Raw genomic sequence first — 72089 nt, 5'->3', positions numbered from 1 at the left:
TTTTATCAAAACCTAGGTTTTTCATCTAAACCCAAAATTTTCACAATATTTCATGTTAAAATCTACCCATAATCTATGTATTTAGCTTACATTGGATAGATATTACTTACCTCCAATAGCTAGGTGAAACCCTCTCTCTAAGAGCTCCAAAATCACCCAAGGAATGCAATAAATGAACCCAAAATGGCCTAAGTCTCGTATTAAAAGGACCTCACTGCCTCCAGCATTTTCGCTTTTGCGAACCTGGGGCCGCACCTGCGGCGCCGCACCTGCGAAAAAGTCATCACAGATGCGGTCCTAGCCCAGGCTGGCTGACTCTGCTTTTACGGACGGACTCCCGCTTCTGCGGAGGGTGGAGTGCATCTGCGGCCTTCTTGCACCTGCAGACTTCTTATCGTAGAAGCGAGGCCGCTTCTACGCATGCTCCTTCGCTTCTGCGGATGACTGGCAAAATTGCCAAAACTGCTTCTATGGCCATGAGCTCGCACCTGCGGCCAAAAGCTCGCAGGTGCAGGCACACCAGAACTGGTGCATCAGCAACCCCTTTTGAGTTATAACTCGATCCGTGCAATGTCCGAGTAGAACCCGAGGCCCCTGAGGCCTCATCCAAACATACCAACAAGTTTGTAAACAAGAGACGGACTTGCTCGATGCGGAAAATAACACCAAAACTAAGAATCGCACCCCAAAACAAATCGTATAAACTTATGAACTTCAAGTTCTTCCAACATGCTCCGAAAGCACCGAATCATAATTAAACTACTCGGAATGATACCAAAATTTGCGTGCAAGTTTTAAATCACCACACGGAACTATTCCAAGGCTTGGAATCCCAAATGGACCTCGACAACATCAAAACTTACTCCAAACCAAATTTCAAGAACTTTAAAACCTTCAATAAACCAACTTTTAACTTTAGGCGCCGAAATGCTCCCAGGTCACCCAAAACTCGATTTGAATGCATGCCCAAGTCCAAAATCATCATATGAACCTACTGGGACCGTCAAATCCCAGCTTCGAGGTCTTTTACTATAAATGTTGACCCAAGTCAAACTTAGCCCTTTAAAGCCAATATTGAGGAACTAAGTGTTCTAATTTCAACCCGAACCCTTGCAAACTCGAACTAACCATCCCCGCGAGTCATAAAACAGTAAAAGCACATACGGGGAGTCTTATTTAGGGGAACAAGGATCTAGAAAGCAAAACGACCAATCGGGTGGTTATATTATCCACCTCTTAAACAAGTGTTCAACCTCGAACAGGTCTAGAGTCATACCTGGAGTGCCGAATAAGTGTGGATATCTGTTTTACATGTCCTCCTCGGTCTCCCAAGTTGCCTCCTCGACTGGTTGACCCCTCCACTGAACCTTTACAGCAAAAATCTTCTTGGACCTCAACTGGCGAACCTGCCTGTCAACAATGGCAATTGGCTTCTCCTCATAACCGAGGCTCTCATCTAACTGAACTGTGTTATAGTCTAACACATGTGACTTGTCGGCATGATACCTCCGAAACATAGACACATGGAAGACCAGATGAACTCCTGATAGACTGGGAGGCAAAACAAGCTCATAAGCAACCTCCCTAACTCGTATCAACACCTCAAAGGACCTATAAACCTTAGGCTCAACTTTCCCTTCTTCCCGAACCTCATGATTCCCTTCATCGACGAGACTTTCAAGGGAACATTCTTGCCCACCATAAATGATAAGTCACACGTCTTCTGATCCGTGTAACTCTTCTATCTAGACTGTGATGTGTGAAGTCTCTCCTGAATCAACTTTACCTTTTCCAAGGCATCCTTGACTAAATCAACACCATATAACTTAGCCTCACCAGGCTCAAACCATCTGATGGGCGAACGACATCACCGACCATATAATGCCTCAAATGGAGCCATCTCGATACTTGATTTATAACTGTTGTTGTATGCAAACTCAGCCAAAGGCAAGAATCAATCCCACTGCCCTCCGAAGTCAATCACGCATGCTCTGAGCATATCCTCCAAGATTTGAACTGTCTGCTCTGACTGTCCGTCAGTCTACGGATGAAAGGCTATGTTGAGTTCTACCTTGGTCCCCAACTCACTATGTACTGCCCTCCAGAATGTGAAGTAAACTGAGGGCCTCTATCTGATATAATAGAGACAGGCACACCATGCAACCGAACAATCTCATGAATGTAAATCTGGGCCTACCTCTCTGAAGAATACGTCATCACAATCAGAAATAAGTGTGCCGACTTGGTCAACCTATCGATAATGACCCAAACTATATCAAACTTCTGCAAGGTCCGTGGCAACTAAACTACGAAATCCATAGTAATGCGCTCCTATTTCCACTCAGGTATAACCATCTATTGGAGTAGGCCACCTGGCCTCTGATGCTCGTACTTAACCTGCTGGAAATTAAGGCACCTAGATACATACTCAACTATGTCCTTCTTTATCCGCCACCACCAATAATGTTGCCTTAGGTCACGATACATCTTCGTAGCACCTGGATGAATAGAATACCGAGAACGGTGTGCCTCCTCTAGAATCTTTTTCCTTAATACATCAACATTAGGCACACATAGATGACCCTGGAGTCACAGAACACCATCCTCACCGATAGTAACCTCCTTGGCACCACCCTGTAGCACCATCTCTTTGAGAACTAATAAGTGTGGATCATCAAACTGACGAGCTTTGATCTGCTCGAATAGTGTAGATTGGGCGACAACGCATGCAAAAACTTGGTTGGGATCTGAAATATCCAACCTCACAAGTTTGTTAGCCAAGGACTGAATGTCCAGAGCTAATGGCCTCTCCTCTGCTAAAATGAATACCAAACTACCCATACTCTCTACCTTTCTACTTAAGGCATCCGCAACCACATTCGCCTTGCCCAGATGATAAAGGATGGTAACATCATAATCTTTTAGTAACTAAAGCCACCTGCGCTACCTCAAATTGAGATCCCTCTGCTTGAACAAATTCTGGAAGATGTGATGATCAGTGTAAACCTCACAGGACACCCCATAAAGACAATGCCTCTAGATCTTAAGGAAGTTATGTGAGGAGAATCTGCTGGTCTGCCAAGGAGATAGGACTGCCACCATCTACGGGCCTTGCCCTCCGGTTGAAAGGTGGTAAAGTCCACCCTGTGGGACTACAATATCCTCATGTTGTGCAGTCTATCCCTGCAACAATCAATAAAATCCTAGGGGTCCTCATGCCGCTCACCCCAAAATACAGGGGGATGTAACCTAGTCCATATGTCATATAGCTTATGCAGATCCCCGGCCGCAGCTGGTCTGGGCTCAGGTATAGTTGTTGCAACTGGCTGAGCTCTGCCCACGGGTAGTGCGCCTGGGGTCTGATATACAACAACTGCATGCCCTGGAGCCTGAGTGGTAGGGGTCTGTGCTCCCCCTACCACTTGAGATGTGGATGGGTCTGCTGGAAATAAACCAGCCTGAGTCATAGAATCCATGAATTGCAAGTGTTTGAGCAACTAGTATATACAAGACTCTAACTACTGTCTGAAATAAAAGTAGGCACAAACATAAGTGCAAAAGAGAGATTCTAGGTGCTGCGGAATGGCTCAAGAAATAGCTCACCAGAAGGCCTCAGGGTGACGGGGGTGCGCGCCAGTATGACTGCCAGATGCACCTGCCTCAGATCCTGCACGGTTAGTGCAGAAGTGTAGCGTGAGTACATAAACAACATGTACCCAGTAAGTATCTAGTCTAACCTCAAAGAAGTAGTGACAAGAGGTTGACATCGACACTTACTATGGGCTAACAATAAAAATACAGAAATTCTAAATGAGCATGGTTTATGTAATTAATAATAATATCTCAATAACAAATAGGAAATAAATAATTCTTTCACAAATGGTAAATCCCAAGTCAGTTTCTGTCATATATAGTTTTTAACCTCCCAGGCCATAACATAATATCAAATATAATTAAGCTCCGGGTATTATCACGCATGATTATGACGAGGTCGTACGACCCGATCCAGAATAATATGTACACTACCGAGGGTTGAGCGACACAAACCATAGATGCATCTATTCTACTGCCGAGGCGTTCGGCCCGCTCTACAAGAAGAGATGATACTTTATGAACATCTGATTTAAAAGCTGTTACAAGGCTAATACACGAAGAAGCACAATTTCTATTAATGGTCAAGTAACCCGCCAAAGCTCAAGTAAGTGAAATTTAATCTTTTACAGTTCCTCTATCAAGTTCCAATATAATTTAGGCACTTTAATTAACAAGTAGGGTGCAAACATTACAAATATTTCATGATTTGGGTCCTACACTACCCGGACATAAGCATAATTAGTAGCTGCGCACAAACTCTCATCACCTTGTGCGTACATAGTCCCCAAAATTAGAGGCAAATAGTAATTTAAATCACCTATGGGGTAAATTCCCTCTTACAAGGTTAGACAACAGGCTTACCTTGTCTCAAAGCTCGCTTTCCGGCCTCAAATTTACTCTAAAGCCTCAACTCGGTGCCGAAGAGACCGAAACTAGTCAAAGGTTGTGTAAATTACTCAATACATGTTCAAAAGTTCACAATCTAACTATTAGAGTGATTACGCAACCCCAATTGGAAGATTCCTAATTTTATCCCCGGGCCCACGTGCCCGGATTCCAGAAAATTTTGAAGATAATTGTTATCCAAAACCTCACGAACTCAAATATATAATTTTAACCCAATTCCATAACCAATTTCGTGGTTAAATCCCATTTTTATCAAAACCTAGGTTTCTCATCTAAATCTAAAATTTTCACAATTTTTCATGTTAAAAACTACCCATAATCTATGTATTTAACTTACATTGGATAGAAATTACTTACCTCCAATATCTAGGTGAAACTCTCTCTCTAAGATCTCCAAAATCGCCCAAGGAATGCAATAAATGAACCTAAAATGGCCTAAGTCCCATATTAAAAGGACCTCACTGCCTCCAGCATTTCCGCTTTTGCGGACCTGGGGCCGCATCTACGGCGTCGCATCTGCGGAAAAGTAATCACAGGTGCGGTCCTAGCCCAGGCTGGCTGACTCCGCTTTTGCGGATGGGATCCCGCTTCTGCGGAGGGTGGATTGCATCTACGGCCTTCTTGCACCTGCAGACTTCTCATCGCAGAAGCGAGGCCGCTTCTGCGCATGCTCCTCCGCTTCTGCGGATCACTGGCCAAATGGCTAAAACCGCTTCTGCGTCCATGAGCTCTTACCTGCGGGCTCGCACCTGTGGCCAAAATCTCCCAGGTGCGGGCACACCAAAACTTGTGCACCAGCAGCCCCTTTTGAGCTCTAAATCGATCCGAGCATCGTCCGGATGGCACCCGAGGCCCCCGAGGCCTCGTCCAAACATACCAACAAGTTTTTAAACATGAGACGGACTCGCTCAAACCCACGAAACGCGGAAAACAACACCAAAACTAAGAATGACACCCCAAACCAAATTGACTGAACGTATGATCTTCAAGTTCTTCCAACTTTCTACGAACAGGCCGAATCATAAACAACTCCAAATGATACCAAAATTTGCGTGCAAGTCTTAAATCATCATACGGAACTATTCCCAGGCTCGAAATCCCAAACGGACCTCGATAACACTAAAACCTACTCCAAACCAAATTTAAAGAACTTTAAAACCTTCAATAAACCAACTTTCAACTTTAGGCGCTGAAATGCTCCCGGGTCACCCAAAACCCGATCCGAACGCACGCCCAAGTCCAAAATTATCATACAAACCTATTGAGACTGTCAAATCCCGATTTCGAGGTCATTTACTAGAAATGTTGACCTAAATCAAACTTAGCCTTTTAAAGCCAATATTGAGGAACTAAGTGTTCCGATTTCAACCCGAACCCTTCCAAACCCGAACTAACCATTCCCGCGAGTCATAAAACAGTAAAAGCACATACGAGGAGTCTTATTTAGGGGAATGAGAATCTAGAAAGCAAAACTACCGATCGGGTCATTACAATGAGCCAACAATAAAATACAGGAATTCTAAACATGTATGGGACATGGAAAAAATAATAATAATAATAATAATAATAATAATAATAATAATAATAATAATAATAATAATAATAATAATAATAATAATAACACAATAACAAACAGTGAGTAAATGATTCCTTAACTGATAAAAATTCAAATATCTCCATCTAGCACATACTAGTTCCAAATCACTTTCAGTCATTAAATAAATTATATCTCTCAAGCCACAACATAATATCAAGTATAATCAGGTTTCGAGTATTATTGTGATGACCCAAAAGGTCATCTTATATTTTAGAACTCGAATCTGCGCTCTTAAGCCTTAAAAATCTCATTTTTACCCTCCTTAATTTGCGTGCACAGTCCGGGCAGGTTTTCGAAAAGCTTTTATGTTGAAAACTAATGAAAATAAGAATTTTTGCCTTAAAAGTTAATTTTAGTTGACTTCGGTCAACATTTTTGGTAAACGTGCCCGGATCATTGTTTTGATAGTCTCGGTAGGTCCGTATTGAATTATGGGTTCTGGGCGTATGTCCGGAATCGAATTCGGAGGTCCTTAGCTCAGGTTATGAATTTTTGATGAAAATTAAAAGTCGGAAAATTTATTGTTTTTTAGAATTGATTGATGTTTGGCATTGTTAGTATCGGGTCCGTATTTTGGTTCCGAAGCTTGGTACAATTTCATTATGGTATTTAAGACTTGTCTGTGAAATTTGGGGAGAAACGAAGTTGATTTGACGTGATTCGGATGTCCAGTTGAGAGGATATGGATTTTAAAGTATTTTTGAGAATTTCATTTGATTTGGTGTTAAATTCATAGTTCTAGATGTTATTTTGGCGATTGGATCGCGCGAGCAAGTTTGTATGATATTTTTAGACTGGTGTGCATGTTTGGTTTGGAGCCCCGAGGGCTCGGGTGAGTTTCGGATAGGCCACAGGATGTTTTGGACTTGGAAAAAATCTGGTTTTCTGAAGATTCTGGTGTCTGGCATATCCTTCTTCACGTTCACGTAGGTCCTCTCGCGAACGCGAAGAGTAAACGGGTGGGGCTGAGATTTCTTCTTCGCGAATGCGAAGGCCTGGTCACGAACGCGAAGTGATGGGGGATTTACCCTTCGCGAACGCGACCTGACCATCGCGAACGCGAAGCACTTGGGGACCTAGGGGAGGGTTGGTCATGTTCTTCTACGCGAACGCGTCCACTGGGTCGCGAACGCGAAGTCTAGGGGGAGTTGCCTTACGCGAACATGTAGGAAGACTCGCAAACGCGAAGACCTTAGGCCGTTGTGCATCGCGATCGCGACATGCCTCTCACGAACGCGATGAAGCCTGTCTAGTGGCTTAAAACAGACTCCGAACACGGGTTTGAGCCATTTCTTCAACATTTTCAAGAACCAAACGGGTAGAGGCAATTTCCAAGAGTCATTTTCTTCCCCAAAGTGTTGGTAAGTGATTCTAAACCATTTTCTTTCAATTACCCATTACATTTCTTGAATTTTTAACCAAAAATCTAGAGTTTTCATGGTAGAATTAGGGGTTAGGGTAGAAACTAGGGATTTCAGAAATTTGGGAATTTAGACCTCGATTTGAGGTCGGATTCCAAAACTAATTACATATTCGGGCTCGCGGGTGAATGGGTAAAAGGATTTTAGTCCGAACCTCGGGTTTTGACCAAGCGGGCTCGGGGTTGATTTTTCGACTTTTTGGAGAAAAAATTTGGAAAATTTAATTTATGAAATATAATTGATTCCTTTAGCAATATTTTATATTATTGAGTCATTTTTGAATAGATACGAGTGGTTTGGAGGTGAATTCCAAAGAAAAAGTTATGATTGAGAATTAAGTGGCCTTCGGAACGAGGTAAGTGTTGTGTCTAACTTTGGCTTGAGGGAATAGGTATTGTGTGAGTATTTGCGACGTGTTTTTTTTTGAATACGGCGTATAGTTGAGGTGACGAGCATCTATACGTTGTGGTCGATTCATAGTACGCGAGTGTAATTCCATTATTGCAAATTTGTAGTCTTAAATCGTGTTATCCATGCTTATTGTTGTTGTTGAAATGTTGGGAAACTTGTATCCAGTTCCACCAAGGTCGATAAAATTGTGAATAGTGATTCGAAGTTGAGGTGTTAAATTGTGAAAGTAATCATTTATGAAATATTGATTTTCTTGTGAAACTCCTCTCTATCTGTTGTTATTGATTTAATTATATTGTGAGGAAGAGTGTAAAGCACGAAGGGTGATACCGTGCATAATTTAATTATATTGTGAGGAAGAGTGTAAAGCACGAAGGGTGATGCCGTGCATAATTTAATTATATTGTGAGGAAGAGTGTAAAGCACGAAGGGTGATGCCGTGCATAATTTAATTATATTGTGAGGAAGAGTGTAAAGCACAAACGGTGATGCCGTGCATAATTTATTTATATTGTGAGGAAGAGATTAAAAGCACGAAGGGTGATGCCGTGCATAATTTATTTATATTGTGAGGAAGAGATTAAAAGCACGAAGGGTGATGCCGTGCAGTCTTATTTGTTATTTGGTGAGGTTGAGAGTAAAGCACGAAGGGTGATGCCGTTCAGTTTTCCTTGCTGTCTTAATTGCTCAATTCGTTTAAGGATTTCAGGTTTAATTATGTCTTTTCATTATTCTCACTCCTTATGTTGTATTTTCCCTCTGTATGTTCCCCTCCCATTTGTTCTGCGTTATTTCTTATTTACTGTTGTTTCCACTAGCATGATTATACTGTTCAGGTTATATGTGGTTGTCTTGTCCTAGCCTCGTCACTACTTCGCCGAGGTTAGGCTCGATACTTACCAGTACATGGGGTCGGTTGTACTGATGCTGCACTCTGCACTTTCTGTGCAGATTTTGATACCGACTCAGGTTGATCGAGATTTGCTACTGGTCCGTTGTCCGGAGACTCAAGGTAGATATGTCGGCGTTCACAGACCTTGAAGTCTCCGTCTATCCTTTATGTCTTACTGTTTTTCTTTCATTCAGACAATTGTATTTCTTTCAGACCATTACTTGTTGTAAATTCTAGAATGCTCGTGAATTGCGAATCCAGATCCGGGTGGTAGTAGTTAATACAGATTTATGATATTCCGCACTTGTTATATTTTGTTGTAGTTAATTAATGTTAATTAAATAGGAAATTGGTAAATGATTCTCTAACGTTGGCTTGCCTAGCAAGTGAAATGTTAGGCGCCATTACGGTCCCGTCGGTGGGAAATTTCAGGTCGTGATAGTTGGTATCAGAGCACTAGGTTGCTTAGGTCTCACGATTCACGAGCAAGCTTAGTAGAGTCTGGAGGATCGGTACGGAGACGTCTGTGCTTATCTTCCAGAGCCTATGAAGTTTAGGAACAAGTTTCACTTCTTTTCTTCTCTGTTGTGCAATTTTGCTTTCTCAATACTGATTGAACTCTTCTACTCTTATTCTCTCGTAGATGGCGAGAACACGTACCGCTTCCTCAGCTGAGCAGCAGCCAGAGCCTCCAGTGACAGCTCCTACGTGGGGCAGAGGTCGAGGCCGAGGCCGTGCCAGAGGCCGAGGCAGGGGCAAGGCTCAGCCTAGGGCCCAAGCAGCAACCCCATTAGTGGAGCCTCAGATAGAGCTTGACGAGGAGGTTCCAGCCCAGAATGTTCTTGCCGGACCAGCTCAGGTTCCGGAGGGGTTCATTGCTACCCCAGTACTTCAGGATGCTTTGGTCTGTTTTGTGGGCCTTGTGGAAAGTGTGGCCCAGACTGGTGCATTTCCCATGGCACCAGTAGTATCTCAGGCCGGAGGAGCCCAGACTCCCACCACTCCCGCTCCGGAGCAGATAGCTCCCCAGTATCAGGCTCCAGTAGCTCAGCCAATCGGATTAGTTCAGTCGGTTATTGCAGCACTGGTCGGAGATGGGCCAGCTATGTCTTCTGAGGCCTTATGGAGATTAGACAGGTTTATCAAGCTCTTTCCTATTCACTTCAGCGGTGCAGTTCTCTCAGCTCTTCATAGAGAAGTTTCTGCCTATCACATTGAGAGAGGAGCGTCGCTGTCAGTTTGAGCGTCTCCAGTAGGGCAGTATGACTGTTACTCAGTATGAGACCCGTTTTGTGGATTTGGCCCGTCATGCTATTCTTCTGCTTCCCACCGAGAGAGAGAGAGAGGGTGGGGAGGTTTATTGATGGACTTGCTCAGCCTATCAGATTGTAGATGGCTAAGGAGATGGGGAGTGAGATTTCTTTTCAGGTGGCTGCTAATGTCGCCAGACGAGTCAAACTGGTTCTTACTCAGGGAGGTCAGGGGTCTGACAAGAGACCTCGTCATTCCGGTGAGTTCAGCGGTGCCTCACCTAGAGGCATGACTACTTTTGGTAGAGGCCATCCTCCCAGGCCGTTTCATTCAGCACTTTAGGCATCTCACGGTGCCTCAGGTGGTCGTGGACCTCAGATGTATTATTCCGACCAACTAGCCTACAGTGAACTATCAGCTCCTATTAGTGCACCTCCACTCCAGAGTCATCAGGGTGGTTATTCAGGTCGACAGGGTCAGTTTCAGGGCCAGCAGTCACAGCAACCGAAGTTATGTTATACTTGTGGTGATTCGAGGCACATTGCTAGATTTTTTCCTTGGGAAATGGGCAGCTCACAGCATCAGAGTTCTCGTGCCATGGTTTCGGCACCAGTTGCTGCACCACCTGCTCAGCCAGCCAGAGGCAGGGGTCAGGCAGCCAGAGGTAGAGTCCAGACTGTTAGAGGTGGAGGTCAGGCCGTTAGAGGTGGAGACCAGCCAGCTAGAGGTTGTCCCAGGGACGTAGTTCAGGGTGATGGGGCCCAACCCCGGTGTTATGCTTTCCCAGCCAGGCCTGAGGCTGAGTCATCTGACGCTGTTATCACAGGAACTGTTTCAGTTTGCAGTAGAGATGCTTCGGTTCTATTTGATCCGGGATCTACTTACTCCTATGTGTCATCCTATTTTGCTTCCTATTTGGTTGTGCCCCGTGATTCTTTGAGTGCTTCTGTGTATGTGTCCATACCAATGGGAGATGCTATTGTTGTTGATCGTGTTTATCGTTCGTGTGTGGTCACCATTGGGAGTCTTAAGACTCGTGTAGATCTCCTACTTCTCGACATGGTTGATTTTGATGTCATACTGGGTATGGATTGATTGTCACCTTATCATGCTATATTATATTGTCACGCCAAGACAGTGACCTTAGCCTTGCAAAGGTTACCTCGATTAGAGTGGAGAGGAAATCTTGGCCATTCTGCCAGCAGGGTTATCTCTTATGTGAAGGCTCGGCATATGGTCGAGAAGGGGTGTCTAGCTTATTTGGCTTATGTCTGTGATTCTAGTGCGGAGGTTCCTTCCATAGATTCGGTGCCGGTTGTTCGTGAGTTTCTAGAGGTGTTTCCTACAGACCTGCCGGGGATGCTACCCGACAGGGATATTGATTTATGCATTGATTTGGCTCCGGGCACTCAGCCTATTTCCATTCCTCCATATCGCATGGCCCCGCAAGAGTTGAAAGAATTGAAAGAGCAGTTGCAAGATTTGCTTGATAAGGGCTTCATTAGACCTAGTGTCTCACCCTGGGGTGCACCTGTGTTGTTTGTGAAGAAGAAAGATGGATCGATGAGGATGTGTATAGATTATCGGCAGTTGAATAGAGTCACCATCAAGAACAAATATTCATTGCCGAGGATTGATGATTTATTTGATCAGCTTCAGGGTGCCAAGGTGTTTTCAAAGATTGATTTCAGATCTGGCTACCATCAGTTGAGGATTAGGTCATCCGATGTTCCTAAGATAGCTTTTCGGACTCGGTATGGACATTATGAGTTTCTAGTGATGTCATTTGGGCTAACAAATGCCCCAGAAGCATTCATGGATTTGATGAACCGGGTGTTCAAACCCTACTTGGATTCCTTTGTGGTTGTGTTTATTGATGATATATTGATCTACTCCCACAGTCGAGAGGAGCATGAGCAGCACCTTCGGATCATTCTTCAGACTCTGAAAGACAGCCAGTTATATGCTAAGTTCTCAAAATGCGAGTTTTGGTTGAGTTCAGTTACTTTCTTGGGTCACGTTGTATCAGCAGAGGGTATTCAGGTGGATCCTAAGAAGATTGAGGTAGTCCAGAACTGGCCTAGACCCACATCAGCTACAGAGATCTGTAGTTTCCTGGGTTTGGCGGGATATTACCATCGATTTGTAGAGGGGTTTTCATCCATAGCAGCCCCATTGACCAGATTGACCCAGAAGGGTGCCCCGTTCAGGTGGTCAGACGAGTGTGAAGCGAGCTTTCAGAAGCTCAAGACTTCTTTAACTATGGCACCGGTATTGGTGTTACCCACAGGTTCAGGATCTTATACAGTATATTGTGATGCATCTCGTATTGGTTTGGGTGCGGTATTGATGCAGGGTGGCAAGGTTATTGCATATTCTTCACGGCAACTGAAGGTTCACGAGAAGAATTACCCTGTTCATGATCTAGAGCTGGCAGCTATTGTTCACGCGCTGAAGATTTGGAGGCACTATCTTTACGGTGTGCCATGTGAGGTATTCACTGATCATCGGAGCTTGCAGTATTTGTTCAAGCAGAAGGAACTCAATTTGAGGCATAGGAGGTGGCTGGAGCTATTGAAATACTATGATATCACTATATTGTATCATCCCGGGAAGGCCAATGTGGTGGCCGATGCTTTGAGTAGAAAGTCAGTCAGTATGGGTAGCCTTGCATATTTTCCAATTGGTGAGAGACCGCTTGAATTGGATGTTTATGACTTGGCCAACCAGTTCGTGAGGTTAGATGTTTCTGAGCCCAACCGTGTTCTAGCTTGTACAGTTGCTCGATCTTCTTTGTTTGAGCACATCAGAGATTGGTAGGATGACGATCCTCATTTACTTGTACTTAGCGACACAGTGCGACATGGGGGTGCCAAGCAGGTTACTGTTGGAGATGATGGAGTTTTTAGGATGCATAGTCGTATTTGTGTGCCTAATGTGGATGGACTTCGTGAGTTGATCCTTGAGGAGTCCTACAGTTCCCGGTATTCTATTCATCCGGGCGCTGCCAACATGTATCAGGACTTGAGGCAGCATTATTGGTGGAGGCGAATGAAGAAGGACATAGTTGCCTATGTAGCTCGGTGCCTAAATTGCCAGCAGGTAAAGTGTGAGCATCAGAGACCTGGTGGGTTACTTTAGAGTTTAGATATTCCTGAGTGGAAGTGGGAGCGTATCACTATGGATTTTGTTGTTGGACTCCCACAGACTCAGAGGAAGTTCGATGCAGTTTAGGTTATTGTAGACAGGTTGACTAAGCCAGCATATTTCATTCTTGTGGCAGTTACCTATTCCTCGAAGCGGTTGGCAGAGATTTATATTCAGGAGATTGTCCATCTTCACGGTGTGCCCGTGTCTATCATTTCGGATCGAGGTACGCAGTTTACCTCGCACCTTTGGAGGGCAGTTAGCGTGAGTTGGGTACGTGGGTTGAGTTGAGCACATCATTTCATCCTCAAACGGATGGGTAGTCCGAGCGTACTATTTAGATCTTGAAGGATATGCTTCGCACTTGTGTTATAGACTTTGGAGGATCGTGGGATCACTTCTTGCCCCTTGCAGAGTTTGCCTACAATAACAGCTATCAGTCAGCCATTCAGATGGCTCCCTATGAGGCATTATATGGTACGCGGTGTCCGTCGCCAGTTGGGTGGCTCGAGCCGGGAGAGGCTCGGTTATTGGGTACAGATTTAGTTCAGAAGGCCTTGAATAAGGTCAAGATTATTCAGGATTGACTTTGCACAGCTTAATCCAGGCAGAAGAGTTATGCCGACCGTAGAGTTCGTGATATTGCATTCATGGTCGGATAGAGAGTGTTACTTCGAGTATCACCCATGAAGGGTGTAATGAGGTTCGGGAAGAAGGGCAAGTTGAGCCCTAGGTATATCGGGCCATTTGAGATCCTCGAGAGAGTGGGGGAGGTAGCTTATAGACTTGCGCTGCCTCCAGGGTTATCCTTAGTACATCCGGTATTCCATGTGTCTATGCTCCAGAAGTATCATGGTGACCCGTCCCACGTGTTAGATTTCAGCTCTGCCCAGTTGGACAAGGATTTGACTTACAAGGAGGAGCCGGTGGCCATTCTAGACCAGCAGGTGCGTCAGTTGAGGTCAAAGAGTTACCCTTCAGTTCTAGTGCAGTGGAGAGGTCAACCTATTGAGGCAGCTACTTTGGAGTCCGAGTCCGATATGCGGAGTAGATACCCCCACCTTTTCACCAGCCCAGGTACTTTTCTATGTCCGTTCGAGGACAAATGATTATTTTAGAGGTGGAGATTGTGATGACCCAAAAGGTCATCTTATGTTTTAGAACTCGAATCTACGCTCTTAAGCCTTAAAAATCTCATTTTTACCCTCCTCGATTTGTGTGCACAGTCCGGGCAGGTTTTCGAAAAGCTTTTATGTTGAAAACTAATGAAAATAAGAATTTTTTCCTTAAAAGTTAATTTTAGTTGACTTCGGTCAATATTTTTGGTAAACGTGCCCGGATCATTGTTTTGATAGTCTCGGTAGGTCCGTATTGAATTATGGGTTCTGGGCGTATGTCCGGAATCGAATTCGGAGGTCCTTAGCTCAGGTTATGAATTTTTGATGAAAATTAAAAGTCGGAAAATTTATTGTTTTTTAGAATTGATTGATGTTTGGCATTGTTAGTATCGGGTCCGTATTTTGGTTCCGAAGCTTGGTACAATTTCATTATGGTATTTAAGACTTGTCTGTGAAATTTGGTGAGAAACGAAGTTGATTTGACGTGATTCGGATGTCCAGTTGAGAGGATATGGATTTTAAAGTATTTTTGAGAATTTCATTTGATTTGGTGTTAAATTCATAGTTCTAGATGTTATTTTGGCGATTGGATCGCGCGAGCAAGTTTGTATGATGTTTTTAGACTGGTGTGCATGTTTGGTTTGGAGCCCCGAAGGCTCGGGTGAGTTTCGGATAGGCCACAGGATGTTTTGGACTTGGGAAAAATCTGGTTTTCTGAAGATTCTGGTGTCTGGCATATCCTTCTTCACGTTCGCGTAGGTCCTCTCGCGAACGCGAAGAGTAAATGGGTGGGGCTGATATTTCTTCTTCGCGAATGCGAAGGCCTGGTCACGAACGCGAAGTGATGGGGGATTTACCCTTCGCGAACGCGACCTGACCATCGCGAACGCGAAGCACTTGGGGACCTAGGGGAGGGTTGGTCATGTTCTTCTACGCGAACGCGTCCACTGGGTCGCGAACGCGAAGTCTAGGGGGAGTTGCCTTACGCGAACACGAAGGCCTTAGGCCGCTGTGCATCGCGATCGCGACAGGCCTCTCGCGAACGCGATGAAGGCCTGTCCAGTGGCTTAAAACAGACTCCAAACACGGGTTTGAGCCATTTCTTCAACATTTTCAAGAACCAAACGGGTAGAGGCGATTTCTAAGAGTCATTTTCTTCCCCAAAGTGTTGGTAAGTGATTCCAAACCATTTTCTTTCAATTACCCGTTACATTTCTTGAAGTTTTAACCAAAAATCTAGAGTTTTCATGGTAGAATTAGGGGTTAGGGTAGAAACTAGGGATTTCGGGAATTTGGGAATTTAGACCTCGATTTGAGGTCGGATTCCAAAACTAATTACATATTCGGGCTCGGGAGTGAATGGGTAAAAGGATTTTGGTCCGAACCTTGGGTTTTGACCAAGCGGGCTCCGGGTCGATTTTTTGACTTTTTGGAGAAAAAAATTGGAAAATTTAATTTATGAAATATAATTGATTCCTTTAGCAATATTTTATATTATTGAGTCATTTTTGAATAGATACGAGTGGTTTGGAGGTGAATTCCAAAGGAAAAGTTGTGATTGAGAATTAAGTGGCCTTCGGAGCGAGGTAAGTGTTGTGTCTAACTTTGGCTTGAGGGAATAGGTATTGTGTGAGTATTTGCTACGTGTTTTGTTTTTGAATACGGCGTATAGTTGAGGTGACAAGCATCTATACGTTGTGGTCGATTCATAGTACGCGAGTGTAATTCCATTATTGCAAATTTGTAGTCTTAAATCGTGTTATCCATGCTTATTGTTGTTGTTGAAATGTTGGGAAACTTGTATCCGGTTCCACCAAGGTCGATAAAATTGTGAATAGTGATTCGAAGTTGAGGTGTTAAATTGTGAAAGTAATCATTTATGAAATATTGATTTTCTTGTGAAACTCCTCTCTATCTGTTGTTATTGATTTAATTATATTGTGAGGAAGAGTGTAAAGCACGAAGGGTGATACCGTGCATAATTTAATTATATTGTGAGGAAGAGTGTAAAGCACGAAGGGTGATGCCGTGCATAATTTAATTATATTGTGAGGAACGGCATAATTTAATTATATTGTGAGGAAGAGTGTAAAGCACGAACGGTGATGTCGTGCATAATTTATTTATATTGTGAGGAAGAGATTAAAAGCACGAAGGGTGATGCCGTGCATAATTTATTTATATTGTGAGGAAGAGATTAAAAGCACGAAGGGTGATGCCGTGCAGTCTTATTTGTTATTTGGTGAGGTTGAGAGTAAAGCACGAAGGGTGATGCCGTTCAGTTTTCCTTGCTGTCTTAATTGCTCAATTCGTTTAAGGATTTCAGGTTTAATTATGTCTTTTCATTATTCTCACTCCTTATGTTGTATTTTCCCACTGTATGTTCCCCTCCCATTTGTTCTGCATTATTTCTTAATTACTGTTGTTGCCACTAGCATGATTATACTGTTCAGGTTATATGTGGGTGTCTTGTCCTAGCCTCGTCACTACTTCACCGAGGTTAGGCTCGATACTTACCAGTACATGGGGTCGGCTATACTGATGCTGCACTCTGCACTTTCTGTGCAGATTTTGATACCGACTCAGGTTGATCGAGATTTGCTACTGGTCCGCTGTCCGGAGACTCAAGGTAGATCTGTCGGCGTTCACAGACCTTGAAGTCCCCGTCTATCCTTTATGTCTTACTGTTTTTCTTTCATTCAGACAATTGTATTTCTTTCAGACCATTACTTATTGTAAATTCTAGAATGCTCGTGAATTGCGACTCCAGATCCGGGTGGTAGTAGTTAATATAGATTTATGATATTCCGCACTTGTTATATTTCGTTGTAGTTAATTAATGTTAATTACTGAATGGAAATAAGAAATTGGTAAATGATTTTCTAACGTTGGCTTGCCTAGCAAGTGAAATGTTAGGCGCCATCACGGTCCCGTCGGTGGGAAATTTTGGGTCGTGAGAATTATCATGCATGATTTATGCTGAGGTCGTACGACCCATCCAAAATACTGTGTGCACTGCTGAGGGTCGAATGACAGGAACCATGGCTGCATCTATTTTACTACCGAGGTGAACGACCCGCTCCCGTGAGAATAAAGAAGTTTACCTCGCTCGCAGAAGTACTTGCGACGCGAGAGGACATGAATTTCTCAGAGTTATTAAGTATTCTTCAATTCTTTCCCCAAAACAAGAAAATCTAACTTAGAATTTTTCAACTGTAAAATCTCTAGTCTCAGCTCTATTTAAGATAATTAATATGCAAACAAACACGACAGTACAATTAAAGCATGATGTAAATCTAAGACTACCCGTACATCTCATGGAATATAGCTACGTACGGACTCTCGCTACCTAGTGCGTACGTAGTTCCCCACAAAAGTAATGCACCACAAAATACACCTAAGGAGATGAGTTCCTTCTTACAAGGTTAGGCAAGAGACTTACCTCGTTCTCAAGCTCACTTCCGGTCCACTAATCCGCTCTAAAAGCCCCAAGTCGATGCCGAACAATCCGAAACTAGTCAGATATTATATAATTCAATCAATATATACTCAAAACTTCATAATTTAGCTATTAGAAAAATCACCCAACCCAATTTGGAAGATTCTTAAAATTCGCCCCCTGGCGCACATACCCGGATTCCGGAAATTTTCGAAGATAAATATTACCAATAGCCTCACGAACTCAAATATATAATTTTTACTAAATTCCATAATAAATTTCGTGGTCAAATCCCATTTTTTCCAAAACCCTAGGTTCTTCACAAATCCCACAAATTTTCACAATCTTTCCATGTTTAATCTACCCTAAACCCGCATAATTAACTTGAAAATGGGTGGGAGTTACTTAACTTAGGATATTGATGAGAATCCTCCTCAAATGAGCTCTCAAAATCGCCCAATACCAAATGAAATGTGAGGGAAAATGACCTAAGTCCCGAACTGAAAACCCTCACTGCCCAGCAACTTCCGCACCTGCGGCCACTAGATCGCATCTGCGAAACCGCAGGTGCGGTCAAAAGGTCGCACCTAAAATCCTCCACTGCTTCCAGCTTCCTCCCTTCTACGGATGGGGAGAAGCTTCTGTGGGTCCGCTTCTACGGATTCCTTTCGCTTCTGCGACCCACAACCGGCTAGCCCAAGTCCGCATCTGCGGAGCCTCGATCGCTTCTGCGGGTGCGCAGATGCAGAACGACCCTCGCACCTACGACCACCCAGCTCCCGCCTCAGGTTCGCTTTTGTGACCACTGGGCTTCTCATGTGAGTTTGCACCTGTGGCCCTTTCCACGCAGGTGCGATTGAACCAGATCTGAAGCACCAGCAGTTCTCCCATGACAAATTCCAATCCCGATTCCAATCCGTTTCTCACTCGAGGCCCTCGGGACCACATCCAATCTCACTCACCCATCCAACAACAAAATACGGACCCGATCACGCGATCGAAACACTAAAATAACATCTAGAATTACGAATTGAATCCCAAAACACATGAATTCAACATGAAACTCAAAAACTTCTAAAAACACTTCTACGCGTTCGATTCCTATCAAATCAACTCGGAATGATGCCAAATTTTGCGTGCAAGTCTTAAATCATCGTACAGAGCTATTCCTAGGCTTTGAATCCCAAATGGACCCCGATTACACTAAAACCTACCTCAAACAAAATTTAAATAACTTTTAAACCTTTAATGTGCCAACTTTCAACTTTATGCACTGAAATGCTCCCGAGTCATCCAAAACCCGATCCGAATATATGCCCAAGTCCAAAATCATCATACGAACCTATCGGGACCGTCGAATCATAGTTCTGAGGTCGTTTACTATAAATGTTGACCCAAATAAAACTTAACCCCTTTAAGCCAATAATATGGAACTAAGTGTTCCGATTTCAACCCGAACCCTTCCAAATCCTGAACTAACCATCCCCGCAAGTCATAAAATAGTAAAAGCACATACAAGAAGTCTTATTTGGGGGAATGCGGTTCTAGAAAGCAAAACGACCGGTCGGGTCATTACAAGTATTAACTTTTATTTAGTGTAAGATGAACGTGCAAAGAAGGGATTTCAGGCTTAGATCAATAAGAATCTAGGCAACATTTTTACACAAAAAGAAGTCAACTTAGCTTATCTATAATTTTGATTAAACTTGTATAATGACATATGAAGGTAGAGTTTATAAAGAGATGCTAGGTGAGATACTATAACATAACATATTTGTATCTTATATAATAAAATATTTATAACTATAAATACCATAGAACTAATTATACTAAATTTATTCAGAAAATATTGAATTCAACTATATTGTGTCAATGTAATAATATTCATTTTCATCATTTAAACACATATTGCATTTAGTTTAACCTCCATTGCTATTTTTAAACAATTTGCATATATTTTATATTGATTAACGCGATGCACACGTGCAACGCACTTACACTAAAACTAGAATTATATTAAAAGTACGCAGATCATTAGCAAAATATTATTTGCCTTTTTTACCCTTTAAAAAATAGCTTTTACAATGGACATATTTGTAATTTAAGTTAGTTTCCTACCATTTAAGACTTTAAAATCAATTAAAATTGTACATATTAAATTTTTTCTTGTTAAAATAAGTAAGAAGTGAGATTTAAAATCAATAAATATTTTACCTTATATAAATTGTACTACTTAAAAATACATCATTTGTGCAATACTTTTAAAATCAAGATGAGAATGATGATGACTTCATGTCACAATCCAAAAACCCACTGCAGGCGTTGTGATGACACCTAGTCTCTAAGACTAGGTAAGCTAATTACTAACAAAAATTTAACCAGTTTTAACAATGATAATTTGAAACATAGTTTAAAATAAATACCGAAACAAAAGCGAAATAAGCCTACGCGACAATGATTATAACAACCTCCCAAGATTTGGTAATACAGAGTCAAGAACTCTAGCTGAATACATGGAATGATATCAAGGATCGAAACAAAATACTGTTCAAATAACAACCGAAAATACAATATAAGGAAAAGACTCCAAGGGGCTACGATGACCAAGCAATTCTACCTTGAATCCTCGCGATCAACAAGCTGACTCCGCCCGAGTCCGATATCTCCAACACCTGGCTCTGCATAAAAATGTGTAGAAGTGTAGTATGAGTACACCACATTCGGTACCCAACAAGTATCAAGACTAACCTCGGTGGAGTAGTGACGAGGTACAATCAAGACACTCACTAGACAAAATAACCTGTGCAGTATAGAAATATAAAGCTAATAATGGAAAGTAGAAATCAGTAAATGGAAACAAAATCAACATGTGATATAAACAATAAAGCAATAAGGACACCATGAAGATACCATTAAAACCAAATAAGGAACACAAAGGAAAACCAATTAATCAAGTCGTTCTAACACAAGATTCACAACAAAATCACTTCGTGATACCTCATTCCATAGTCACAAGTCACGGGTCTCAACCCACCATCATATACCCACGACACCTCGTGCCCACATCTCGAATCATAAACGTACAGACAACTCATATGCCAATATCTCAATCCGCCCGACATGATCACATGCTCACATTCACAATCCACCCGGTGTGGTCACAGGCTCACAATCACAATCCGCCCGGCATGGTCACAGGCTCACAATCACAATCCGCCCGGCATGGTCACAAGCTCACAATCATATTATGCCCGGTATGGTCACATGCTCAATAGCAACATAAAGACGGATAATACAAGAACACATGGGCATGATCAATAAATGTCAAGTTTCATACTCCTGAGCTAGTATAAGTGGCATGCTATGGTGTATGCTTGTGCGAGTGTACTACTATAGTCCCAGTCAACAGGTAATATCAAGGACATCGAGTAGCTCATCGAAGCAACAAAACAAGTCATGTAAGGTGTATGAAAAACACAAGGAAAAGCACACCATCACACGAAAATCACCAACACAATGTCCCCAAGACATCACACATTATCCCTGACATTGCCACCCTTATCTCTCCGATAGCCACCCGTATCACTCCGCCCTGACAGTATCATTAACCACCCGTATCACTCCGTATAATAGCTACCCGTATTACTCCGCCCTGACAATAACACAATAGCCACCCTTATCACTCCGTATATTCAACAACAATGAGATGCCACCCTTATGCCCCGCATAACAACAACGGTAAAATTCCACCCTTATACTCTGCATAACAACAACCAAACCACACCACAATTCACAAATGCTAACATCACAACAACACGCCGTATCAAATCATAACACAAGTTCCCATAGGCCATAACCTTTCCAAAGATCCAACAATATCAATATTTCAACAACAAATAGCCCACGACTCAAACGAAATGTGTATAAAATCTCAATAACAACAAAACGAGCGGGAAAGTAACTCACAAGGTGCAATACCCCCTTTAAACACAACTTTAATTTAAAATAGATTAATTACTTTTGATAACCTCTATTCCTATTAATTGTTTAAGGATAAACTTAATAGTGAAAGTATCTCCATGAAATGGCAAACTCTGGGTTCTAGTGTATGAAATAGGCTAACAATGAAAGAGAGATGGCACAAACTAGTACTACGTCTAAATGCATGAGAATAAACCGGCAACAAAAGGATATCACGTACAACCATTTTACCTAAGAGTAACTCAACAATAAAAGAGATCACATAATGATAAAAGTGGTAACAATTTCAAATAAAGCATATAAGAACTAATTCAACTAGTAAAGGATGTGACATGTAACGATAACTTTAAATAAAGCATGTGATAGTAGACATGGCGAATAAAAGATATAACACGTGCTAACAATTCCAAATAAATACATGAAAAGAAGCCTAGGAGTCTAAACATGTCAATTTTCACAAAGAAGCCCGAGTACGTACTCGTCACCTCGCGTACAGGGCTTTCACATAACACAATTATCACAAACGACTCAAATCCTAAGGGGTAGTTCTCCCACACAAAGTTAGGCAAGATACTTACCTCAAAGAAGCTAAACAAATACTTTAAAATAACCTTCTCGTATGAAACAACCTCTAGACGACTCAAATCTAGCCAAAATAACTTAATATCATAAATAAAAACTATAGGAAATAACTCCGGATAATAAAGATTTTGTAACGATCCGGCCAGTCATTTTGAGAGTTAGAGCCCCGAACCCCTATTAACTGCTTTCCCCATATCTATTTCTGCTATTGTGATTTGCCGGGATAATTGGTTTTGAGTTTCGGAGTATTTTGGGACACTTAGTCCCTAAATGAGAGCTTAAGCCTTAGAATTTGGACCATAGTCGGAACTGTGTGAAGATGACTTCGAAATGGAATTCAGTCAGTTCCGTTAGCTCCGTTAGGTATTTTGGGTTTAGGGGCGTGTCCGGATTGTGTTTTGGAGGTCCGTAGCTCATTTAAGCTTGAAATGGCAAAAGTCAAATTTTAGGAGTTTTGGGGGGTAGTGGAATTTTTGATATCAAGGTCGTTTTCTGATTCTGGAAGTTGGAGTAGGTCCGTAATGTTGATTATGACTTGTGCGCAAAATTTGAGGTCAATCGGATGTGATTTGATAGGTTTCGGCATCGATTGTAGAATTTTGAAGTTTCAAGTTCTTTAAGTTTGAATTAGAGGGTGATTCATGATTTTAGCACTGTTTGATGTGATTTGAGAGCTCGGCTAAGTTCGTATCGTGTTATAGGATTTATTGGTAGGTTTGGTTGAGGTCCCGGGGGCCTCGGGTGTGTTTCGGATGCTTAACGGAATGAAATTGGACTTAGGAAAATCTGGTGCTTTTGCTGATTCTGCTGTAATCGCACCTGCGCAAGGCTGCCCGTAGGTGCGAGCAAATTGGCGCAGAAGCGGAGAAGCGGGAAAATAAAGGTGTGCCAGGGGTTGCAGGTGCGAGGTGTTTTCCGCATCTGTGATGCCTGTAGATACGTTAGGGGTCTTCGCAGGTGCGCGAGGTCCGCAGGAGCGGAAGGGAATTCCACAGGCGCGCACGCACAGATGCGGCCCTTTCATCGCAAGTGCGAAGGCAGAGGGGGCAAGTGAATTGTGCATATGCGCACAATTTCCGCACAAGTGCACCCGCAAGTGCGAGGCCATGTTCCGCAAGTGCGAAAATACCTGGGCAGTGGTTAAAACCGAAGGGCTTCGTGATTTCTGTCATTTTTGACTTTGCAAACTCGGTTTAGGGCCATTATTGAGAGCATTTTCGAGGCATTTCTTGAGGTAAGTCCCTTATGCTTATTTTTGATCAATAATCTTTCCTTGTCATGTATTTTTCCACCTAGTTAGTCTGTATTTAAGGTGGAAATTAGAAGTTGGAGACTAGGGATTTGGAAGTTTGATTTGTGGATTTGGAGGACTAATTGGTATCGGAATTTAGTAATTTTGGTATGGTTAGACTCGTGGTGGAATGGGCGTTCCTATTTTGTAACTTTTACACAATTTCGAGACGTGGGCCCCACATGCAATTTTTGAGTTAATTTCGGGATTTTTGTTAAAGTGTTGATTTCATTAATTATATGAGTCTATTATTGTTGTATTTATGATATGTAATTGCTTTTGGCTAGATTTGGGCCATTCGAAATCGGATATTCATGGGAAAAGCATTGTGATCGATTGATTAATCTTGGTTCGAGGTAAGTGGCTTGCCTAACTTTGTGTGGGAGAAATACCCTTAAGATTTGGAACTATTGTGATATGTGAGTGCCGTGTACTTGAGGTGACGAGTACGTACACGGGCTAGTTGTGGTAAAACCCGATTTTCTTACCGAGCAGCAACATGTTTTCCTGTTATTTTGAGTTATACCTTTTTAATGAGTACTAATCTATTTTCATTCTTAATTAAGTTATTCCAATATGGGTAGCTATCATGTTTAGTCTAATACAACATGTCTATGTGTCTTAATTGCTGATGTGAATTATGTGCAGCATGCTTAGTGAATTTCCTGCTTCTTCCCTGACCGGTACTTAATCTAAATTGTAAGAATTTCGTGATGTAGTTGTATTTCTACCATTCGCACTGCATATTTACTTTGGGACTACGGAATGGTATTCTGGGAGATCCCCCTATACTGCATATTTACTTTGGGACTACGGAACGGTATTCCGAGAGATCCCCATGTCTTGCATATTTACTTTGGGACAACAGAATGGTATTTCGGGAGATCCCCCTGCACATTTACTTTGGGACTACGGAATGGTATTCCTGGAGATCCCCCTGCTCATTTACGTTTGGGACTACGAGACGGTATCTCGGGAGATCCCCTGTTGTGTTTCTGTGTACTGAGTTGTTACCTTCTATGATTTCATTGTTGTTAAATTTCAGCCTTTATTTTATTGCGCTATTACACTCTATATTGTTTTATTATATATTTACCAGTATGGCTCTGACCCGACCTCGTCACTACTCGATCGAGGTTAGGCTTGGCACTTACTGGGTACCGATTGTGGTGTACTCATGCTACTCTCTGCACATGTTTTTTGTGTACAGATCCAGGTGCACCTTATCAGCCGCACTATCAATGAGCCGGGACAGTTTTGGAGACTTTAAGGTATATCTGCCGCGTCCGCAGACCTCAAAGTCCTCTTTTACTCTTTCCCATGTCCATTATCTTCTGTATTTTTCCTTGTTAGACTCTGATGTATAGAGACACTAGATCTTTCCTTATGTAGTTTGTGATTCACGATGTTCCGGGTTTTGGGATTTGTTGTATATTTTTGAATAATTGGTTAAATTTATATTTTTATTTCAATATTTCGCAAAATGTTAGGTTTACCTAGTTGTAGAGACTAGGTGCCGTCACGACGTCACACGGAGGGGGAAATTGGGTCGTGACAAGTTCGTATCAGAGCTCTAGGTTTGTAGGTGTCGTAAGTCACAAGCCGATTTATTAGAGTCTCGCGGATCAGTACGGAGACGTCTGTACTTATCTTCGGGAGGCTATGGAACTGTTAGGAAAATTTCACTACTTTGATTCCTTGTTATGCGAAAATTGTTGACTTCAGATATTCTAAATTTCTATATTCTATTCTCTTACAGATGGTGAAAACACGTACAAGCGGATCTGATGAACAAGAACCCGCGCCCCCTGCTAGAGCCGCGAGAGGCCAAGGCTGGGGTAGAGGCCGAGGATATCCACGTGGTGCAGCCAGAGTACCCGCACGAGCTGCTACAGAGGAGCCCCCAGTAGCTCAAGCTGGAGGGTAGATACCTGAGATACCTATTGCTGCACCAGCCCTCCAGGAGACTCTAGCCCAGTTTCTGAGCATGTTCAGCACCTTAGCTCAGGCTGGATTGATTCCACTTGCTCCTGCCACATCTCAGGCCGGGAGAGGAGCACAGACTCCCGTCGCCGGTACTCCAGAGCAGCAGGTTCAGGTCGACTAGGTTCCAGAGATTGTACCAATGTAGCCGGTAGCTCCAGCTCAGCCTGAGGTTAGGGCAGTAGCTTCTGAGGTGGAGCAGCTCAGACTTGAGAGGTATAATAAGTACCACCCACCTACTTTCAGCGGATTGGCTACAAATGATGCTCAGGGTTTTCTGGAGGAGTGTCATCGTATTCTCCGTACTATGGGCGTAGCGAAGACGAGCGAGGTTTCTTTTACCACATTTCAGCTTAGAGGAGTAGCCTATCAGTGGTGGCATGCTTATGAGTTGAGTAGTCCGGTTGAGGCAGCTTCACTTACATGGACTCAGTTCTCGGACATGTTTTTGAGAGAGTATGTCCCTTAGAGCCTCAGGGACTCATGACGCGTAGAGTTTGAGCAGCTGCGCCAGGGTGCTATGACTGTGTCAGAGTATGCAGTTCGCTTCAGTGATTTGGCCCAACATTCACCGGCCTTAGTCACCACAGTTCGAGAGAGGGTTCGATGGTTTATTGAGGGTCTCCATCCCAGCATCCGGAGTAGTATGGCTAGGGAATTGGAGATGGATATTTCTTATCAGCAGGGTGTGGGTATTGCCAGGAGATTCGAGGGCATGCTTTCCCGGGATAGAGAGGAGAGGGAGGCCAAGAGGTCTTGAGAGGCTGGTTATTATTCGGGAACTCGTGTCCCAGTAACTTCCCATGGTAGGGGTTATGTGAGACGCCCCGTTCATTTAACTCTTTCAGCCTCCAGCGGTGTTCCAGCTCCTTCTAAACCCCAGGAGCTTTATTATGCACCGCCAGTATCTAGTGTGCCTCCTGCACGGGGTGTTTCTAGCTGCCAGTCTAGCAGACTTGGCTTGAGCCAGTCACAGCAGCCACGCCCTCCCAGACTTTGTTTTGAGTGTGGCGACACTCGCCATATGGTGAGGGATTGCCCCAAGATTAGGAGGGGTGCACCTCCACAGACTTTTCAGCCACAGCGTGCTCTACCGGGTCCTCAGGCTATGATTACAGCACCAGCTGCCACCCCACCTGCTCAACCAGCTTGAGGTGAAGGTCGGGGAGGTAGAGGTCGCCCTAGAGGGGGAGGCCAGGCCAGATATTATGCACTTCCTACTCGTACAGAGGCAGTTGTTTCTGATTCTGTCATTACAGGTATTGTTCCGGTCTGTCTTTGAGATGCGTCGGTATTATTTGACCCAAGCTCTATATATTCTTATGTGTCCTCTTATTTTGCTCCGTATTTGGGCTTATCTCGGGATTCTTTGAGTTTTCCTATTTATGTATCTACTCCTGTGGGAGATTCTCTTGTTGTGGACCGCATGTATCGGTCGTGTTTGATTACTCTTAATAGTTTTGAGACCAGAGCCGATTTATTATTGCTCAGCATGGTGGACTTTGATATTATTTTGGGCATGGACTGGTTGTCACCCCATTATGCTATTCTTGATTGTCACGCTAAAACCGTGACGCTGGCTATGTCAGGTTTACCGCTATTAGAGTGGAGAGGTACCTTAGAGTATACTCCCAACAGAGTTATTTCTTTTCTTAAAGCTCAACGAATGGTTGAGAAGGGGTGTGATGCGTATCTAGCTTATGTGAGAGATGTCAGTATTGATACCCCTACAGTTAAGTCAGTTCCAGTAGTGAGAGACTTTCCAGATGTGTTTCCAGCTGATCTTCCGAGCATACCGCCCGACAGAGATATTGATTTTGGCATTGATTTGTTGCCGGTCACTCAGCCCATCTCTATTTCTTCATATCATATGGCTCTTCCTGAATTGAAGGAGTTGAAAGAGCAGTTATAGGAATTGCTTGATAAAGGCTTCATTCGGCCCAGTGTGTCACCTTGGGGTTCTCCTGTCTTATTTGTGAAGAAGAAGGATGATTCTATGTGGATGTGTATTGATCACCGCCAGTTGAACAAAGTCACAGTGAAGAACAGGTATCCATTGCCTCGTATTGATGACTTATTTGATCAGTTACAGGGTGTCAGAGTGTTTTCCAAGATTGACTTACGTTCAGGTTATCATCGGTTGAAGATTCAGGAGCCGGATATCCCGAAGACTACTTTCAGGACCAAATATGGTCACTATGAGTTTCTTGTGATGTCTTTTGGGCTGACCAATGCCCAACAGCTTTTATGCACTTGATGCATAGTGTGTTTCGGCCCTATCTTGACTCATTCGTCATTGTGTTTATTGATGACATTCTGATATACTCTCGGAGTCGGGAGGATCATGAGCAACACCTGAGGACTGCACTTCAGACCTTTAGAGAAAAGAAGGTATATGCAAAATTTTCAAAGTGTGAGTTTTGGCTAGACTCAATGGCATTCTTGGGTCATATAGTATTGAGTGAAGGGATCTAAGTGGATCCAAAGAAGATTAAAGCAGTGCAGAATTGGCCCAGACCGTCCTCAGCTACAGAGATCCGGAGTTTTCTTGGTTTGGCGGGGTATTACCGTCGCCTTGTAGAGAGATTCTCATCTATTGCAGCACCTATGACCAGGCTGACCCAGAAGGATGCTTCTTTCAGGTAGACAGAGGAATGTGAGGAGAGATTTCAGAAGCTCAAGACAACTTTGCCTACAACCCCAGTATTGGTATTACCTACAGGTTCGGGGTCTTATACTGTATATTGTAATGCATCGTGGATTGGTCTCGGCGTGGTGTTAATGCAGGATGGTAGAGCGATTGCCTACGCGTCCAGACATATGAAGGTGCACAAAAAGAACTATCATGTCCACGACCTTGAGCTAGCAGCTATTGTTCATGCCTTGAAGATATGGCGACATTATTTGTACGGTGTTCCTTGTGAGATGTACACCGATCATCGGAGTTTGCAGCATCTGTTTAAGCAGAAGGATCTTAACTTACATCAGCGGAGGTGGTTGGAGTTGCTTAAGGATTATGATATCACTATTTTGTACCACCCTGGGAAGGTCAATGTGGTGGCCGATGCTTTGAGTCGCCGGGCATAGAAATTGGGGAGTTTAGCATATCTACCAGCAGCAGAGAGGCCATTGGCGTTGGATGTTCAGGCCTTAGCCAGCCAGTTTGTGAGATTGGATATTTCTAAGCCAAATTGAGTATTGGCTTGTATGGTCTCTCGGTCTTCTCTTTATGATCGTATCAGGGAGCGTAGCTAAATCCCGAGGTCCCCAACTCAAAATATGGATAAATGGCTCAAAGGTCCGAAATTGGACATTAAATCCATTGCCTAGGCTTCCTTCTTCACGACGGCGATGAATAAATTCTTCATCAGCGATTCCCAAACTCTTTCAAGATAGCCTCTAGTATAATGGCCATAACGTTTTTTACAAAACTCCAAATGAAAAATAGTTTAACTTTCTAAAAACTAGACATCAAGGGCTACAACTTCTAATTTTAGATCATCTCCAAATTCCTTATAGATTGCAAGATATAAGTTTCATAAGTCAGCCATGTGCAACAGGAATTTCTCCTATGCGATCGCGAAAAGGCCTTCGCGATCACGATTCACAAGGCCCCAAACTGCAGTTTGCTCTTCGCTAGCGCAACCAAATGTTCGCGATCGCGATGCACACCCCTGTAGCCAAAAATCAGCAACTGAAAATGGCCTAAAATGGCCTAAAACTCACCCCAAGCCCTGGGGCTCCACGCCAAACATCCACATAAGTCTAGAAACATCATGAAAACTTGCTCGCGTGATCAAATCACCAAAATAACACCCAAAATCATGAATCGGACATCAACACGCATGAAATTTGAAGGGAGAACTCAAGAACTTCTAGAATTACAATCAAGCGTCTGAATGCTATCAAACCAACTGCGAACGACCCCGAATTTTGCAGGCAAGTTCCAAATGATAACGCAGACCTACTCATTATTTCAAATCTCACTTAACAATATCAGAATTACAAATCGCACCTCAAATCGACTTAATGAAGTTAATGAACTTTCAAAATTCAAAACCGACGGCGAACAAGCCTAAACACTTCGGATTGATCTAAAATTTGGCACACAAGTCATAAATGACATAATGGATCTACTATAACTCCCGGAATAGAAATTTGACCCTGATATCAATAAAGTCAAACCTCGATCAAACCTATGAACATTTCCAAACCTTCAAATTTTTAATCTTCGCCAATTAGTGCCGAAACCTTCTAGAATTATTCAAATACAAATCCGGGCATACACACGAGTCCAAAATCACCATCCGAACCTAACGGAATCATAAAAACTCTGATCCGAGGTCGAATACTAAAAAGTCAAACTTGGTCAACTCTTCCAACGTAAAGCTTTAACTATGAAATTCATTCTTCCAAACTAATTCCGAAAATACCTGAAAACCAATACCGACGATTCACATACGTCATAATACATCATATGAAGCTACCCAAGACTTCAAATAGTTGAACAGAATGCAAATGCTCAAAATGACCGGTCAGGTCGTTACAGTTACAAATGCCTTCTTATTCCAAATTTCTAAAAGAAATTTTGTCAAGTAAAAGGAAATTGAAAGAAGTTTCTGTGGTAATGCTTACTGAAAAATGTAGTGCTATACTTCAAAATAAGCTACCACAAAAACTTGGTGATCTAGGTTGTTTTACGATTCCATGCACATTGGGAGGAGTATATTTTGAAAAGCACTTTGTGATTCTGGAGCTTCAATTAACTTGCACAAAAATAAGACTGCAGCCGGTGAATATATTCCTCGAAAATGCAATTAGTGGAATTATGAGATTATAGGAGCTACTATTCGTGACAATTGGGTAGTTGATTTGGAGAATCGAACATGCAGCTGTAGAAAATGGAGCATCATGGGAATTCCTTGCAAGCATGCTATTACAGCAATTTGGGCTAAGATGGATGACATTCTTGACTATGTGGATGACTACTACAAGGTAGAAACGTACGGAAGAATTTATCAGCATGCAATTCTTCTGATAAATGGGCCACAAATGTGGGCTAAATCAACTAAAATTCCTCCTTGGCCTCCAAGGATGGTAAGAAAAAATAAGAGAGGAAGAAAACAAAAAGTGAGAAGAAAGGAAGTTGATGAGGTTGGAGCAAGTCGAACAAGGATGAAAAGGAAGCAACAGTCTCTAGACTGTAGTATATGCAACAAGTCTGGCCACAACAAAAGAACTCGCAAATATAATGTTGTGCAACCAGAGACTACTTCAATCCGTGAAAAACTGCATGTACTATCTATGAAACTATATTAAAATTAGTTGTTTATTAAATAAACTTAAACTAACATAGAATATATGTATTCATGGTTCAAATTAGACGGTGGCAAGTTGAAATGCGACCAGAAGAAGTTGGACAAGAAGTAGCAGTTGAAATAGATTCTGGTTGGATATACTCTCAACAGACACAACAAAATTAAATGGATTACTGGTAAATTTATTTTTTCTAGTGCTAATATGTGTTAAATGTTAATGGTAGCTTATCCTCATTTCAAATGCTTATATGTGCATTTTTCAGGTATTGCTATCAGCTTCTTTGGTGCTGCTACTATGCTGCTTTCCGATATTTGGTGATGTAGTACTGCTAATGAGTTGTAGTTTCATGTGGTGCTATTCTGTTGCATTTTCAAGTGCTCCTTTTTCAAATGACGTTGTTATTGTTCTGCTTTTCTTTTTTGGTCTTGGGGTGGTGCTACTATGGTGCGCTTTTTCAAATTTCTGCTATAGATATAAAGTTTTCTTTGTTGTGATTGCCAAAGACATTTCAATGTTCAGGATATTATCACAGATAAGGCGACTTCTTTTGAGTTAATTAAAATGAACTGTGAGTTAATTAAAATGTTGTCAAGCAATTATATAAAATAGTAGTAACTGTTTGTTCCCAAGAATTAAAGAACTATATATTGTAAATGCCCCTACATAGTTTGTTTTGAAGGAAATATCATGTGCATATTCGGATGTCTGTTAGAAAACTCACGGTAGTTAGGTTTGAGACTTAAAATATATCACTTTTTAAAAAACTATGGACTATTAATACTCCACCCAAAAAAAATAGGATTACTTTGAACCAAAGTCCAAAAGGTATCGTACTATTTGGAGCTTTTCCTCAATTTTGAATGTAGCATGCCAAAATTGACTTTCCAAGTTGGCACAAACAATAAGTATTTATGACCCTGTGGCATGTGGGAACTGTTGTGTTCTTTTCCAAGCCACACGTAAACAAAAAATTGGAGTATACAAAAAATAAAATAAAAATAAAAAAGCAAAAGGAACTGTGTTCTTTTTTGGTTTTTCTCCGTTTGGTTATCCAACTCCAAGGGAATATAATAAAATATCAACACCCAAAAAAGAATACAATTCTTCTTCGTCATTCCTCTTCTCATCTTTCGAATTCTCTTTGTTCTCGCCGGTCGCCGGAGATTCTATCGGAATTTTTTTCAAGACGTTTATGGATTGCAGAAGCAGATCCCTTTCAGCATCGCCGTCCGCCGCCATCAATCAATCTTTGCTTCTTCCTATTCTGCAGTTTTCATCTCAGCTCTCTAACCCTTCATTCACTCCTTTTACTCCTTGGATACGATACCTCCCGTTCAGTTTCTCCTGATTTCTCTATCTCTAAAGGTATATTGACTATCTTATCCTTGATTCCTGCTTAATGTTTAAACTATTAGCTAAAGGTTGGATTTTTACTTCTTTTTTTGAAATGAGCGAAAAGAGTGCAAGGATTTTTACTGTTTCTGAATGGTGCAAAGGTTAATTGTATTGTAGTTTTCCTAAATTTGAGCTAGAGGTTGAATTTTTACTGCTTTATAGAACTGCAGAATGTTATTGACTATTTTACCAATGATTTCCTGTTTACTCTTTCAAATTTAGAATAATAGTATATTGAAACAGGAATGTAAGTTAATTGTAGTTCTCCCAAGTTTGAGCTAAAGGTTGGACTTTTACTGCTTTATCCAAAGAAAGAAAAGAGTTGGATTTTACTGCTTTATCAGAAGAAGAAAAAAAACACGAGTAAAGGTTGGATTTTTACTGCTTCTCAATGATGCAAAGGTTTTGAAGTTGTTAAAATTGTAAATTTAACTGAAGGTAATTATTATAGGACATTAACAAGAATACATGCTAATTGCCGTTTTCCTAAATTTTAGCTAAAGGTTGAATTTTTGCTGCTTCTGAATGCTGCAAAGGTTCTGAAAATGTATAAAGTTAATGTTTTACTAAGGTGATTATTGTAGGAGATAAGCTGTGTAAACATCATTGGTTTTAACTTTTATGTATGTAAGTGCAATGGTAAATATTATACTGCTTTAAATCAAATTTTCGTCTTTCAAGTATGGTTGTACTTTGTAGAACTTATTTGAGAACCAACATAAAAAGAGTCTTAATTGGATTGAAGCACTAAAATTAATTTGCATAAAAGTAAGCTGATCAAAAGGTTGTAAGAGAAAGGCCTCGTGGTTAAGGCATGGGAGTAACAACCTACAGATGTCAAGTATGAATCCTAGTTAAAACACTTGGTGAGCCCACCTGTTCTAACCTTGGTAGACAAGATTACACAAGCAATGTATGCTTGTTGGTTGGACAGGATGTCTGGTGAATTAATCGAGGTGGTCATAAGCTAGCCATGACACCATAGATATTAAAAAGGAAAAAAATGTAGACAGATCTAAAGTGTAGAGCTTATGATAGTTGGTAGTCTAGAATAAATTTGGACCCGTCAAAGTTAAACAGTGTTTTTTAACCGGCCTTATATGCATGTGTTACATTTTTAGTTCTATAATTCTAGCTTTTGTATGTAATTTAAGTTCAAAATTTTGTTGCAGTTTAAACTCTTTCAGTGAAGCTGTCATTTTTTCCAAAACCTGGAGCCTAAATTTAAGCTTGAATTAAGGAGACATTATCCGAGTTACAGCCAAGAAGAGGAAGTGGTGTGGCACTTAAAATGATTTAAGTGCTTTCTATGCACAACTAAAGATGGCTGCTTCTACAAGTGTGACAAGTCCTCTACATAGGAAGATGTCTGGGAGGAGAGCTAAGACTTCTGGTTGGGCTGCATTTGACCATAACGAGAGACGGAAGCAACAAGGTCTTGAGCCAGAGCCTGAAACAGAACCCTTCCCGCTCTTATCCGTTCCTACCACTTCCTTAAGTGGTCCATCTCAAAGCATCACAAAGAATAGTGGAGACATGGTAGATAAACCTTTTTCATCCCTGCTGCGACCATCTGTAAGTTTTCCATCCTTAATGGCTACTGAAGGGTCTAATGCCAATCAAATACAAGTTGGCGATTCTCGTCTCAACCAGAGTGATGGTTTTATCAAAGGAAGAGGTTTTCTTGAGGTGTGTCAAAAGCTTAAGGGGCTCCACCCCTGGGCTGACGACACCTTGATTGCAGATGTCATGGCTGGTGTAAATGATTTCAATACGGCCTTAACATTGTTGGAAGCAATGATATCTCCTGATCATACATACGTTGCACATGACAACAGAAAAACCAAGGGATTTGATATTGACAATTTTTTAACTCCAAAAGAAGCAAATACTCCCTGCGTGGAAAAGTTTAAAGAAGGAGAGACAGATACTAAAGGTGTGAAGTCTAATAATGAGGCTTCTCTCGCGAATAACAGTAACTTTGCTGCTAATAAAGGTGTGTCATTGACCGACAGCGTGAATTTGGATGACTTGAGTCATGTGTTCGTTAAGTGTCTTCAGAGCAACAGTCAAGAACTAATAAACAACTTTGTTTCTAATGAGAACAAACTTCATTTTGATGGAGCAGCGGGGAGTTTGGGGCTTATACCAGTTGAGCCTGCGTGGGAAGAGGATGATATTTATTCAATCCATCGGAAGGACGCGATGAAAATGACGAGGTAAATTTTACTTGCACTTTGTATATAGGCATTTTACCTTTAGAATGATAATATGATTAAACGACCATTTCCTTGCTTCCCTATTTTAATTTCATTTAAGATTGCAAGGATGGTTTATAATGAAGATAAGGATAAAGTATACCAGCAGAGGGTCAAGCGTTGGCTGGGTTTTGTTCATGCCAGTAACTTGATTGAAAAAATGAAACCGTTAAGATTTTAGCCAAATGTGTTAAAACTGTGACTCTTATTTTACAAAAAAAACTTTGAATTTTTTTACCGAAAGTCTGAACCATGCACCAATTTGAAGAATCCAAAAAGAAATAAGGCAACATTCGTGAGAGGAAAAAGAATTTAACACCCTTTTCATCTATCCTCTCCTTTCTTTTACCTATCACCAGTATTAACACCTTTTTCGAAGTAAATATAGAAGCAAGTGGAAAGATGGGATGCAGACAATTTACAGCTAGAACACAATGATAGGGCACAATAATATCCCACTATTTAAATATCAAAGATTTCGATCATCGATTGATACAGATACTTAGCGGGGAATATATGTAAAATTCTACAGGTGCCACAGTAGTCCTACTTATCAGGGCAGCTAAGACTGGTATCTTGAGTTTGTGTTTCATGAAATCTTTTATATTATATACGTGTGAAGCTGTGGTAGTTGGTGAATATTTCTGTTGTTAGTGATATTTCTCTACATGAGGTGATACTCTCTCTAAGATCCTGTGAGCCGCAGATGTCTTCTCAAAGCTCGGCCTGGTTTGGTTGTCAAATAAATAATTATTCATATGTGGCCTATTTGGAGATGGCAAACTTTAGTATGAAATATTGGGAGAATTTTAGTGGCCAAACAACTTCAAGAACAAATATCATCTTTGAACAAACTAAGTTATGCAACATAATATGATGAAACAAACCATCTTCGTTCTTTGTTATATTTTCATTGCAACTGTAATTTTTAGAAGTTACATGCTTTTGAACGTGTAAAGCTCTTATCCTGGTTATTATTAAATCAATTCTGAGATCCTCTCTTCTTCTATAAACAGGTCAGCGGCTCGACACTCTAAGGCTGCCAGTGACGCCTATCTCAGAGGTGACCACTTATCTGCCCAACATTTTTCTCTAAAAGCCCAAGAAGAGTGGGTTGTCGCTAACAGGCTAAATGCCCAGGCAGCAAAGGAAATTCTGAGCATCCGCAACCGTAAGAATGATGAGTGGACATTCGACTTGCATGGTCTTCATGCAACAGAGGCAGTTGAAGCTTTACAAGAACATTTGCAAAAGATTGAATCTCAGGTGAATCGTGCTGGTCATATGAATCAAGTGAACTTGAAGCCCAGCTTTGGAGCTGCTGTATCTGTTGAAACTTCAGATTGTATTGATGTGGATAATGAGAGCAAAGGGTCCCTGATGAATAAGCAGCGACCAGCTTTCTTGGAGGTTATAACAGGTACTTTTCTCTTGATAAGTGTTGCTCAAGGATATGATACATCTTATAAGTAGAGATGTATTCACCAGCAACATGTTCTTCAATGTGGTTGTAGTTATAAGTTGCGTGTTTGAACCTGTTTTTACTTCTATCTGGATGACTGTCACTTCACCACTCACTCTATTTCTTTAGCTCTGGGCATTCTGTTGCTATCTGGAAGTATTGTGAGAATGGTGTGTTTTCAAAAAATGTTGTGCATTAGTTGCTTTAACTAGGAAAATTGAGTAGCCTGCTGTGACTTGCTAAGCTTGATACATGATGAATCACTATCAAGAGCTCAATTTCATACATGTTATCAGGTCATAGCATCACGACATAAATGAGTCTGTAATCCTTCCTTTTAATAAAGCATACTTGTTATGTTGATCATTCTTACCAGCGTGGCAAAACTTCTCATGGATCGTCATTTGTTTTTGAATTTTATTTAATTGGAGCATCTTTTTTTACTAGTTTAACTGATTTACAAGCATAAGGTCGTCTGACTAGTCTGAAGTGTTGCTGTATACAATTTCACAGGTAAAGGAACTCATAGCCGGGGACATGCTGCCCTTCCATTGGCCATAAGAAGCTTTCTCATCGAGAACGGGTATTATTCTCTTCCTTTTAGGCATACAGGTCTAGTTTGTGCGGTTCTAATTTTCTAAGTCAACATTTAGCAAATGTTCACTTTACCCAGTCAAACTAAATGAAACATGAATATTATGTTCTGCAGATATCGTTATGAGGAGACAAGGCCGGGGGTGATCAGAGTTAGGCCAAAGTTCCGACCACAATAAATTAAGTTTATGCCCCCCCCCCCCCCCAACCACCACCAAAAAAAAAAAAAAAAAAAAAACAAGCAAGCACTTCTCTATATTATTAACTTTGTTGAGAGATCTTGAGTCTCGGAACTGGTCCGAGACTCAAATCCTCCTTTGGTGGTTTGCGTAACTATATACTCCCTCTTTTCCGTTATATAGGTAACTATTTCCTTTTAGTTGGTTCTAAAAAGAATGACACCTATTGTATTTGGTATATTTTGACTTTGAACTCTTCATTTATCCTTAACAGCATGCTCTTGTAGTCGTAGAACTGTTATGGTATGTTTAAAACCACAAGTTCTATAGGGTGGTTTTGGCATGTGTAAAAGTCTCTTTTCTTTCTTAATTCTATGTTCAATCATATGTCAGCCGTATAAAATGAAACAGATGGAATAGTATTGAGTATAATACTATTATGCATCTTGCTTTAGTAGTTTGTAATTCGATACCACTGAATATTATGCTTTTCATTGGTTATACTAGAATATATTGGAGGCATCTTTGGCACCATAGTCCTAATACTAAGGTTTTATAAACTTGATAAATTTTTAATCACTGGTGGGATTGTGATACTGCTAGTAATTTGGCCAAGGTCGTCACTGCAACTGCTAAAGCTCTATCCTCTTCTAAATCTTATCATAGTTTTCTCTTTCTCTTGCCAACAAGAGGTTTTTTTATACGGTATGACTCCACAAAATCTTCTCTGTTCCATTAATCTCTTTTGTTTTTAGAGCAGCAACTAAGCGAATTTTGTTCTAAGACATCAAACAAGTGAGTTTTTGCAAACAAATCTCATGATGCGAGTGGCTTCTCTATCTCTTTATTACCTGTTGTGTATGAACTCTAAAATAGAACTGGGGGAGTTGTTCAAGTCAGTGAACAGGAAACTTAATGCAATTTGGGTATGCTTAGAAACTTGTAGTACTTGAACACCTAAGCTCAAACTGAAATTGATTTAGGTAAACGCTGGAAAGCATGCCTTATGTCTTATCACCAAATCCGAAAGAAGACTATTGTCCTATGATATGAAAATTCAATAATCACCAACTTTTCCAATGAATCAAACCAACTCTTATTTTTAAAGAACACGAGTTCAATTTGAGTACAACAACAACAAACCCAATATAATCCCACAAGTGGGGTCTAGGGAGCGTAGTGTGTACATAGACCTTACCCCTACCTTGAGGGGTCGTTTGGTATGCGGACTAAATTATCCGGGGATTATAGACTAATTTATCCCAAATAATATCAAGTTTGATGGGATAAGGTGGGATTATCCAGTATTAAGTTTGGGATTAAATTTATACCACGTTCCAGGATAAATTTGTACCATCAACCAACATTGTATAAATTTAATCCCTTACCTACCTTATCCCGCGTACCAAACGACCCCTGAAGATAAGAGGTTCCCGATAGACCACTAGCTCAATGAAAGGTGAAAAGAAAGCAGTAGCAACAAACAGTAACAATAACAAGATAATAAGAAAATGAAGCAAAAGAAACATGTAATAGAAATCTAACAATAATAGAATACAAGACTAACACTAATACTACTGGTATGGGAAAGAAATACTCTCCACTACCTACTAGCCTTCTACCTTCATTCTCGACCTCCACACCTTCTTATCAGGGGTTCAACTTGAGTGCCAACCTCTTTTTTCCAGGTATCCGAGATCCATTGACCCCAACAATCCGCTTCGCGCCGAGTTGTCCCCTAAAGCACTCGTTATCAAAGGGTTCTCCATTCCCACGATTCGAACATGATAAATCAGTAAGAAGATTCTCATCCCATCACACCCCCCCTTTGGTTTGAGTGCCAGCTCTTGCTTACAAAGAAGCAGCATGATTGAAGAGGCAGACCATGACAAGCATGGGGATATGACATTCATCTGGGGTTTAGTGAGTAGCCCAGATCATGACCTAATTCTACATGATTTCATGACAACCAAAGAGAATCATCGTTCTTGCAACAACAAAGTTAACAAAACGAACCTCAACTGAAGAAAAACCTCAGCAACGAACTATTTGATTAACTTTCTTTTCACTAAAAAATCTCAATAGAAGAAAAATTTATATAATGCCATAAGTCAGTAGTCAAAACAGCAAAAGGTACATGTCAAGCACAAATTTTTTGAACAATCAGCCAGGATTAGCCTCCACCAAAGCCCATATAGATAACAAAACTTTAAATGGTTTGTAGCTGCAGTTTGAATTTTGAAAGCATTCCCGTGCAGCATGGGTGCTATGTTCATTCTGGAATTAGCTGGTCGTTGTCTGCATCGCCTTCTTCCTCGATTTTTGGTTTTGATTGACCTTGCCCAGCTCCAGGGGCTTGCTTCTTCTTTATTCCACTCACAATATCATCAATTCTCAGAAGCAGGCAAGCTGCTTCAATAGCAGTTTTAAAAGCCTGTGCTTTTACAGCATAGGAATCCCATATCTGGATATTTAAAGTTTCTCCAATTAATATAAGTTCCTAAATTTAATTACTAAAGATAACAGGTGAGAAAGAAGTTAATATCATACCTTATGCTCTTTCATGTCAGCAATCTCACCAGTGTTTCCGTCTATGCCTATCCATGCATTCTCGCCATTTGCATGCTATAGGAATGTGAAAAGAATTAGATGATGAACACAAATATATACTTAAGGCAGCATATCCAACCTCAAACATGTAGAATTTTCACCTTTCCTTGAAGGGCAGTCATAGTGCGAATCACGTTAACACCACAGTTCTGAGCCAAAGTTCGTGGTATAGCTTCAAAAGCAATTGCAGCAGCTTCATAAGGCCACTGCATATATGACAATAGAAGGATGAGAGTTTTAGACTTCCTTTGTTTTTTCCAATTTCCACTTCATGACTTGATATCTCTCTGCAAAAAGTAGTAAAAGTTGAACAAAACAACTTACCTTTTCTATGCCTTCAACGGATGAACTTTTCTGCTTTAACATGGCAGATACAGTTAACTCTGTTGCACCACCACCGGGAACCAGTTTAGGGTGCTTGATGATGTTTCTGGCAACAGACATGGCATCCTGCAAAAGTATATGAAACAGCTCAAACAGTGTACTTAACAGATCCTCTGCTAAATATGTGGAACTGAGAAAATACCTGTAGATTCCTTTCCACTTCATTCAGTAGATCCTTGCTCGCACCCCTTAAAAGTACAGTACATGCTTTTGGATCCTTGCAATCAACGATGAAAGTAAAGAATTCGTCCCCAATTTTTTTCACCTCAAACAGACCAGCACCAGTACCAACATCAGATTCCTGCAACTCATCGGGTCTATTAACAATAACTGCCCCACACGCCTTGGCAATTCTGTTATTGTCTGTCTTCCTTAGCCTTCTGATTGCAGTGACACCAGCCTTGCTCAGATAATGGCATGCCAGATCGCTCAGTCCCTTTTCAGTAATAACCACGTCTGGCTTGAACTTAAGTATCTGTGCGCACATGTTCTCAATGTATTCTTCTTCCATTTTCAAGAGGACAGTCCAATCTTCCTCTCTAAGCAACTCTGCATTGGTTTGGTTCTCGCCTTTCTTGTACTCCAGAGGACTATCAAGAAGAATAATGCGAGGGTTTACAATCTTTCTCTTCATTTTGCCAGGGGCAACTACATCTTTATTTATCATTACTCCTTTAAGCACCACTGAGTCTTCCAACTGCCCACCCGGAACCTTCTCAACCTTGATGTACTTCTTGATGTCCACCTCGCGAAGCCCTTGGCCAACTTCCACGCCAACTATTGTTGTGGCATTAATAGCTAAATCCTGAGATAATACATATTAGACCATAAACACTAATTTAGTAATACATGACCCTTTCAATCCTATTACAGTAAAGGACTTTTCTATTATATATAAATGAGAAGTTGGTCGACCAAGGGTATATTTGTCATTATACCCTTTCATTTTATTATTTTAATATTATTTTCTATTAATATAGAAATGAGTACATATCTACACTATTCTAGAAAAGTTACTTTCCTTTCCTTGCATCCATCAAAACCCAACACCCTATACTTTTCCGTCGCTTTCATCTCCTTTGCTCAGCCACTTTATCTCCTTTACTCTTCTGTAAGTCACTTTCATCTCCTTTGCTCACACTCACTATAAGGCTTCAAAAAATGACCCTTCAAATTTTTAAATGCCAAATTTGTTTGCAAAAGCTTTTCTCTGACCAATAATCAGCAAAGCGGCAAATAAGTTTAAGTAAATTTAATGTTTGTACCATTACATGAACAGATCTTGAATTACATGAAAAGTGAATGCTCAATATGTTTGGGATCCTATGAAGACAAGAAATTGTTAAAGTTATGCCTAAATGTTACCATAGATTTCATTCTCCATGTCTTGATAAGTGGCTTCGTTAAACTTGTCCCCTTTGTAAATCTTCTATTGATTCTTCTACTAGAATTTTAAGTTGTCCGAATTGATACTCATCTGCCTAAGTTATGCGTACAGATTCAGATTTCATCTATTATATAGGAACTGATTCAAACAATGACGATATTCAAGATATAAACAATATAATAATGTCGTTTACTCTTGTAATTTTGAATATTATCTATCTTTTTCTGGTTGTGGTTGCTTATTATTGACACTTTTCTTGATTTGTTTTATTTTTCTTATAGGACTCGCTCTCTGTTGTGATAGCTGTGTATTCGCGCGTTTTAGTAGCAAAGATCACTATGTGGTAAGTACTGCTCTTCTACTAGATTTATTCTTTAATATTTGACCAGAGCATCAAAAGTTTTTGATTTTGGAAACAACATTCCCTCTGTCTATCTAAGTCGTTTGTCATTTATTTATTTTAATTGTTTTTTATGAGTAAAGAATTTACTCATTTTATTCATTTCAGGTCATCCCATCATACTTTAACTCTTTTCAACTAAAAGGTAATCTATTCTATTCAGAATTGGTTATGAAATTTTATATCTTAATTTTTAGTGTACATGCATCTGATTTTCTTTGTTGTGAGTGCTTTATGGGAATATTTGGGGTTGTTTTACTTTAATTTTCTCGATATAATCATATATTTTCCATGGTGCACTAATTCGATAAAGTTAAAACAGTAATGATTTTATATTTTAGAAGAATTTTTAGGGATAAAATTACGCGGTTGAATGTGCACAGATGGAATCTTATATTCATGCAAATTACCTTTTTCCTTTGCCAGCAAATACATAGAAAAAGACCACTATTGTTATCGGCAAAGAACTCCAAGTTCTACCCTAAACTCTTCAAACTCACGCCTAATTCTCTAACTACAAAAGTCAAATAAGATCGGAAAATATAAAAACAGTAAGATTTGGAAAAAAATTAAAAAAGGAGCAGACGTGAAAGTAGCAATACCCAGTTGAGAAAATGGAGAGAAATGGAAAAAGAATTGTTTGAGAGGTCTGGGGAGAACTTGAACAAGTATAACGAAAAAAAAGAAGGTAAAACAAATAAACAATCACTCTTTTTACAAACTGGGAAAAATATTTGGGAAAAAATTGAAAGAAAAGTATACTAATTAGGAGGTGAAAGAGATATCTTCTAGAATTGTGTAGTGTTAGCGTTGAAAAAAGTCATCTCGTCCAGTGGCGAAGCCACATGGTCACAAGGGTGGTCAAGTGACCACCCTTCGTCGAAAAATTGCACTGTGTACATAGGTAAAATATTACGTTTTAGAGGTATATAACACATATTGAACACCCTTTGTCGGGTATTTTTTTCACATCTTTCAAGTTTGAATACCCTTGAAAACATTTCTAGCTTCGCCACTGATCTCGATAAACACTAATTTAGTAATACATGACCTTTTCAATCCTATTACAGTAAAGGACTTCTCAAATAGAAGACTTGACCTAGTGGTTAGTGGTTACCAAACCACAGTAGAGGTGCTGGGAAGAAGAGATCTAAGGTTAAATTCCCATCACATTGTGTCCCCCATCCCCCCCAACACGCACACACACACGCATATATACACACACACACACACACACACACACACACACATATATATATATATATATATATATATATATATATATATATATATATATATATATATATGTGTGTGTGTGTGTGTGTGTGTGTGTGTGTGTGTGTGTGTGTGTGTGTGTGTTTCAATCCCAAAAATCTCTCAATCTAGTTGCCAAAAAGAAACTTCTAAAATATTATTAATAACATCATATAGAAAGAAATGGAAGAACAAATATAGCAATATAACTATAAGTGAACTTATAGGAGGGGATTTCAATGGTCATATTGGGTCAACTGTAGGTGGCTATGGCGAGGTGCATGGCGGTTTCGGCTTTGGGGATAGGAACGGAGGAGGAACTTCACTTTTGGATTTCGCTAAAGCATTTGAGCTGGTGATTGCGAACTCTAGCTGTCCGAAGAGGGAGGAGCATTTGGTTACGTTCCAAAGTACGGTGGCGAATACTCAGATTGACTACCTCTTCCTCAGGAGGTGTGATAGAGGGTTGTACAAGAATTGCAAGGTTATCCCGGGGGAGATTCTCGCGACGCAGCATAGGCTCTTGGTGATGGACGTTGGTATCATGATAAAGAGGAAGAAGAGGTCTGTTCGAGGACGACCGAAAATCAGGTGGGGAGCCTTGACAAAGGATAAAGCTCAGGAGTTGGAGGGGAGGTTATCGGCTATGGGAGCATGGAGGACTAGTGGGGACGCGACCGCTAAGTGGACGACGACGGCGAACTGTATAAGGGAGGTGGCAAGAGAGGTATTAGGGGTCTCGAGGAGTTACTCCGGCGGGCACAAAGGTGACTGGTGGTGGAATGAAGTGGTCCAAGGTAAAGTGGAAGCGAAGAAGGCTGCGTACCTGAAGTTAGTAGGGAGCACAGTCGAGAAGGAGAGGAGAGCGAACAGAGAGAGGTATAAGGTAGCTAGGAAGGAGGCGAAGTTGGCAATCACAGAGGCTAAGACTACACGTTTGGTCGTCTGTACGAGGAATTAGGGGACAAAGGCGGGGATAAGAAGTTATTCCGGCTGGCCAAGGCGAGAGAGAGGAAGGCTCGGGATCTGGACCAAGTAAGGTGCATCAGAGACAAGGACGGTAAAGTATCGATGGGAGACGCACAAATTAAGCGGAGATGGCAGACTTACTTCCATAAACTTCTGAATGAAGAAGGAGACAGGGATATTCTGTTAGGTGAATTGGGGCATTCTGAGAGTCAGCGAGATTTTGGGTACTGTAGACACATCAAGGTTGAGGAGGTCGTGGAGGCTATGTGTAAGATGAGTAGGGGCAGAGCAACCGGGTCAGACGAAATTCCGGTAGAATTTTGGAAGTGTGTGGGTAGAGCAAGCTTGGAGTGGTTGATTGGGCTGTTTAATATTTTTTTCAGGACAAAGAGGATGTCAGACGAGTGGAGATGGAGTACGGTGGTACCATTGTACAAGAATAAAGGTGATATCCAGAGTTGCAATAACTATAGGGGTATCAAGTTACTAAGTCATACCATGAAAGTTTGGGAGAGGGTGGTTGAAGTGAGGGTGAGAAGGACGGTGTCTATATCCGATAACCGGTTCGGGTTCATGCCGGGTCGCTCAACTACAGAAGCTATCCACCTTATTAGGAGGTTGGTGGAACAGTACAGGGATAGGAAGAAGGATCTTCACATGGTGTTTATTGACCTGGAGAAAACGTATGATAAGGTGGTTAGGGAGGTCCTTTGGAGATGCCTGAAGGCAAAGAGTGTGTCGGTCACTTACATCAGGGGGCGATTAAGGACATGTGTGATGGAGCTAAGACTCAGGTTAGGACCGTGGGAGACGATTCTGAGCATTTTCCGGTTGTTATGGGATTGCACCAACGATCTGCACTCAGTCCGCTCTTATTTGTTTGGTGATGGATGCAGTGACACACCATATTCAAGGGGAGGTGTCATGGTGTATGTTATTCCCTGATAACATAGTTCTGATTGATGAAACGCGAGGCGGCGTTAACGAGAGACTGGAGGTTTGGAGACGGACCCTTGAATCTAAGGGTTTCAAGTTGAGCAGGACGAAGACAGAATACCTGGAGTTCAAGTTCAGCGCCGACGCGAGTGAAGCGGGCATAGACGTGAGGCTTGGGTCACAAGTCATCCCCAAGAGTGGCAGTTTCAAGTACCTTGGGTCAGTTATTCAGGGGATGGGGAGACGAGGATGTTGCACACCGTATAGGGGTGGGGTGGATGAAATAAAGGTTAGCATTTGGAGTCTTATGTGACAAGAAAGTGCCATTGATGCTAAAAGGTAAGTTTTATAGAGCGATGGTTAGATCAGCCATGTTGTATGGGGAAAAGTGTTGGCCAATTAAGAACTCACATATTCAGAAGCTGAAAGTAGTAGAAATGAGGATGTTGAGGTAGATGTGCGGGCACATTAGGATGGATAAGATTAGGAATGAATATAGTCGAAAGAAGGTGGGCGTGGCTTCAATGGATGACAAGATGCGGGAAGCGAAGGTTAGATGGTTCGGGCACGTGCATAGGAGAACGAGAAGAGGTAGAGGGCGGCCTAAGAAGTATTGGAGAGAGGTGATTAGGCAGGATATGGCGTGACTTCAGATTTCCGAGGACATGGCCCTTGATAGGAAGGTATGGAGGTCGAGCATTAGGAGGTAGTTGAGCATTTTTCTACATCATTCCAGGTGAGACTAGTTTGATAGGGTTGTGTCTTAGACTGCTAGTGGTTAATGTTGTGTTCATACTATTCTTCCGTTTTTCATAGTACCGAGCCTTATTTACTTGTTATTGTTATTGCTTTTCATCTATTTTCTTGTCCTTATGTTGTTATTATTTCTGTGATTTCTGTTGATGGTACTGATTTATTACCTCTGTTCGTCTTCTTGAGCCGAGGGTCTTTCGGAAACAGCCTCTCTACTCCCTCGGGGTAGGGGTAAGGTCTGCGTACTCATTACCCTCCCCAGACCCTACTTGTGGGATTACACGGGGGGTTGTTGTTGTTGTAACTATAAGAGAACTATAAGAAGCGTTAGTAGTCAGCTAGTCTCTATGCATGTCTTTCTTCTTGATCCTCAAACAATTAATTCTTTTTGTATCGGGTAAAAGAACTCAACATAACTATGACATTAATGTCAACTAGTGATATATCCATGTCTTCCTCATGTTCAAACCATGACTTCTTTTCATGTTGGGTAATAGACTCATGAGAAAGATATCTATGCATAAATATATGTGTGATGCTTTTGGTTATTCCCACTTGTAGGTTATAGTACATATCTTCAACAAGAGGTAATCTATACAAAATTAAGACACAATACTAAGTTAAACCATTTTATTGTTTGATGTTTGTCGGTGTTCAGATGATAGAAGAAAACCAAAAGCACACTATTGCATTGTTTTATTGTTAATGAAATAGTGCAGAACCAGCTAAGAGCTCGAAAACAACGATTTCTTGATTTTAGGACTCTCATATTTCCTCTTGTTCAATTGCAATGATAAACTTCATGAAAGAAAATCCCCATGTCAATGGAGAAGAGAATTTCTTCAAATGATAATCCTTGCTTTAAAAAACAGGTCTACATGAACATTTCAGTCCAAATATTTACTTCAAGGTGAAGGTTTTTCAATTCATTTCTTCATGACCTATGGAGAGCGGTTATTAGAAATAAATTAATACTTACTGCAATTAAATCCCCAAATTGACTAGTAAATTTTGTTCCAATGCAACTCTTCACCAGCCCCAACATTGTTGCTCCTGCCACAATAGCAATTATTTTGAGTAATAGTGCATGTTACATCACATTCAGAAAATTTACACCTGAGCTACAATAATGCATAAATTCTCTTCCTGTATTTTTTTTTTATGAAGTAATATGTTTTATTAAGAAGGCATCAAGAAGATGCAAAGTTACAAGAGGCACATGAGCTAAATAAACTAAAGATTACAGGAGAATATTGTTTGCCCCCAAACAAAGTCTCAATCTAGGACAAGAGAGCTAATAAAGTCCCAAAGGAGCCCTGTGCTATTTACGGGGGACAACTTTGTCCAGCAAAAAAGGTTGAACAGGCATTTAGATTTGAGTATATGGTTCGGGGTTGAGGTGTCATCAAAGCATCTTCTATTCCTCTCGTTCCATAAACACCAAAAAATAGTTGCAGGGATCATAAGCCAGATCTTCTTGATGACCTTATCAACCTCCCAAAGACTCCAGCTCATATGTGCCTCTCTCAGGGTCTGTGGCATTACCCAGCTTAGACCAAAAATACAAAAGAACATGTTCCATAAGTCTGTGGCTACTGGGCAGTGTAGAAGTAGGTGATTAATTGTTTCCTGGTGTCTCCTGCAAAGATAACATCTGTTGACCAGCTGAAATCTCCTTCTGCATAGGTTATCTTGTGTTAAGCAGGCTTCGTGAAGGGCAATTCAGTTGAAGCATGTCACCTTCACAGGTAATTTTGTCCTCCATATCAGTTTCCAAGGCCATGAATGCAATACCTGATTCTGATTGTTAAGTTGCCTGTAGCAATCTTTAACAGTATAAAGACCTTTACATCCCCATCTCATGCTGTCTGGAACATTCTCATCAATGTTGTAGGCCTCTAATTTTGCTAGCATTTCCATAAGTCTTCTATCTCCCAGTCTTGAACAGATCTTCTGAGCTGCACATCCCAATTATCATTTGCTCTGTTATGAGCAATAGAAGAATTCTTGTCCAAGGCAATGTTGAATAAGCTAGGATAGTCCTCCATGAGAGCAGTGTTGTTTAGCCATTTATCCTTCCAAAACTTAATATGACATCCATTGCCTGGTTTGAAATGAATATTCTGAAAAAATACATTCCCCAGTTTACTAATATGCTTCCAGGGCCCTACTCCATGGGATGCACTAACAGTTTTAGTGCTCCAATTGTCTTTAATCCCATGTTTTGCATCGATCACCTCTTTCCATAGACTTGGTTCACATGTGCAATATCTCCAGAGCCATTTCATTAGCAAACCTTTATTGTGCTTGTCTAGATCTCTGACCCCCAATCCACCTTTGCATTTAGGTTGTAAGACCTTATCCCATTTAATCAAGTGATACTTGTGAGAACTGTTGTTTCCTTCCCATAAAAAAGTCCCTCCTGAACTTGTCCAGCCTTTTAAGAACCTTTTTAGGGATGGGAAACAGTGACATGACAAAAGTGGGTATACTATCAAGATGAGAGTGAGTCTTCCTCCCATAGAGAGGTAGTGTTGTTGCCATGAAGCCAGTCTTTTCTCAAAATTCTCCACTACACCATTCCAGATATCACAACTTTTGAATTTAGCTCCCAGGGGAAGCCCCAAATATGTGGTAGGCAATGACCCTATACTGCAACTGATGATCCTTGCCAACTCCTCAATGTTGCTCACCCGATTGACTGGATATATAATACTTTTCTGCTTGTTGATGTGAAGTCCAGATAATGCTTCGAATAGCTGGAGTGTAAGATTTAGGTACAGGATTTGGACTCTATCTGCCTCACAGAAGATCAGTGTGTCATCAGCATATAATAAATGGGAGATAGTGATTGAGTTTCCAATGTTTGTGCCTACACTGAATCCTTGGATCCATTGCATCTGTCTTGCTTTTTCCATCATTTTACTTAAACCCTCCATGGCTAGTATGAATAGGAAGGGGGAAAGAGGATCCCCTTGCCTAATTCCTTTCTGTGGTGAAAAGAAACCAACAGGACCTCTATTGATTAAGACTGAGTACTTGACCGTAGAGATACTGTATTTGATCCACTTTAACCATTTGTCTCCAAACCCCATTCTCCTCAAAATAGATAGCAAGTAAGACCAGTTTAATTGATCAAATGCCTTTTCTATATCCAGTTGACACATAACACCAGGTGTGTCAGTTTTAAGCCTCCAATCCAACACTTCATTAGCTATGAGAGCTGCATCAGTAATCTGTCTGTGTTTAATGAAACCATTTTTATGAGAAGAGACCAGCTTCCCAATAACCTTTTTCAGTCTTTCTGCTAACACCTTGGCCACAATCTTATAAACACTACCAATAAGGCTTATTGGTCTGTAATCCCTAAGCTCAATGGCTCCCTTCTTCTTAGGTATCAAGGCAATGAAAGAGGCATTGCATGATCTCTCCATGTAACAGTGCTGGTGGAAATGATTTAGTGCTTCCATAATCTCTGGTTTGATGAAATCCCATGACTTCTGAAAGAAGGCCATGGTAAAGCCATTTGGACCTGGGGCTTTATCTGGGGCATGGGGCACATGATTGAATGATAGCATAAACTTCATCTTCCTCAAAACCTTTTTCAAGCAGCTCACTTTCCTCCTCTGATATTCTGGCAACATCTTCAAAGTTGGAAGATGGTCTCCACCCTTCCTTCTCTGTGTAAAGAGCTTGGTAATAGTTTAATATCTCCCCCTTGATCAATTCTTTATCTTCTGTAATCTCATTGTTTATCTTGAGCTTGCCAATCGAGTTGCATCTCCTAAAAGAGTTGGCCTAAGACTGAAAGTATTTAGTGTTCCTGTCCCCTTCTTTTAACCATAAGCATCTAGATTTTTGCCTCCAAAAAATTTCTTCAGCTTTAGCAATCTCTTCCAACTCCATTCTTAGAGTCAGAAAACTTTGTTTTTCTACTTGAGTTGGAGCTTTGCTTTCAGTTGCTTGTTCTAAGGCTAAGAGTTCATCAAGAGCCCTGCTTCTCTTAGTGTCTAACATGCCGTAAACTTCTTTGTTCCATTTGGAGATATCCTTCTTCAAGCTCCTCAACTTTTGAATTAGAACAAAGTCTGGGTTGCCACTTATTGTGTAATTTTGCCACCACCCTTTCACCATATCAATGAATCCCTCCTTTTGAAGCCACATGTTTTCAAATTTAAAGTAAGATGTTGCTGAGTCCCATTCTCCACTTTCTAGCAATAAAGGTTTGTGATCTGAGATGACTCTTGGGAGTGCTAGTTGCTTGATGGCTCTAAAACTTTCATTCCATTCTGTGGAGACCAAGAACCTGTCAATTCTTGAGGCTTGGAAAATATCCTCCCCTCTCGACCAGGTGTATTGGGCTCCATGTAATGGCAAATCCATTAGTTGCAGGTCCTCTAATGCTTCAGAGAAGCATCTCATAGCTTTGGTCCTTCTATAACAGTTCAATCTTTCAGATTCATACATACATACATTGAAATCCCCTCCAACAACCCATTGTTTCTCCCAAATACCTCTGACTGATCCCAATTTCTGCCAAAAATCTTCCCTTTCAGCATTGGAGTGAGGACAATAAACACCTGTAAACCCCCATCTGAAGTCCTCTTGGAGGCTTTCAAGAAAGCAAGTATTAGTAAAGCACCCCTGGTGAGAGTCAATACACCTCCACAATCTCTTATCCCATAGAATAAGAATGCCACCCCTAGTGCCACTAGCCTTCACCTCTGCCCATTCAGCCCACCTATTCCCCCAAATTTGGTAAAGCATATTGGTTGGGATGTTCTCCATTTTGGTTTTTTGGAGACACAGAATGTCAGCTTTCCACTTTCTAACTAGTGATGTGATAGTGCTCCTTTTATCCCTGTCATTGAGACCCCTAATATTCCAGCTTAGAATTTTAACCTTCATCTGGAAAGAGACTTGCCTTGCCTGCCCCTTTCCTTTTTATTCCTTCTTTCATAGTTGATACCACAGATTAAGTTCTGAACCTCAGTTTTTCCTTTTTTCCTCCCTTTCCCCTTCTTACTAGTTGAAGAGGGTGATCCCCTTTGTTGTAATTGAACTTGTCTTTTCTGGTCCATTCTCATGATTAAGTCAAAAATTTCGTGCTCAAATCCCGCTCCATTGATCCCGAAAGCCTTGCATACTTTACCCAACACCAATTTGGTCCATTTGGAGGTTTCTACTGCTGTAGGTTGTTGAATTCCTGGTTGGAATCCCTGTAGTTCCAGTTGTTCGTCATCGTGCCATGGTAGAGAAAGTGACTCAGTGTATGAATCTGTTTCTGAGCGCACTAATGCAGTAGAAGGAACATCAGACCAGCCCATTTGTTGAGGTAGACCACATAGATTAGAAAGAACATTTTCCGATTCATCATCAGCTTCTGAGTGTGTTACAGGGGTTGCATGTGTTACTGCTTCAGAGAATGGCACTATGGATTGGGTCTGATGACAGAAGGTTGAAGAAGAAGATGGAATAGCAATGTTGGGATTAAGCTGTAGATCCTGTAGAGGCCCTTTAGCACTCCATACCTGATTAATAGTGGGTTTAGTTGCCTTCATCATTTGTTGGGCCTTCTTTTTTGGGGTTTTGTAATAATTAAAAGATTGGTCCACCATCTTCTCTTTAATGACTCCTGAGGTGCTCCCTTTATTGGGCCTGCTTTGGCTAATACTATTATTATTAGCCCGTTTATGGAGAAGGATGGAAGAGGGCCCAAAAGGTTTGAATTAAAGTGACCCTTTGACAGTTGTCCCCCCACGTGCAGTTGTCCCCCCATGTGCAGTTGTCCCCCCACATGCTTTGAACTGACAGAAAGCCCTTCATGTTCCCCTAAACCCATCGCCTTAGTTTTGGCCTCTGTTTTTGCATCGGCTGGCCGGAAAGGTTTTGGCGACGCTGCTACCTCCTTCAGAATTGATATTTCGAAACTCCAACACTCCACATCGAGCTTTATCTTATCTGGACATTCATTATTACCATTGTTAACACAGATTCTTGCCTAGAGATAGTGATTCTGATGCCTCGTATCTTCGTCAATGTCTATGAAGCCACCACACATGTCGCCAATGATTCTATATGTCTCGAGTTTCCAAGCATTAATGGGAATTCCGAAGCCTTAATCCATTTTTGACCAGATCTCTGCGAGGCTAACTTAGTGCCCGCCACCGGCGACCACCACTCCAATGAAAGGCGTCGACCGTTCCAGAACCAATCTCCAGCATGGATTCTCACTGCTTCTTTTCTTGATGGAAATTCGAAGAGAAATTGATTGTGGGGCATTGGAGTTACTTTCAGACCCTCACAAACCTTCCACCTATTCAGAAACCATTTTTGTATCACCTCATGGTTGGGGCTGTAGTTGAAGGGATCGTTGAAAGTGCCGACTAAGCACCTTGAGAGAAAATAGTGATTCCCGTCTTCTGCGCGTTGGTTAATTGTATTTACAGTGTTAACCATCCTGGTTGGAAGCTTCGTAACCGGCGACCGAGAAATTTTTGTTGTGTCTGCATAGGCCTGATGAGTAGGAGGAAGTCTAGATCTGCTTGTACTTTGTTTCCCCAGAAAGTGTAAAATTTTGTTTGCTATATCTTCCCATCCCAAGTTATAATCTGCCTCAGGAATAATCACTGCTCTCTTCCTGCTCCCCAACCATGATTCAATACGTATGAATCTACCATAGCTATTGAAATTTACAAAAGCTCTGTAATAGTATGACTGTGAACTCCACCCCCAATGTCTGTAGTAATTCCCTTCCCTTTTGGTTGCTTGTCTGAGTGCTGTGCAAACTCGCCTGAGACTTTCCTCATTTATGTTAATATTACACGAAAATCTTCTTCCCCTTTCAGCTATATTAAACCACCCCTCGTCGGAATCGATGATCTCAAAAGATTTCTCATCTGAAATAAAAAATATCTTGGCTTCCATCAGTTTTGAAATTTCATATGCATGTCTTGTCCTGTTTGGCTGTTTTAGCATTGTTAATGATTCTTAAGGTGATAACCTGCTATTCCTTTTCCAATCTTCTCCTCTCTTTTTTTTTTTGACAAGTCAGGCTCCAATTCATTTCTGGACTTTAAATTCTCTTCCTGTATTAAATCAGCATGAAAAATTTTAACTTGCAAAAGAGCAGGGAATGATGAGAAAATCAAAATCTAAGACAAGGAGGACTAAGTTAAATGAAAAGCACATAATCTGATCGTAAGTTCCCAAAAATTTACTCATCCAACATAAAAGTAAAGCTTATCCACCTACATTATCATCACACTACAGTATTCCTTTATGCATAAGTTCCACAAACTCAGTCTAATGTCAGTAAACCAACAGTTATTTCAAGAATTTCTTTTTAGAATGTTGTTTCTCTACTTAGGATTCCATTTCTAGACCTAGCAATTCCAACAGCCTTACAAAATCAGTTCCTTTGGCACTAAAATTTAAAAGCAATTAAGCAAGCTCAACTAATATTTTTCCTGTTTTAGCTTAAATTTGCCTGTAATTCAAAAGAATTCCTTCTTGAGGAAAAATGAGAAATGCCAAAAGTTCTTGGAAAGTCATCCAAAAAATCTAGCAGCCTGGTAGTTATCTAACCCCTTAAGGTAGGGAATGGAACTCTAAGTTGCTCCGACACGACAGTTTAGGTGCCGCACCCGTGTCGACACGACACTAGTATGGGGTGTGGGTATGGGATCCGTACCGGATCTGGTCAAACAATTTTGGGTACTTTGACCACGACGGACGAAAAAAATTAAGACGAGATACAATTTGATTCCCGAAATCATAACCAAAACTAGGATAAATTTGAAGAAAATAGCATGACCTTACCTAGGATATCAATCCTTTATTTATCTACAACTTGAGAACAAAAAAGAAATCCACACTTTATAAGCTACACGTAAGTATTCCACAAAATTTCTCATAATTTAGATATTTTTATATTTTTGAATTATTTTCAGCCAGATCTCCGCACCCGTATCCGTACTAGGATTCGTATCCCCGAATCTTAGAATTTACATCTTGAAGGATCCGACCTCTAGATCTGCACCCGTGTCCGAGCAACTTAGATGGAACTACTAAAATATTGAAGTACTCAGAATGGAGTTGCAAAATTACAAGGAAATGTAGGAAGCAATGGGAGCTTACGATCGTTGGCATCAACTGTCATTGCAATTTTGTCAAGCACGGCAACAGCATCCTCCAAAGCTTTAGTGTAAGCTGGTCACAGGAGCACATGTATTAATCTCAGATAACTTGAGCCGAAGGATTTATAAACTTGAGGATCATCTCTTACCTCGACATATTACAGTAGGATGATACTTTTTGTCAATAAAAGCTTCCGCAACATGGAGCATCTCACCAGCTGCAAAAGATATTGATAAAATAATTAGTACTTGTAAAAGGAGTAAGTAGCAAGCTGCCACCATAGAGATTTATTAATAAAAATGAATAATTTCTTTATTCATTTTATCATTTATTTAGTAGTTAATAGTATTTTAATTATTAATATTTTGATCAGTTGTTGAATAAATCAATTGAAAGGGAAATCATTTCGCCCTTCTTTAATTTAATTTAATTTAATTACACATGTCGTAAACCTATAAGTCGAGGTACTGCAGGAAAAAAAAAAAGCAGTAAAATTCGATCCAATTTATCATAATCGATTAGTTAACATGTTGGTTAACCGTATTGGCAATAAGAATTATTGAAAAAAATTCTTATATTCAAATTGTTTTAACGATGAATTAATAATGAGATGGACTAAGCAATCTAAAGAGAATATTGATTTTTATGAACTTCTCAGCATGGTACTGTGCCAGAAATTAAGTCTGCTTTTATTAACTTAAAAGAAATTCACGAAAACCTAAATCAAAAAAAAAAATCATGTGCCAAAGTTTTCTTGAACTGGAAAAATTGGGTAAGATCCACCGAAGTTGGTGCTTTATGTACCAATGTTTTTTGCCCATTGCCTTAGATGTTCTTCTATTTCTCACTCCAAGTAGGGTCATTATTATCTAGTTGAAACTGCAATCACAGCTTGAGCCATTCCAGTTCAGTCAATCTCTGATTTTTACAGAACATGCACTAGTTAAGGTCCAGGGGAGGGTTTTAGAAGACTTCGGCGAAATACATAAATAGCCCCTTTAAGTTATCCACAACGATCAGATAGACACTTAAAGGGGCTATTTATGTATTTCATCGTTTTACTTCCTTATATTTCCTATCAGGTTGTTTGGCAGATCCAACAAGAAAGCAAAAGAAGTTTACTTCCTCTCCTTTGTCTCACTTTAGAGGCGTTGAAACTTGAAACAGATGTGAAGGTATTGCATACCCTTTCAGTTTAACATCAAAACAAGACAAGAGTCTCTGCCCATCTTCTTGTATTTCCTCTATTACTCAGCCTTTTTTTAATTAAGAAGTCTTGAGGCTAGATTTCTCACCCTCGTCACCCGTAACCTTCGTCTCTTACTCCTCTATCCACCCCAATCAAGCATAGGCTTGGTTTTTGTTTTTGTTTTTTTTTCCTAATCAAGTAAATGTTATTTTATTAATTATGATAAGCTCCTGTATACAAGAGGTATACCAAAAATTAGAATTGGCTTGGGTTTTGTTTTTGTGCTCCAACATTGCTCAGACTTCCTCTTTTTTGCTTCTCTTCCCTAATCCTTGTCCATTTCAGCCTCTACGCCTTCCCATCTCCTATTTCACCTCCCTCCCTCCCTCTTCCGCACGCACACATGACACATCATAATCACTCTCAAACACCATTCCTCCACCACAATCTAGTGCCTCAAAAGTGACCTTAGACATAGATTAGTAGATTAGGTAGGTTTCAAACATCACTAGAAATTGACCAAAAAAGTACACGGGCTAGAGATAAATTATATTGCTTGACTACAGATGAAACAATCTTCACGGCTAATTGATGTTCTAATTTTTTTCATCAAACAAGGTAAAATTTTATTTCACTAAAAGCGCCAAGCTGGTACATAGAGGTGTGTAGAGTGCAGTTACATAAAGCAAAACTCGGCTCCTTAACTGCAGATGTAAGGAACTACGGAAACCTATCAGCCTATCTGCATCCTTTACATACAAAATTTTGCACCAAGATGGCAAAGTTGATGTACATTTATCCCATCGATGTTCCAATTCATATCTTCGGTTTGAGAATTGATTCAAGTGGATTTTTTTTCATATGAATTTGAACTTGGGAAAGGACTTGAATAACGTGAAACTGTTAAGATCCAAATACTTATAGAATAAGATTAGCAAAAGCTCTGCAAATTGTTTGCTATTAATTTCACTAAATCTGGTTGCTTATCTCTAAAGAATTTAGGCAATATTAACAGCTAGATAATATGAACCAATTGATTAAGCTTTAATGATTAACAAGATACCTAAGATGGGTGCATAAATGAGTTGCATGACAACAATTTAACTGATAAAACCAACCACCTAAATGACAAAAAATTAAATAGAGCCATACCAAGGACAATGACTGACGTTGTTCCATCTCCTACCTCTTCGTCTTGAGTGCGGCTTAGTTCAATCATGGACTGCAGCAACAGAAAGATAAAACCAATGTGACACTTTAAACAAGAAAGCGAGCATGCAACAATGTTACCATAAAAATATTCATTATAGAGTATGGCAGGTATTCAAATACTGAGACAACCGAAACAAAAATCCATGAGCTGAACAAGGGAACACACAAAACCACATAAGTTTCTAGAGATCATCAGGTGGAGAGAGAGAGAGAGAGAGAGAGAGAGAGCATATACCTTTGCTGCAGGGTGAGCAAGATCTAGCTCACGGAGAATTGCATTTCCATCATTGGTTACTACAATTCCTGTCAATATTCAATAACATTCATGCCCCACGCCAAAGTTACCAAGTCAGAGACACAGATTCATGAAACATATCAATATGTCTACAAATAATTTACCTCCGCTAGCATCGAGGAGCATTTTTAACATTGATCGTGGACCCAAAGTAGTGCGGATAATGTCAGCAACAGCCTGGCAGAAAAAGGAAAGATAAAAGAACTAACATACGTGCTACTGTGAGCAGTGAAAAGCAATTTAATTCTGAGATAAATGATTCCTTGTTCACATTTTGTCTCCTTGTTTGTCCAATGTATTCTTTTCTAATTTATTTTTCATGCAGTTTGTTATTTTAGGTTGGGAGCAGCAAATCAAATAAATGCCTTGAAGACACTTGAGCTAGCAAATAGAAGTTCAAGAACACCCAAAATACGGCTAAGAATTCTACTATTTCTCATTCATTCATGTATAATGTTGATACTGCCCAACAAGAACTATCAATTGCAATGATTTCAAGAATTGCTTAGACAACATAATGAGAAAAAGAAGGGCCCAATATAACAAACATTCAATTCAATAATTCCATTGTCAAGATCACCTGTCAACATGCATCTAATGCAAAGAGTGCAGATTTGTACAAGATAATCACATAATGCAATTTGACTGGTGAAGCTGCAGATGAACCGAAAGCATATCATCAAGTAATCATCCAAGTCCAAGTCCAATTTAGCATGGTCTAATAAATAAACACATGAATTTTCCATAAATGTATAGGAAACAACAAGAACTCAAACTAGTGCGGCACGTGCAATTTCAAAAGGATCAACAATTTCTTCTTCAATTAAATGTCCCACGAAAAACATCAAATGTATACATTAGAAAAACCATTTCAATGGCTAGTGAAACTGAAAACCAAGTATATCAGCATACAAATAAAATTATACAAAATCGTGTCTACTCATTCTAAGAATAAGCATAGAAAAAAATGTGCAGATAACTGCACCTTTGCCGCTTGGATATTGGCTCGCTGCACCTTGCCACCTTGCTCGCGCTTCATAGAATCCTCTGCTCAATATAAACCATGGTAAAATAACAACTACCAAGATGGGTCCCAGAAACTAAAACATTAACAGTACATTTGGTCCGAAGACAAGTAATGCAAGGATTAGTAATGAAGAGATTGAAATGTAGGGATTAACAATGCAAGGAATATTTCTTGTTGGATAATTTTTTTTTTAAACGAAAGATAATAAGTTTGAAGTGATGAGGGTATTTTTGTCATTTTGTCTGTTTTAATCCATGTATTACTAGTACCTCTGTTCTTATTCCACATTCTATCTCACATAAAATAGTATATAGAGTTTTCATAACTTATGTATTATTTTAGAAGGAAAGTAAAATGGTAACCGAAAAATGTAATATGCTATACATAGATTGATTCTCCTTATGCAATGCTCATTTTTATACCAAGACTAGTTCTCCTTAAAGCATAACCAAACGGGCACTAAAAAGCTCAAAATCATAGCAAACACTACATCCTCAAAGACCCTTTAAGGGCATCTTACTTAACCCATTCTAAAAATCAATCTTGCACAAAAAGAACGAGTTTTTAAGGAAATGGATATACAGAAAATATATGGAAATGTGGGAGGAAAAAAAAACAGGAAAAAAAGAAAACTTACGGAGAACAAGAACTGGGGCAGGCATTTTGTTGATTGAATAGTGCTTTAGAGTGGAAAAGTTAAGATTTTTGCTCTTCGGAGATACTGAGGTTCGTGAGAGAGGGGGTGGGTTAGCTCAGAGGTAACACTGAACTGTGATCACTGTCCGAGATTTGAGTTATTTACTCTGTTTTATTTGAAACAGTGGAAAACCCTGGAAGGGTTTTGGGGGGAAATCAAGTGCATCGCTCTCTATGTTTTTATCATTTGTGCCCATTCATATTATAACACTTGGTTTATACTGCAGTATAAAACAAGTTACTTCTCCCAATCATGTGGCATCTTTTGATTGGGCAGGAGTTTCAAAGGAAATCAACTTATGGTAAACCTTAAACATTTGTATGGTAAATGATTATAAATCATCTCATTTAAGTAAAATAAGAATTTTAAAATTGAATTATTTTTAAATATTAAAAAATTATATTCTTTTGAGTCATAATAAAAAAGAAAAACGTGTCACATAAATTAACATAAAATTATAAGAGTTTTAATTAACAATAGTTAAATAATAAAAAATTATGATAAAGATATATAACATATATTTATTGATTTGATACAAATATGTAATGAAATGCATATGTATCCCTTGATTTTCAAAAACTACCATCTTAGTTCTTGATATGGAATTGTATCTCCAATTTACTTTTGTTTAATGATTATTTTTTATCCATTTCATCACAGAACATGGTAATAATTTTGTTAATAAATTAAAGTATTTAGTTTTCGTGAGTATCATAAAATTGCTTAATTTCTAGCGGCATTAATTGAATAGACGCCATCAGGAGGAACTTTTTGAGTGATCGTAGGATAAATTTCATAAAAGGTCATAGTATTATGATTTTTTCTATTAAAGTCACATAACTTTGTTTTATATCAGAAAAATTACAAGACTTCCATCATACTAACAAAAAGTCACAAAGCCGGAGCCGGACATGCGAACACCAAACCTTCCAATTGACTGATAATTTTTTGCTTCACATTTTAATAGAACCTAGCTCTTCCAATAAAAAGCATGAATGAAAATTCATTAGAAAGAGACCAAATTTATTTAGAAAATATTTCTTAAAACATAACAAAATTTTGGCCATGCTCGAGTATATATTGAGTTGTCTCCTTCCACTGATAAAGTTGTGCAACAAATATCACAGTGAAAGAGTATAAATTTTTGTGATTAAATACTCCACCCAACAATAAAACAAGGAATAGGCAAAGTAGCTTGGTACATACATTCATATCTCACTAACATATGAGTATCGCACAAGGATAAAAAAGCATCAGAGTTTAATTTATGTAAATGAGTTTTAGGTAGGGTAACGTCGAGCTCTTTCTTAATTAGGTCGGTATTTATTGGATTAAAAATAAAAAATAAGTTAAAATGTGAAGTAAAAATCATTAGTGCATTAGAAGGTTGACAATATACTTTTGTATTAGTATGGCGAACGTCTTATAATTTTTCTACTATGTGACTTTATTGAAAAAGTGTCATATTATATGATTTTTCGCATTGAGGAACTCTAAGAACCTTATAGTACTTAGAGTCTAACAAAATATTTAAGTTATTTCCGGATAGACACCTCCATTCAGCTTTGCTTTCATGGCACTAGCTTCTCTTGTGATTTGAAGTATTACGTTTAACTTTCTTATTTTGATTTTTTTGTAATAATTATTTTAGACTTTTTCTATTGATACAAATTAATTATAAATTTACGATAAATAAAAAATGAAATTTGTTAAATCTAATTAATGCAATACACAAAAAAGATAAAGAAGTTCATTTAACTTTGCATATGAATGTTGTCCAAGCGCAAATTTACTTAGTTTGATCTATAATAACAACGCTTGACAAGATTTAATTTATATCTCTTTAACTTTATTTTCCACATGATTTTTCATACTTATATGTATAGTGATGTAATTTATATCTTCCTTTTTGTATGATTGGTTGTTCATTCATTTTTTGGGGGCAGACTATTTTTTATATTTGCTTTTAGATTCATTCATTCTCGATTTTATTTTGTCATTGGTTGCGTATGAATGGCGAACTAATATGGAAACATCATAGTATATTAGGTGTTAGACATTCATCATTTATATTCTTGCTTGTATTTTCCCAAAGCATCTTCCGACTTTTTAGGACCCGTTTGGCCATAAATTTTGTTAAAATAAATTTGGATTTCATTTGGCAAACACATATTTGGCCATATATTTTGCCTATATTTTGGCAAAATTCCAAACCCCAAAACCAGCTCAATCGCTGGTTTTGGACCAAAATATCACTTATTATATTTTTTAAAAATTGTCTCAAACTTTTGTATTTTATAAAAGAGCCTACCATTTATTATTTTGTAATAATGTTGCTTTGTCTTCTCGGTCACCTGATAGTTATCATGTAATTCATTATAAAAATAATAATTTTGTATCAAATTTATTTATGTTCAGGACTATGATTTGCGATAATATAATGAATGTTATTGATAATGGTACTGTTGGTTATTTGTGATAGTTTTTAGAACTTGTGGGTATACGTCATGTTTCATATTTTTTCAAAATAAATTTGGGGAAATATATTTTCAAAATTGATGTCCAAACACATTTTCATCTTCAAACCAAACTTCACCAAAATCAGATTTTTCAGAACAAATTTGGGAATCTATGGCCAAACGCTAGCTTAATTTTACGTTAAATAAGAAATAATAAGTATTCTTTTTTCAAGGTAATCTATTGCTTACGTATTAAAAGAAAAAAAATATGACTATTGCTCTTTTATTTTTAACCAAGTTTCATGCATAAATTATTTTTCTTTGTTTACAAATTTAAATTCCTCCTTTTTTTCTTTTTGTACTATAAACTTCTTCGCTAGGTCAGTTTCACGGATCTTCTTTGTTTTACTTTCTTATAATTACGAACTAAGTAATTCTTATCACCTACACATTTTTTTCCCTTATATTGTGTCGTATTTTTAGGTTTGTGTATATTCAAAGAGACTATAAGTCTTCATTCAATATGATTTTAGGTCTATTATATATTCCTTTAGATAACGTTTGGCTGACCGGATTAGGGATAATAATCCCGAAATTAGATGCAAAATTATTTTATCCCGCGTTTGGTTAAATCTCGAGGTTACTTAATTTCGAAATAAAATACTATAATGACAAATATGCTATTTTCTAAAGCTCTTTTCTTAAAGTCCTTTAATAAATCCAAGGTTAAAATTAAAAATAAAAACTTAATACCAACTTATCTAGTATGCATCAAATCTCGTATATCTCATTTTTAGTCAAATGAACAAAATATCTACTACTAAAACTATATTCAGTAAATACTCCTGTCACTATTTAATTCTCGTATTATAATCCTATCATTATAATTTCGGGATAACTTATTCCCCAACCAAACGACTCCTTAACATATTCATTTATAATTATTTCACACATACAAATCTATAGTTTTGGAAGTTGATACATGACATGATCAAACTATTTGAAATATTATTTCTCATATTTATATCCTCAATGCGTGCTACTTGCATCTTCTGCCCAATATGATCATTTTTAATCTCGTACAATCTTGTATAGTCATACATTCATCTTAACATTTATATTTCTACGATAATCATCATGTGAATATGTTTGAATTTTAATGGCTCAAATATTTTACTCTTATATAATCAGGGGCGGATCTACTAAGGAAGGTGTGACCTACAACTTCAGCAAAATTTTATATATATATGTAAGAAGTCGTATAAATATTTATACTGTCACCCCCAATATTAAAAGTGGCCAAGGTGACAATGACAAGGGGTTGGGTTTTGCATAAAGCTAGCAAGAGTTCAAATCTGGCTAGCTGCATTGCTTAATTTTTTTAGCTTTTTGAAACTAAAAAGACAAGACATTGAAACACAAATAAGCTTATATACAGACATGATTATACGATAACATTTATATACTTGTTCACAATCTTTTATTTTTAATTGATTGTTGATTTTTTTTGTTAAAAGAAGTATAAAATAATAGAATTAAATAATAGAGATTTCTTTCTTTTAGTGTCGTTGGAGCTGTAAGCACGTAAGTTTTGACCCGCGCAACTTTAAAAGTAATATTTACTTATTTTCATTTTAATAGGATTTCAGTCAACTTTTAATTTTAATTTTAAAAAAAATATAAGTTTAAAAATACAAAAATAATTTTATAATACTTCTTCTCCTATTAATTAGTATATTTGGTAGTTTTTTTATTTTTATTTTTATTTTTTGTTCAATGAGAAAGAATTGAATTTGGGCCAATTGGGAGCTCATTTTCGGGTTTAGTGGCCCAACAAGACAAATGCACATTCTTCCCAACCCATTAGCCTACTCTCCACTTAAATGCAAGATTTGATCTTAGCTATCGATTCCCCTCCAATCTAATGGCCCATGTCAATTCTTACACCCATATTTAAACCCAATTATAACCAAACTCTAACCTATCTTTTAATCTCCTAAATTCCTACACCAACAAACAAAACAAAAAAAAACTAGCAGCCCCTCCATCCTCTCCCTGGCGGATCCCCCCTTAAGAGATCTCTTCGAATCATCAGATCTTTCACACTCTGATTTGAGAAAGCAGCCGCACATCATCATACACACACACACACACGAAAAAACGGAGGGACGAAGAGTGAGAGCAAATTGGGGAGAACAGATCTGGGAAAACAAAAAGGAGACCTAGCAAAGCAGCAGCGATCGTCTCTCTGAACTTAGCAGCTCCTCCTTCTTCACTTAGGTTTAGCCATAAAAGCCATCCTCTCTCCTCTAGTAAACCCATTTTCCGTCACTACCTTTTAATCTCCTAAACTTCTACACACCAGCAGCGCCCCACCCCCTTTACCTCTGATATTCTCCCATACACAAGAGAGAACTGAAATGTATACTTCTGTTTCTCCATTCCATTGTTGATTTTTGAAAGATTACAGAAAACAAAACAAAAAATTACAAACGAAAGTATTTTGCTGTTTCCTCTTCTCAATTTCAATTTTCGTTCTCAAATTATGGAGTTCGATTGAGGCTGAGTCGTGTGAGATCTGTTTGGAGCTGATGAGTTCGAGGTGTCGTTCGTGGTTCGGTTCGCGTTTCTGTTCGAAGTTTGATCATCGTGTCGAGATCCAGTCCGTAATATCATGTGCTTTGTTCGAATTTGAAGTGCAATCACATTCGATGCAAAATTATTAAATACAAAAGGTCAATTTCTTTCTTATCTTTTGGATATTGAATTGCTGTTTTTAGTATTTTTCTTCACTCTGTTTCGATAAATGTCGAACTAGTTCTTTCTTGCTCTACTTTGTAGAATGTTTTAATATATTATCAACTCTCTATTTTTTTTTTTTTTTTTTTGTGAATATTTGCGTTAGTATTGTGTTCATAAGAAGATGTATTGGGTAATAACTCGTTGTTGTTACTGAAAGCTTTGGTCCATTCTTTTTCACTGTTATTTTTGAACAAGTTTATGGTGAGAGGGCATGATATTTTCTCTATTGTTCGGTTGTGTTTTCCTTAAGTTTAATTTAAGAGATGTTGAATTAGTATTTGGTAGGCCAATTTCCTAAAGCCTGCTAAGTTCTATTATTTCTTTAATTACTCTAATCATGTTAATCTTGTCTCGGCGGATCCTTTACCGCTATAATTTATTTTTCTTGTTAAGTTGAATTAGTAGATGTTATTAATCAGGTTTCGTTAATTACTTCTTGTCAAAGTTAAAAATAGTGACGAGGGAGGGAGACAACAATTTGTTTAAGCAAAATGGACCATGCTCATATGTAAAGTGAGTTTGGAGTTTGAGATTTGGGCCAAGTAATAAATCATACTCATAAACCTACGTAGCTGCTTTAGGCGCGATTAATAATAAATCATCGTGACTATGGGTACAGTTCCCGTGGCATAGTCATGATACATAATCCCAATTTTGGTGTGCATTTTATGTGATCCGACCATAACTTCAAACAATAATAAAATAAGCATGTTGTAAATCGCGGGTGCGTTTCACGTGGCGCGATTCATAATGTATACAAAAATAAGTGAGTGCGCGACATCGCGACTTGTTCAAACAAATTTTATAATTATTTAAAATAATTAAAAGCGGTATAAAAGCGGAAATGCAATAGGTTTAAAACATGTATTAAATCAGGTAATTAAACTAATTATTAATAGTTGAGCGACCGTGTTAAAACCACGAAATTCGGGAGTGCCTAATCTCTTCTCCCGAGTTAACAGAATTTCTTACCCGGTCTTCTGTATTTGCGGACCAAAAAGTAGAGTCAAACTTCCTCGATTTGGGATTTAAAATAAACCGGTGACTTGGGACACCATAAAATTATTCCAAGTGGTGACTCTGAAATAAATAGATAATCTCATTTCGAAAAACATCACTTAAATTGGAAAAACTTTCCTATTCCCCTCGGGAAAAAAGAGGCGTGACAGCTCTGGCGACTCTGCTGGGGAAAAGAACCCAGAACTTCAGGTTTAGGGTTCAGGGTTCAGAATTCGAGCTTAGGATAATAGTGATACTTGGTTTTGTTTATTATCTGATTTTTACGTGTTTGAGCCTAATGTACTAAATGCCGCTTTTTATCGCTTTGATATTGTTTGAAATGTATATAAAACTGTTACGAAACCCTTCTTCTGTCTGAGTCTTCTAAATCTTCTGGGAAGCATGCGCTTCACGTGGCTTCTTTTCTGTTAGAGTTGTATCATAATTTTAGAACAAGGTTCGGACAAGTTGCAAAGCCAGTGAAGCTTATGTATTCCCGGTACGCTGCCCCCCTCCCGGGCTCGAGTTGTCCGCTCGGGTAAGTCAGGTTTAGAATAATACACCCAGGATTTAAACTTAGAATAACATAACCTCATGCCGGATCCCTAGTAGGTACGCTTGTTTGAATCACATGCATTTGAATTTGGGGACTCAACACAGGTGTTGGGTCCGTCTAGGACAGGTGTACCCAAATTAAAAGACCATCCTAATGCATCTTACGTGCTACTTGCATATTATTTTTTGTTTCGGCTTGCATGTTGACTAGATTCTAGAATAGGGAAAGAAAATCAATAAAAAAACAAGAGTGAGGAATAAGCCAATATTTTTAAAAAGTCACATTTTCCTGTTGCGTCAAAGCTGACCGAACTACGCGGGTCTGATTCTCACTGGATGTGAGATACGTAGGCAAACCTCATCGGTTCCGGACCATAATTTTTAAAAATCCAAAAATATTTTCCTTTACTTCCTTCTTTAGAAAAGTCTTTCTTTGAGACCCCAATTTTGTTTTTTTTTAAAAAAAATAAAATTCAAAAATATTTTCTTTTAATTTCTTCTAAAAAATCCAAAAAATATTTATATTCCTTTTCAGAACTTTTTCTTTCGAAAATTGAAAAGAAAATTCAAGATTCAAAAATATTTTCTTTTTTTTCTTTAGAAGTATTTCTTTCATAAATTCAAAATAAAAGTCCAAAAATCCAAAAATATTTCCTTTCTTCTTTAGAAGTTTTTCTTGCGAAATTCCCCCCAAAAAGTAGTAGTTGAATTTTAAAAAAATATGTATATATTTTCTTTCTTCTTTAGAAATTTTTCTTTTCCAAAATTCTTAAAAAAAAATAAATCAAAATCCAAAAATATTTTCTTTCTTCTTTATAAGTCTTTCTTTCGAAAATTCAAAATAATAATAAAAAAAGCTAGTTTATTTCTTTTATTCCCGATCTTTTCAAACTACGCAAGATCTGATTCATGTTCCCACATGATACGTAGGCAACCTACATCAGGTTCGATCAAATTATTTTTGAAATTAAAAAAGAAAAAGAAAAAAAGAGATGAAATTGTGGGACGAGAGGAAAGAAAAAAGTGATAATCAGAAAGAAAATGAGAGGAAAGAAAATGAGCAACCCAAGGAGTGTTAAAGAGGAAAGAAAAGAGGGAGGCTAGAACAAGCAAATTGGGATGATGCCCTATGACTTTCGTACCCTCGAAGTCATTTTAGAACCGTTAACTGTGACTAGGTGCATTGCACATAATGTGAGATTATCTTATGTTAAATGCCCTAACACTAACGTGATGACTTCACTTTGTTCCTCTTTGTTGCTTCATTATAGCAGAAGGGTGGTTGGTTTGTGGTTCTTAAACTGGTAACTCTTCCCTACAACATAAAGTCGAAAGGCAATGGCAGACGACAACGGAATTGAGTTGGTTGATACTGGTGCCCAAAAGTAATTGTCTGAACGAGACACTGGGTTGGTTGAAGAGGTAAGGATGTTAAGACAACACATGACAGACATGTATCAGGCTTGGATGACCGGGAAGGCACCACCCCCGCCACCACCTAGCTTCCTAGATGCTACCCTCACCCAAGCCCCGACCATATTGTCAGATGATCCACCATATTCTCCAGATTTTCCCACTTATCATAGCTTTCTTAACCTCCCTAGTAGCTCCATTGTTCGTCCTCCAACTACATTTCCCAAAAATAGCCCTCCTGTCATGTCCACTATTCCCACCATCACAAATTCTCAACAACCTCTCCTCGAGTCCAACAGTGAACACTAGTTCAAACCTCATGATGCCCAATACTACCCCTCAGAAGCGGTCCACCAGGTCCCAGACTCGTATAATCGTAACCCTCAGAATGAGACTTATGTTGAAAATAAAAAGTCTGCAGGAAAAGAAGGGCGGGATGAGATATCCAGAAAGATGAAGGGCATAGAACAGTCCTTAAAGAACATGCAAGAGATAGGAAATCAGACTAACATGTCTTACAATAACTTGTGTATGTTCCCCGATGTTCATCTGCCCGCGAGGTTTAAAATTCCAAAGTTTAACTTGTATGATGGGCGTGGAGATCCAGTGGTCCACCTAAGGGGTTATTGCAGTGAAATGAGAAGTGTTGGCGGGAAAGATAAGTTGTTGATGGCGTATTTCAGTGAGAGTTTGAGTGGGGCAGCCTTGGAATAGTATACTCGTCAAGATGTGAGTAAGTGGTATGCCTGGGATGGCATGGCTCAAGATTTTGTTCGGCACTTTCAGTACAATATAGACATTATCCCAGACCGTTCCTCCCTATCTAAGATGGAAAAGAAACCTGAGGAAAGTTTTAGGGAGTTTGGGCTCAGATGGAGGGAACAAGTTGCTCGGGTCAGTCCCTTGATTGATGAAGAAGAAATGGTTAAGCTTTTCCTACAAGCTTAGAGACCCACCTACTTTAGTCATTTGATCCCGGCTTTAGGTAAGTCTTTCAATGATCTGGTAAAAATAGGGGAGATGGTAGAAGAAGGGATCAAGTCAGGAAAAATCATGAGCTATTCTGCATTGAAAGATACTACAGAAGACATTTAGAACATCTCAGTAAGTTTGGAGGGAAGAAAGAGAAATAGAAAAGATATTGTTGAGCCCCGCCAACGACAAGTCCAAGTAGGCGTTCCTGCTCAACGCTTTCAGCCTCAATACCGACCCCATGAACATCCTCGTGCTCCAGATAATCCTCCCCAATGCTACTTTCCTATACAAAATCCCCAAAGTCATACCTCACCCTCCCAGTACTCTATCCCCAATGCACCACCATATGCTCCACATCTACCAGACCCGCAATGGCCTACACCACCTCCATAAATGTCTTACCCACCTCTACAAGCATATCAATCATCTACCCGCAAGAGGTTCCAACTGAAGCCTGAGTACAAACTGAAAAGGCAGCAATAAAAATAAAAGTCTTTCACTCCTATTGGAGAATCATATGCCAAGTTGTTCCAAAAGTTTAGGCAATTGGACATGTTGAAGCCGATTCAGATAAAAATGTGGAACCCCCTTCCAAAGAATTTTGATTATTCTCAAAGGTGCCCATATTGCTCTGATGCCCTGGGGCACAACATAGAAAAGTGTTGGCATCTGAAAAGAGCAGTCCAGAAGTTTATTGATACAGGTGACATTACTGTGCAAAATCCAGACGTAGAGGATACTAGTCAAAGTCCTTTGTCTGTTCATAATGAGACACATATGGTGGGTATGATTTGTGTTGAAAAGGAATATGAGAACGATTTTGAGCTCCTTGGAGGGCCACTTGCCGCAAAGTTTTCAGCGCTATTAGTCTCGGTTGCAAAAGTTGATCTTAAGAACGAAGTGGCAAAAGGGACCTAAAAGCAATTTGCTAAGGTCAATGTGATGGAGATTTGTGAAGGTCCTAGTAATGTTGATGTGCGACTCAGTAGCTAAGATGTCGAGCTTGGAAATTGGAAAGACACTCCTTTCTTGGTTAGCCATGAAGGAGACTTGGTAGTTTATTTTGTTGTCGATTCTGTTGTCCGGGTTATTTCAGGGTTGTAATTCGGATATTGTCTTGTGGCTCAAACCCTTCTTCCTCTTATTTTGCCTTGTTCGTTTAGTTGTAGTAATTCATCTAGTGTTATCTAGGATTGCTCCAGGGTTGTAACCCCAGTTTATTTTGCTTGTTTTGTTGTTCAAACCCTTTCACCGTCTGTCTAATGCAATCTCCTATTTTCTATTATTTCCAGTCAATTTTTGTTTAGCTCTCTTTTCCTTCTTATAGTTCTTTTCATGGTGACTCTAGTGACATGACATGTACGTAGAATTCTCAGCCTGGTCTTAAAAATTAGTCTAATCATGAAACAATGAAATAAGGTTTGAAGATGACAAGGACATTTGAGGGAAATAAATGAAGATTTGGATATTTTGATATCATTTAAAGCCCGAATTGTGTGAAATTGGGGCAAATAGTATGGAAAGTTAATAGGACGACAAGTTGTTACAAGAGAGTGCGTCCCAGACAATGTGAAGCAAGCAACTTTGAGTTCGGGTATCCATTGTGAATAAGAAATCACCCAATGAGAGTTCTGTACTTGACAAGGCACTAAAGAAAATGGAAGGCATATCAGTGATATCAATGCCGATGCTCCAAAGGAAATGTTATGCATGATCTTCATATTCCGTTCTCAAGTTCCATGTGTTGTACTTGGCATTTTCAGAGATTGGGAGGCCCTCTTTCAGCTACCCAAACACTTTATACCCTTCGGTACCCTTTTGAGCCTATGTTAATTTCTTTGACCTCCCCTCTTTTGGAACCAAGTTAGAGTAGTAAAAAAAAAAAGAAAGAGAAAAAGTCCATGTCCCCATACGTTTGTTTTAGAAAGTTCATTCCAAAAGAAAATTCAAAAAAAAGTATAAAGAAAAAAAAGAAAAGAGGAAAAAGAAAGAAAAAAATAGCAACAACAAAAAGTATTCTTTTGAAGTACGTTCGACCTGATTCTTGTCACCACAAGATACGTAGGCAGCCTTACGGTTCGGTCACACCAAATAAAATATTTCGTAATCCCACGAAGTCAAGAGTGGGGCAGTGTTTCTTAGAAATTCCATCTCAAAAAAATAATATCAAATTCTCTTGTTTTAGAAATTGGGGCAAAGTTTTAAAATGGATTCCAAAAGTTGTAAGTAAATTAACCCTGTTATTTTAATTATTTTGAACCTTCATAATATCCTTTCTTTCTAACCCCGCCCAAAAGCCATGTTACAATCCAAAAAAGACCTCTAAGAGAATCTTTGAGAGTGCTGAGATAGATATGCCAGGAGCATATGATGTTTGTACTATGGTCAATGCCTTGCCATCTGCAGAATTGGAGAAGATAAGAAGAAAAGAACAAGATAAGAGAGTCTTATTGGTGAAAACCCTCACGGACACCATAAGGCGACTGTGAGTTGAGAGAAAGAGTAAAATGAGAGAGGCTTGATGGTGAAAACCCTTCGGGAACTACAAGTCGAATAAGGATCGTGAATCAGACAGGATAATTGGAGCATTAAAGTCCAGTTTCACGGCTTAGAGGTATAACAAGAGTCGAATATTAGACTTACTGGATAGATCAGGCCACTTAATCCAAAATGCATGTCATGGTCATTAGAGTTGGTATCCACATTTGATAAGCTTTTACTTGGTAATTTTCTTGTCAGATGTCATCTTTTTCCATTGTCCCCTTTCTCTATTTTTCTTGCTTTGTTAAGTCCTCTTGAGTCTGTTTTGTCAGAACAAGTGAGAATGACTTCAAAATTTACTACCAGCTTTCCAATTACACAAAGCGGAGTTTGGCTAGCACATCAAAGTGGCATAAGTCAGGAAAGAGCAGTATGTGCACTTAGTTGGCGACAATTGACGTGCTTCGGGATTCATGTGAAATGCAAAGGTTTGGTAAATGTCAATTCATGAGCACAATGCAAGAGACAGAAGGTATTAGTTCTGAACGGATCAGCGGTGTTTTCTGTGGCAAGGGTTGGCAGATAAAGTGGTTAGCCAATAACAATCAAGGTCTTCCAAGTTGAAATCAAAGTTATCATGCCAAGTGTAGGAGCAATCGCCCTCAAGATCAAGGCCACAAACCAACCACCATATTTTAAACTCACAAGTTTTCTTTGTTTGAAACAGGGACGAAGAGTATGTCCAAATCAAAGCTTAGAAGCTTGAAACTTTCGGGTGTCGTGCCCAAATTTTGTCAGCACAAATGCTGTTTGAGAAGGTTTGTACCTTTTAGACATCTTCCATAGTTGAAAAGAACCGTACCTCCTAGGCAGTCTCCCTAGTCGGAAGAGTCTTTAGCTTTTTTTGAGTTCAGGATCCCGCCTGGAAAATAGGGTCAGTCTTTAATTCTCTTAAGTTGTTAATATTAGTTTTCCTTTAGTTCAGGGGCCCCGCCTGGAAAATAGGGTCAGTTTTCAGTTCTTAGTTGTTAATCTTTAGCGCTCCTTAAGTTTAGGGGTCCCGTCTGGAAAATAGGGTCAGTTTTTATTCTAGTCAAGCTCAGTTTATAGTTTTCCTCAGGCTCAATCTCACATCTAGGAGACGCACTTCCTAGTTTGAGTTATTCAGTTTATAGGAGATGCACTTCCTCGTTCAAGTTTTATCCTTAGGAGACGCACTTCCTAGTTTGGATCATTCAAGTTTCACCCCTAGGAGACGCACTTCCTAGTTTGGGTCATTCAAGTGTCACCCCTAGGAGATGCACTTCCTAGTTTGGGTCATTCAGGTTTTATTTTTAGCAGACGCATTTTCTAGTCAAAATTTTCTTGGTTTTACTCATAGGAGACGCACATCATAGTCGAGTCTCTAGTTTTAGTCTCATCATTGCATCATTCATCGATAGCATAGGTGATTTACAGCTTTGCTAACAACTCACAAATCCTCCTAGTGCAAACTGGGGCAGAAAATTTTGTTTGTTTTGTTGTTTTGATTGCAGGCATCCACCTGGAGAATGAGGGAATTCATTTCAAGTTCAAGTCATTATGAGGAGCCCACCCGGAGGATGAGGGAATTCATTTCAAGTTCAAGTCATTAGCAGGAGTCCACCTGGAGAATGAGGAAATTTATTTCAAGTTCAAGGCATTAGCAGGCGCCCACCTGGAGAATGAGGGAATTCATTTTAAGTTTCAAGTCATTGCAGGCACCCACCTGGAGAACGAGGGTCAATATTTCAGAAATCGATTTTATGTTCAAATCAGAGAAGCATCAGGAGCCCGCCTGAAGAACAGGGTCAACTTTCAATTTTTAAGTTCAAGTTAGAGAGGCATTAGGAGCCCGCCTGAAGAACAGGGTCAACATTCAATTTTCAAGTTCAAGTTAGAGAGGCATCAGGAGCCCGCCTGAAGAACAGGGTCAACTTTCAGTTTTCAAGTTCAAGTTAGAGACAGCAGGATCCCGCCTGAAGAATAGGGGCAATCTCCAGTTTTTTAATTCAAATAAGAAGTAGCGCGAGCCGCCTGAAGAACAAGGTTGCAAGCTCAAGTCTACCGCAAGTTCAAGTTTATTTCAAGTGCAAGCAGCAGAGTGCCCGCCTGAAGAATAGGGTCAACTTTCAGTTTATTTCAATTTTCAAGTCATTGGCAGGCGCCCACCTGGAGAACGAGGGAATTCATTTCAAGTTTCAAGTTAGTTGCAGGTGCCCACCCGAAGAACGAGGGATGTCATTTCATAATTCAATTCAAGTTAGAAGTAGCATAAGCTCGCCTCAAGAATGCGAGTCGACAGTCCGAGATGA

At 39.6% G+C, this 72089-nt stretch overlaps 2 protein-coding genes across 2 annotated transcripts; one reads left to right on the top strand and one right to left on the bottom strand.

Annotated features, from left to right (window-relative positions):
- Positions 1-31872: 31872 nt before the first annotated feature.
- Positions 31873-37263, top strand: LOC107759997 (uncharacterized). Its single transcript, XM_075227861.1, has 5 exons — positions 31873-32297; positions 33500-34546; positions 35602-36005; positions 36561-36630; positions 36757-37263. Exons 2-5 carry the CDS (start codon positions 33651-33653, stop codon positions 36818-36820), a joined length of 1434 nt encoding a protein of 477 aa, XP_075083962.1. The 5' UTR covers positions 31873-32297; positions 33500-33650; the 3' UTR covers positions 36821-37263.
- A 1605-nt stretch (positions 37264-38868) lies between these two features.
- LOC107770838 (T-complex protein 1 subunit gamma-like) lies at positions 38869-58205 on the bottom strand. Its single transcript, XM_016590173.2, has 13 exons — positions 58013-58205; positions 57334-57395; positions 56453-56525; positions 56289-56356; positions 55994-56063; positions 53801-53869; positions 53653-53724; positions 46493-46566; positions 39957-40619; positions 39755-39880; positions 39532-39636; positions 39371-39445; positions 38869-39284 (listed from the first exon to the last, which is right to left on the bottom strand). Exons 1-13 carry the CDS (start codon positions 58035-58037, stop codon positions 39093-39095), a joined length of 1674 nt encoding a protein of 557 aa, XP_016445659.1. The 5' UTR covers positions 58038-58205; the 3' UTR covers positions 38869-39092.
- Positions 58206-72089: the final 13884 nt, after the last annotated feature.

Source organism: Nicotiana tabacum, chromosome 13 (assembly GCF_000715075.1).
Source record: "Nicotiana tabacum cultivar K326 chromosome 13, ASM71507v2, whole genome shotgun sequence".
NCBI lineage: Eukaryota > Viridiplantae > Streptophyta > Magnoliopsida > Solanales > Solanaceae > Nicotiana > Nicotiana tabacum.
This window is presented reverse-complemented; position numbering and strand designations above follow the sequence as displayed.

Coding starts and splice junctions, on each gene's coding strand:
- LOC107759997 (XM_075227861.1), top strand. CDS start 33,651: ATGGCTGCTTCTACAAGTGTGACAAGTCCTCTACATAGGAAGATGTCT. Junction 36,006..36,560: donor TTTCTTGGAGGTTATAACAG/GTACTTTTCTCT, acceptor ACAATTTCACAG/GTAAAGGAACTCATAGCCGG. Junction 36,631..36,756: donor AGCTTTCTCATCGAGAACGG/GTATTATTCTCT, acceptor TATGTTCTGCAG/ATATCGTTATGAGGAGACAA.
- LOC107770838 (XM_016590173.2), bottom strand. CDS start 58,037: ATGCCTGCCCCAGTTCTTGTTCTCC. Junction 53,870..55,993: donor AACGTCAGTCATTGTCCTTG/GTATGGCTCTAT, acceptor TATCTTTTGCAG/CTGGTGAGATGCTCCATGTT. Junction 40,620..46,492: donor AATTTGGGGATTTAATTGCA/GTAAGTATTAAT, acceptor GTATTATCTCAG/GATTTAGCTATTAATGCCAC.